The 72089-nt window shown below is 48.1% G+C and overlaps 2 pseudogenes; both read right to left on the bottom strand.

Annotated features, from left to right (window-relative positions):
• Positions 1–12568: 12568 nt before the first annotated feature.
• Positions 12569–14806, bottom strand: LOC144139356 (uncharacterized; annotated as a pseudogene).
• Positions 14807–37672: 22866 nt separating this feature from the next.
• On the bottom strand, positions 37673–43990 carry LOC144139844 (uncharacterized; annotated as a pseudogene).
• Between the last annotated feature and the right edge of the window lie 28099 nt (positions 43991–72089).

The raw sequence follows: 72089 nt of genomic DNA, 5'->3' as shown, positions 1-72089 counted from the left end.
TGGTAACATTTATTGCGCCATCTGTTAAATGTGTTGCAAAGCGAGTTGCCTATTGGCCCATCTACCAGAATCGCGCCTAGATCTTTTACGAGGGCCCTAACCACTACTAACAAACGCCTTGGCGCCAGTGTGTAGTGTGGGAACTCACACTCTACATACACGGTGTGTGTGGGGGGGGGGGGAGGGGGTAAAGGCGGCGGTTGAATTATTGCTAGTGATAATTATAAATTAGTAAGCACAGTTCCACCCGCCGGAGAACGCCATCGAAATTCATCCCGAAGCGAACGCGACCGCAACACACCACAGCTTCCGCCGCCGCTAGCCTGGGTGCAAAGCTTTGTTCGGGCAGACAGCGCTATGTAAGGGAGCAAAAAATGTGTTCTATCAGACGCAAATTACTGTCCACAGAATAGGGGATACTGTTGGGACTTGCGCGGTCACACCCCATCGCGTTCACTAGTTGTTGCGATTCTGGGGTTCGGGAATCCATCTTGGTAGCGTGATTGGTGACCGGAGACGTTCATCAAAAGACCGATGCTTGCTGATGAAGGAGAAAAACCTTTATACACGTATTTACGTGATGAGTACAAGTTTGGATAATATGCTCAAACAGCAACAGCAACTGCAACTGTAACAGCAACCCCAAGAGCAACACTGGGCGGCTCGCCACACCGCATTTTGGTTTAAGCAAATGTCGCTACAGTTCTCCTAGGCAATCCAACTCCCAAATGTCTGTTCCAATCAGAGACCCACAATGCGTCACTCCCGTGACGGATATGACGTCATGGAAATCTGTGTAGCTCGGAATAAAACACTTTCGTGTTAAAAATTTTTTAACAAAACTAATGCGCAATGTGAAATTTTAGCGCACCGCTACCTGCACTCTTCTCGGAGAATGCCCAGAACCACTGCGTCTCAGGAAGTGAGAGCGTTGCCAGTGAACCCACGGCAGCGCGCTATATTTGGCGTTATTTCGCAGCGCGGTGCCTTCGCCGAGCATGTCTCGCTTGGCCTAGGCTTGCATCCCTTCGCTTCACACTTCCGTCATGCTGGGCTCACCTGCTTAAGTTTAAGTGCTTTCTCTATCTCGAATTTTTGGTGTCCTCTTTGTTCGTTCGGGTACACAGAAGCAGACAGCAATCCAAAACCACAAAAGCGGGCACTTAGGAGCTGCGCTCTACAACAGGTCCTAATTCCATCATATTTTAAATGCAGAGCATTTCAATAACTCACGATGTCACCCGCGTTGACGTCCGTCGTAGTCCGCACCGTCGTTGTCCGCACCCCTTCCCCTACACTATATAAAAAAAATACTATCCGGCGCCTGGTTTCGATCCCTCGACCCTGCGGGCGGAACGCAATGTACATGGTGCTCTACCCACTGCGCCACAAAGCCGACACAGAATGGGAGGCTACGAGCGCGCCTTATAGCCTTGACTCATTCAAACTACGTCAAGAAACTGCTGATACAACGCATTCACTACCACCAACTCCCCAAACACCAAACGTTAACGCAATACACCCACCCCCTATGCGACGCATTTACTCGAGTCCCCCTCGCGGGGAGATGGGCCCTTTTTTGCATTATATCCCACCTCGCCGAAGGGGATCGTGCGGAAATGCGAATGCATTGGGTGCACCGATGAGTGCGGTGCGAGTAATTATTCCGAGCGCAGCGAGCGGAGAGAGGGTACGCGAAGAGGAGAGAGAGCCCGCCGAGCTCCGCGATGCGAGCGCCCTCACACGCCCGAGCGCACTCCTCCTCTCCACTCACTCTCTGCTACTCCGCCCGAGCTCCGCCATGCGAGCGCCCTCACACGCCCGAGCGCGCTCCTCCTCTCCCCTTGCCCTCCGCTACTCCCACCCGAGCTACCACCTGCTCCGGTTGCTAGGCGCGCCACACCTGTTGCTAGGGGCGAGGAGGAGCGCGGAGAGATAACACCTGCGGGCGCACGCCGACGGAGCACGACGACCCCCGACTAAGAAATGCATTCGCATTTAAAAAAATACTATCCGGCGCCTGGTTTCGATCCCTCGACCCTGCGGGCGGAACGCAATGTACATGGTGCTCTACCCACTGCGCCACAAAGCCGACACAGAATGGGAGGCTACGAACGCGCCTTATAGCCTTGACTCATTCAAACTACGTCAAGAAGCTGCTGATACAACACATTCACTACCACCAACTCCCCAAACACCAAACGTTAACGCAATACACCCACCCCCTATGCGACGCATTTACTCGAGTCCCCCTCGCGGGGAGATGGGCCCAATTGTTTGTTCAAACACGGCTTATGTAACCCCTGAAAAAATATCTTCCGTGGAATACTATTCTGTATAGAGGTGATGCCGAATTCAAAGTATCTGTCTAAGCTTGGTTTTTTTAAGCCGGCTTTCCCACACGGAGTTGCAATTGGAAGCATAGCTCTCTAATGAGGGAGCATGATTACAGAAAACGCCTGTAACTCTTGGGTTATTATCACAAACCAAACCACATGTCAATAAACCGCGACGGCGACTGTACATTATTATGCCTAGTTTCATTTGCTTGCCATAAATGCTTAGTTCACAGTTAAATTGTAAAATGTACAGAATTACTGCTGCTGTCAATATATGGTCATTTTCGGATGGAGTATCGTTACAGAAAACGGCTGTAACTGATGTTTTACTGGAGATACCAGGAAAGAAATTCCCTGACAATTTGCCGCTAAGACGGCTCTGCCATTACGTGCGACAGATTCGCTGGTAATCTTTCTTCACAGAGTGAAAGAGCACTGACATTTTTGTTCTGCAATGCGTTCCAATCGTTGCAACTTCGCTATGCGAAAGCCTTTCAAAAAAGGGCCGCATTGAGTAAGCGTCTCCGGCGCCCAGCTTGCTGGCAGCGTCACCGTTCTCGCCATGCGGCGTAGGCATGGGCACGTGACATGGATTAACCGGCCCTATGTGGAGATTTTTTACCAATGCCCACGACGGCAGCACCCAAATATTCTGTGGAGAGTTCATGCACAAGTCGTATACCGCGTGATAGTATTTTTTCCTCTTCATTTTATGGTGACGCAAGACATACATGTAACGCCTAGAGTGACATTACCAAGGATTCATGTAATGGCTTTCGCCACCGTAAAGGTTCACTCTGGCAATGTTGATTCTTTGTTCCAGGCTGCCTACAATGTCACTTCTAACTACTTCGTCGACAGGCACGTTAAAACTGTCGTCGGCTTGGCCATACACCACGGCTACAATTTAAGCGCCATCACGCTTGCTCTGTAAGTATATGTGTTTTTGGATAATTGGATATTTTTACGTGAGTACAGTCTGGCACGCATGTGCTTCGGAAAGAATAACGGGACACTAAAGGCCACCAGCACCGAGGTTTCAAATGAAAATCTGACCTTCACATAGGTATTTTAGCATTGATTTTTTAAAGAAAGGTGCCGTAATTGGCGAAAAATCGCTAATCAAACAGCGCACCTTCCTTCCTCATTCCCCTCGCACAGATTTTATGACGCCAACACCAGCTAAAGCATCAACTGTTTCCGTCACGGTGAACTGGAAACAAGTGAGGCAGCGGTAATGTATAGTTATATAAAAGCAACCGCATACAACGCCAGCACGTATATTGAGGTCTCGTGCTTTCTCGAACACCCACGTCCTTTGCTGCTACTAAACACTGAGCAAAGTGTTTCTTCGTGGGACCCGAGATTAGTATTGACGCTCTTTTGAAGAAGATCATATTGCCGTTTTTACGCCGCCTGAATGTTGACGCTGAACGAACGGCTCGCGCGTGGCTGCCGCACTACCCCTCTCATAGCAGCACAGCCGCCAGCGTTGACGAGTACCGCCATTCAGCGGCAGCCTGAGAAGACGCTCGTACGCGAGATCATTTTCGTACACTTGTTACCACTGACTTTGGCCAAATAATTGTTCCTGTGTTTTTATAACGCAGCGAAAGCACGCAGGGGGCCATGATGAAGCTGGCTATGCGCATAGTACTGTATAGAGGTCAGGGAATTATCTGGTCGAGCATTGCACGGCGTAGTGTACCGTAAGCACAACGAGCTTGTTGGAGTTCGGGATTTCCGCATGGTTCATCAACTGGGTTCCCTTCACATTGCTTCTACCTTCATTTTTTTCTTGTATGTTTCAACATGAACATACATAAATTTCCCGTTAAGTTTTTATAAACTTCCGAATGCATATTGCAAAATATGCCTGAAAAGTTTAACCAGTTCGTTGTGGAAACCGTAATCAATTTTACCACTTCGTGTTTAAGGTTGCGCGGTATAGCCATATGCGGCGGCACCCGTCTTCGCGTTGTCACTGTTTTCTACCCTATGTTAGAAAAGAAACGCGTAAAGGCGTAACGATGGTATATTCGTGTTCCCGGTGAGCCCATCTATCGCTATAAATAAACTTGAATTTTCTTTTCAGGGTCGCCTGAAGTGTTCCAGATTTTAGCAGTTTAATAAAGGAATTGTCAACACTTGTGTAGACAATGTAATTTAGCTTGTATGTGTAAGTGTTGGCGAGAGGTATGTAGAGTGTGAGAAAAGACGGCAAATCCGGTTTTCCAGGGATTTTCGTTGGCAGCGAAAAGTTGGAGTAAAGCAAGGTTACTGTAGAGGAGGTTCTTCGCGGTTCTGAGGGTAAGGGGACCGGCAGTGGTTGCTAGTAGCGCTGCATGGCCTTCAGCTAGCCCAAGAAGCATAAGAAGGGTGACGTCTGGTACGGCGGACGTACAGCGCCATATGGAAATGCCTGTATACTGCAGGAAAGCGAAAGAAAAGCAGGGCACATCTCAAAGCGGCAGCGCACAGCTACCTACAATGACATTTGCACGTCGTGCTTTCTGTACTGCAGGGATCGCTTCAAGCTGTCCCTGTTGATCTTCCTGACGCACGTCTCTTTCCCGGAGCACTTCCGACCGGACTGCCGGATCTTACCAGCGTCGATGCTCAACTTTCCCGACAACACTTCTCGCGACGACTTCAAATACGGAATGTCAATTGTAGGATAATTTCTGCTTTCAAAGTCGCTGCGAAACGCGCACCACATCGGGGAGAATGCACAATAACCCTTATTAACATGGCATGGTGGTAGACCACAACCGCTGACTCGCTTAGTGGCGCAGAAAATGCGTTGGATATCTGGGATCTTTCCTTCATGTGCGTCGCGAGATAATTTTCCCCACCCGTGTGGTACCACGGGGCGTGCGTTTTGCGCCCCGTATCGCAACAGACAACAGACTTTTCAAAAATGTCTAGTATCTATGCCGGTCTAGGTGCCTGATGGGTGCTTACCTGGTCCCTCTGCCTTAAGGGATGGGTGCATTTGGAGCTGTTAGAGTAGGACGTGGTAAGGAACATGCTTGGGAAACATGTGTAACAGCGGGTGGTTTTTGTTCAGTACAAACATTTATGTTCTTCCGTAAGGTCATAAGGGAGGAGAAATACGCAAAAAATCAAATGTATTGTACCAAAAGACTAGAGCACAAAGGTGCACACAAAAATAACCAAGGATGCCTAGAACCTTCTACGAATCTGAAGCAGAAAGCTAGTTGACCTGATCTGACTTCCTGAACAACTTTGTGGCGGGGCCCATTCCCACTGCACCAGGCCCCTGCACAGCACCCTCCGGAACTCGTTGTTGCGTATGGCACGTATCGCCTGTGGGATAGTGGCCTACCCTCCTCCTACGTTGCTGTTTCCCTTTCCCGGCGCACACTCCGTCTTCTCAAAACCCTCCTCCGACCCATCTCCGGTGTTGGCGTGTCGCGTTTCTGCGCGCGTGCTCCACGAATTGGCCTCACGTTTAGTGTACCCCCCCAATTTTCTGTACCTCACATTACCTTCCATGTTCCTCGAAATATTGATAATCTGAGGCGTTCGCTTTCAAACCCTGTTAAAGCAAGCACCGGCATGAAGCACGTAGCAAATAAGTGCAGACTTTATGCAAGGGATATATCGCGAAAATGTTAGCGTCAAAAAAAAAGGAAAAAGAAAAAGCAGACCGGTCTGAGTTATGACCAGCACCTACCCATCGTTCGCCACTTGCGTTTTCAATTATGAGGAACCATTGGAGGTTACTTCAACCGAATTTTAATTATATTGGGTCAGGCGTGAGTTGAACAACCCCTCCGCTGCCGGGAACCAGGGTGAACGCGAATCTTGGCGAACCCTGCGAAAGCGTACACCAGTTCCGTGCGAAATTCCTATAAACCAAATTCCAAGCCCTTCCTTGTCGAACCCTTCAGCGGCACGCATAGCATTCCAATTGCTGACACTCAGAAGTAGCTCCCCGAACACGCGCACGTACGCGGGTCGGTCCCGCTGTCGTTCAGATCAGCGTGCTCCTGGGCAGAGATGGACCAAGAGCGGACCACCCATGACACAGTGCCCTTGAACAGCCGAGAATCTAGGCGCACGAAGAGTTAACCTGCCTTTCCTTTTTCCAGAGAGAGGCAACTCCTGTGATTGGTCGAAGTATTACCGTACTTTAGCCGGCGCGCCGCTTACGGGAGATGGGAGTTTTGGGGCCACCAGCTGTGGGAAGAGGAAATTTTCGGCCGGCAACTGCTCGTAAGGAGGAAGGACGAGGGTTTCGGGAGGAAGTTTTGCCTCTCAGCCCCAACAGCAACACAGACGGTGACACGAGTCAGCCAACACAAGCTACACTTGAAAACAACCTCGAGCCCTTGCACCCCGGGAAAACGGAAGTACCGTGTAGCTGAGGGTTTGGTCGGATTTGATATACAGTCAAACCTCGTTATATCGAACAGTGCGCGAACCGCGAAATAGTTCGATATAACCGAAATTCGATATATAAAATTGGATAAAAAACGCGTCAAAATGCAGCGCGATTCAATCACTAAAAAGGCAACGACAAGAATGACTACTCACATGAAGCGTTAAAGTGAACTATTTATTCCCAAGGGAAAAAAAACTGCAGCAGCGTTGACTGTTTCTTCGAGTTGACCATCACTACGCCGCACGCGGCTGACACAGCGCCTTGCAAACACAGTCACGTAACTGCGCGAACAGTGTCCACTAGTTTAAACCACGCACGACGCTGAAGAGTTCGTTAAGGCGTTGAGGCTTGAGCTTATAGACTGAAACAAGGCAAGACGATGACTGAAGCTGATGAACAACGACTGAACCAACCGGTGAACCAGCTGAGCCTGAGTCAGCCAACTGCGTATGCCGCCTAGCCTGAATGGCGCTACCAGCGTCTCAGGCATGCGTTTGAGTCGCAAACGCCTGCTGCGCCACCGATATTCTCCCCTGCGTTGCGGGAAAGCCTGCCGCCTGTCTCCGGAGCGCGCGCTTTCGGCCGGCGCTGAGTTCGATATATCCATTTCTTAACCGACCGAGTTCGATACAGAAAATTAAAAATGCATGTAATTCTTTTAAAAAACTGACAATGGTTCGATATAAGCAATAATTCGATATACCCGTGTTCGATATAACGAGGTTCGACTGTATAAGGCTTTAGCTATAATGTGTATTTGCTATGTTGCATTATCAGGAGAATGACACAACCCCTACGGAACAGACTAAGAAGGCACACGATTGTTTGGTAGAGACAGCGAGGTTTTATTCTGAGAGGAGTGCTTTAGGTACCCGCCGTGTCGTCGTAGCTTGACCGGTGTCATGGTATCTGGCCACTACAATCACACGGCGTTACGTACCGAAAGAAAGGCTTCGAAAACCTCACTGCTCCTCCTGTTCGGGATTGAAGCTGGATCCCTCCTGTTACGAAGCCAATGTCTATCCCATTGCGCCCCACGGGCACACGTTTCTCGTGTACGAACTGTTGAGATGGCACTGTGGCGTTGCCACGGAGAATGCCGTTGCTAGGACTCACAGAAGTACGCAATAATTAAAAATAACAAAGAAGCCGCAAAAGAAACCATTAGTGGCCCCAACATAATGAACATTCAGTCCAGTGTTGGGTACATCCGCAGCCTTTTCAGGGGCTGCGAAGTCCTCGCTTGACCACTTTCGGTATCAATGGCAGGCTGATGCTAAAACTAGTCGGGAGAGGGCGATACAGCCCCTTGGGTGAATCACTGCTCCACACTTGGCAGCTTTCACTTCGATTGGAACTGCTTTAATTTTTCAATCACCTCTCCGCCAGTCACAGCGCAAAAAGTTGTGCGCCAAACAGGTGGCCGCCCAGGAACGCACGGCACAGCGCAACGGCAAGGACAAAGTTACGCCGCACGTGGGAAGCAGTCTACTAGACCTAGGCGGAAAGAGGCGGCAGTAGTGGAGACGGTGTGAAGTGGGGCCGCAATCATACTCCAATCGTAGATGACCATGTTTAACTGCTCAACATACAATGCGAACAGACGTCCCCGAGTAAACTGAAGTGGGCAGGAGATGACGTCGCTACCTGCCGACGAGCACTGTACGCTGCCAGCCACGGCCGGACTGGAGGAGCGGCGAGCGCGCACTTAAAGTGCGCGCCCGCCGCTCCTCCAGCCCGGCCGTGTGCCAGCAAGAGTAACCTCGTAATGCCCACTAGGTGGCGAACCAAGTCCCCGAGTTTCTACCGAGTTTGCAAAACAAAGAATCCAGGAAAACATTCTCACAAGCTGAGACTAGCACTAAAATGCCACGAGAGCAACTTTTTTTGAAGGCGAGCTGATTTTAATTGGCGATACGAATAAGGTAGATGTGCATAGCCACCCAGTTACAAAGGAAAAGCCACTAAACAAGCTCATCATCCTTACCGGCACGCCCTCTTTAGAAGCTGCAAGTCATCCACGTGGGAAAGACCACACATTCTGGTTGGCAGAATGTTACCTAATCAGCAGCAAGTTCGCAATAGCTAAACCCTCTAAGCGAAACATGCCGCAGACATCTGACTACTCCACCTGTACACGTTACACATGACAATGATTATCCTTCTTTCCTGCCTAGGACGAAGTTGCCAGGATCGTGCAATCTCTTCGCAACAACACCGACGTACAGATGGCCATATCATTCACAATGACAGCTCGAAGCCACACGCCAGAAGAAAATACTTCCGACAATGTCTTATTCCAGCCGTGCAAGAACCCCGCCTTAAGGATATACCAAATGCCCGACGTTCCGCCATTGCTCGTAAGTATAAAACCAAAGTTTTTCGAAAAGCATTGAAGGACTCAGATAAAACGTTCTGTGCCCGAAGTGTACTCGCTAAGCACTGGGTGAGCATTTCTGTTCGCTACGACAAAGTTCACCTGCAAGTACTCTTTAGGTGGTTGATCGCCAGAAGCTTCGCCGACGCGTCATTAGACACTGCTTTGCGGTTTTCGGCTACAGTATACATGCAAGCCACACAATTGGGTGTTGAGCGCCCTCGAATATTTGGAAAGCAGAGGTGCACTAGTGGCTGGAGGTATAGCCCAGTCCAAGCGCCAGAATGGCTAACCCGATGAAACATTTAGCCGCTCAAGATTCCTTGTTTTTGGTAATGGCGGTAACATTTCTTTATACATTTTTGGATATATAGGTAGCAGGCGATATATGGCATAATGCTTGGATTGCACTTTAAAAGCCTTTAGAGAGGTTTCCAAAGTGACTCGGGGGAAGGGGGAGATTAAGAGCTCCATACAATCGGTTATGATTACGATGACGGAATCGTTTAAAGTTTAAGGAAAGTTTTTGCTCGACTCCCATTTTTACGCTATGGCGTTCAATGTTCGCAAAGATGGGCTTTTAACGACGAGTGTCTTTTGTAAGCAACGAAAATACGAAAAAATTGTTTCTCTATCATTCTATTCAGCCGCAAAAACAAAAGTTAAACGAACGCTTTACCGCAAAGTCTACATAGACAGGGAGGTTCCAAACTACTAAAATTGGTGGCAGCGCTCACGCATGTCCACAATATTTAGCGCAGTGGAACCCTTAAGCATACTTCAGGCAACATGTAAATACGTAACCGAAAGTACCCACGTTAGTTAAAGAATTATGCTCTGTAGGTTTCTAGTGCAGGTTGATTGATTGAGTCTTTTTATTGGAGCAAGGAGGGTGTTTGCCGCAGAGTGGGGAGAGGGATGGAAGGAAGGGGATTACTAATCAAGGTGCATATTCAAAGAGGGGATTTGTGTTATGGGGGCCTGAAAATCTTCACCGGGGTCGGCCTCAGTTAGACTACTCGCGCCAGACCACTCTTAACAGCAAAAGGCGCAATTGTTCGTAATAAAGACGCGTCTAATCCAGTATGTGCTTCATATTTATTTTATTTATTTATTTATTTACACATACTGCCAATCCCAATAGGGATTATTGCAGGAAGGGCACATACATTGTGGAAGTGCGAGATTTATACAAAGGGTACTCACTGAAATATTGCAATACGAGTGAAACAAAACCGACAGCAATACATTTTGACTATATCAGTACATCATAACTAAATCAATACCATAGGACATCAATACCAACTAGTATTGAAGAAAGAATAGTGAGCACTTCAAACAGTGTACAGGAAAAAAAAAAATCTCAGTTTTGACATTCCAAAGACAATAAGTAACATTCAAGCAGGGATGAAAAAGTTTCCAATGATTGACTGTTTGTTATACTGATTGGCAAATTATTCCACTCACTAATTGCTAGTGGAAAAAAAGAATATTTGAGACAGTCAGTACGGCACTGATATTCATTTAGTGTCTGTGAATGCTTTTGTCGTGTTGGCCTTGTTTCTGCGTATGACATGTACTTTGAACTGTCTATGTTTAGCTGTTCGTGAACTAATTGATACAGGAATTTCTGACGGGCCAGTTTAGCGCGGTTTTTTATTGTTAAGAGACCTGCTTTTTTTAAAAGTTCTGTGGGTGAGTCTGTCATTCTGTACTTGTTATAAACAAATCTTATCGCTTTTCGTTGTATTCGTTCTAGGGCATTTATGAGATTGTTTGTATAGGGAAACCACGCGACGTTTGCATATTCTAAGACGGGTCTGACGAATGCTTTGTAGGCGAGAAGTCTCGTTTCATGTGGTGCAGAACCGAGACTTCTACGAAGGAAAAACAGTCGTTTTAATGCAGCTGATGTGACATGGCTAATGTGGGTATCCCATCTAAAATCTTGTGTTAAAGTTAAACCTAGATATTTGTGTTCAGTCACTACCGGAAGTGGAGAGTTATTTATAACGTAAACGAATTCAGATACATGCTTTTTTCTGGTTATCCTCAAGAGAGCGGATTTTTTAACATTCAGGGTCATTTGCCAGAGAGCACACCAGCTAGATATGTACTGCAAGGCATTGTTCAATTTTACATGATCTTCTGGGGCGTTAATTTCTTGGTAAAGTATACAGTCATCGGCGAAAAGCCTCACATTAACACCAATGCCAGCAGGTAAATCATTAATGAAGATCAGGAATAAAATGGGTGCCAAAACACTGCCCTGTGGTACACCTGACGTTACATTGGCTATGGTAGAACTTTCGCGATTGACTTGCACGTATTGCGTTCGGTTACTCAGATAATTGTCTATCCAGTCAGTAAGTGGACCTGTGCCTATTGTTGCTTCTAATTTTCTTACAAGTTTTTTGTGTGGCACCCGATCAAAAGCCTTTGAGAAATCCCATAGAATTAAATCGGTTTGTTTTCTGCAGTCTACATTGAGGGAGATATCGTGAATTAGTTCAACCAGTTGGGTAACTGTGGAAAGTCCTTTGCGAAAACCGTGTTGTAATGGCGATAAGATGCGATTCTGGTCAAGGTACAATGTTAGATGTTTAAGAATTATGTGTTCCAGTAGTTTGCAGGTTGTGCTGGTTAGTGAGATGGGTCTGAAGTTTGATGGGTCAGCTTCGCTACCAGATTTATGAACAGGGGCTACCTTTGCGATTTTCCATTCTTGGGGGAGGGAACTGGTTGATAGGGACTTATTAAAAAGTATACACAAGTATTTGGCTACCCATTCAGCATATCTCCTAAGAAATTCGTTCGGCAAGTTGTCCGGACCGGCACCCTTTTTAGTATCTAATTTTAACAACAAATTAAGCACTCCGGACTCTGTCACAACAAGTGGTTCAATATTTCGGTGGTTGCAAATGTCAACATCAGGCTCATTTCCGTCATCAATCGTGAAAACAGATTGAAAATAGTTATTTAGCAAGTTTGCTTTATCTTTGCTTTCTTCCGGGGCCACGGGCCTGTTACGGTTTTTAGGATTGAGGTAGTTCCAGAACTTCTGGGGAGACGTTTTCAAAAAGTTTGGTAGCGTACTCGTAAAATAGTTTGCTTTGGACACTTTTATTTGGGATTTCATGTTACTAATAGCTTGACTCAACTTGTTCCGAATTTGTGGCGTAGGTTTTGCCTTCAAAGTTTTTCTGAGGCGTTTTACTTTACGCTTGGAATGAATAATTTCACGCGTTATCCAGGGATTATGTTTTCTTGTTTTCTTTGTTTTAGACGGCACATAGTTAAGAACGCAGTGTGTTACGACCGCTTTGAACCTTGCCCATAGGGTTTCTATATTTGTGTCTGAATCATTCGCAAGTAGTTCGAACGAATCAAGTTCATGGAAAAGATGATCAAGTATGCTGGTGTCATCGGCATGGTTAAAGTCAAGATATGTAGTAAAGGAGTTGAACGGTATTGGGATGTCAAATATAGAAACAGAGCCTTGAATAACTTCGTGGTCCGATACGCCTTCAAGAATTACGATCTGTGCTTGATCTGCAGGAAAATGATCACTTAAAAACACCAAGTCAAGTACATTAGAACAGCACCCTTGAACACGGGTAGGCTGTTTTACAATTTGGGAGAGATTAAATGTCAACATGATATCAAAGAGCACATCCGAGCATGCGCTGTGGTGTTGCATTGTTTGCCAGTTTATATCGGGTAAATTAAAATCGCCGAGCAAGATTAGCCTGGCTCCGAGAACATGCCGATGCATATACGTGTGCAATGCTTGCAAGCTATCCTTGTCTGAAGATGGGCTGCGATAAACGCAGCCAACAAATACTGGGCGAGAAGTGAAGAGAAGCTTGCAAAATATTGCCTCGACTCCGGTAACCTCAGGAAGTATTTCAAAGGAAAGGTCTTTTTTTATCAGGATGGCCACGCCTCCCCCACGTGTCGGCCTATCTTTACGAATGATAACGTAGTTGGGGGGTGTTACCTCAAAATCCTTTATGTCATTTGTCAGCCACGTTTCTGTCAAAGCTACGAAGTCCGGTTCAATTCCAAGAAGTAAGGATTCAAGCGGTACTAATTTTTGAAGCATGCTGCGGGTGTTAATGTTAAGAAATGTTACTTCTTTCGTTGGCTGCGGCGTTGTGGCTCGCCTGGTGCTTTCGCTTCGTCGTTTTTTTCATGGTTAATGCTGTGACGGCCAGCTGTTATGAGCGCAATAGCATTTGTTTCCTCATCCCATCGGTACAGATCTTCGTTCACTTTTAACTTGTCATAGACTAGAAATACTTTGTCTCCAGCTTCTTTTCTTATTTTTGCAACTTGCCAAAGCTTTTTTCTGATGTCTCTTACTCTATTTGAGAAGTCCTCTCCAACAGAGAAAGCGGTTCCTTTTAGTTTCGTGCAGTTTCTAAGAATGGTTGCTTTGTCTCGGAAGTCGAGGAGTTTTAGTATGACTGGTCTAGTTTTTTGAGCGTCTTGTTTTCCTATCCTGTGAATTCTTTCTATTGGAACGGGCTTGATCTTCAGTATATTTTTAAGTATCTACTCCCCTATAGTTTGTTCGAGGGTTTCGGGGTTTTCGTCTGCCTCCTCCGGTACACCATACACAAGTAAATTTGACCTTCTAGACCTGTTTTCTAAGTCGTCTATTTTTAACTCCAAGTAGTGAACGGTTTTTTGAAGATTGGTTACTTGGGAGAGACAGGACGTGATCTTGTTTTCCAGTAATGTTACTTGTTCTAGTTTGGCTTCAATAGCTTTCAACAGTTCTTCTTTTATTTCTTTTATGTCATCTGCAATAACTTGAAGCTGTTTCATGATCATGGCCATATCGGGCCCCGGGTTTGTTTCAATGTCACCACTGGGCAACAGTAATTCCTTAATACAGGCACACATGTCACACAATTGTGCACACATCTGCCTAGGGCACGGCAGCACTATTAGGCATAGGTAATTTGAACGAATACATTTGCCATAACGCTTGCTCACCTGCGGCAGATAAACAAACGGGTTGAGACGTTGCATCCTGGCAGTGCTGCCGTGCCCTGTGGCTTGAGTTGAGGGGTGTCCAGTCTTTATACCACTCCAGTCTGCTAGCAGCGCCGTCTTCATGTTGTGGCGATCTGCGTCAGCGCATGAAGTCACCGAAGCAGGCCTGTTTCCAGGCAAATCGCCGAGCGTAGATTCCAAGTGCGCAATGCGCACATGATGCGCTTGGTGGCTGGGAAGTGGTGCGCCGTCGAATCCAGATAGCAGAGCCGGGTCTTCGCTTCCTGCTTGCGTGAGCAGCAGGACGCCAATTATCTGCGGCAGATAAACAAACGGGTTGAGACGTTGCATCCTGGCAGTGCTGCCGTGCCCTGTGGCTTGAGTTGAGGGGTGTCCAGTCTTTATACCACTCCAGTCTGCTAGCAGCGCCGTCTTCATGTTGTGGCGATCTGCGTCAGCGCATGAAGTCACCGAAGCAGGCCTGTTTCCAGGCAAATCGCCGAGCGTAGATTCCAAGTGCGCAATGCGCACATGATGCGCTTGGTGGCTGGGAAGTGGTGCGCCGTCGAATCCAGATAGCAGAGCCGGGTCTTCGCTTCCTGCTTGCGTGAGCAGCAGGACGCCAATTATCTGCGGCAGATAAACAAACGGGTTGAGACGTTGCATCCTGGCAGTGCTGCCGTGCCCTCTGGTAGGGTGTCGGGATTAATGTTTGTTAAACTCTCTGGGCGATGTTTGGCAAAGTGTGGGCACGTCCACACTAGGTGGTGGAGATCTGATTTGACGTCAGTGTTGCAGTAGGGGCATCGTCGGTGCGTGTTGGGGCATCTTGTCCATTTCTGGGTAATGTGAGGAGTGTAATCGGCATCTGCACAGAGCTTTTTGATGAATACTTCCTCGGATCTGCTGCAGGAGACAATGTTGGCAAGATACCCAAGGTGTGTAACCTGTTGGTAACGTTGTCTTTTACGTTTCTTTAGTCGGAGAAGTAGGAGGGCTGGAGGAGTGGGTGTGGATGCTGAAAGGGGAACCAGTGGAGGCGTAAAGTTCAAACACTCCTGTGCCGCCTCATGGGCGGACTGGTTCCTTGGGCCGGTCTCCTCGTGGCCTGGAATCCAGTCAATTCTGATGTGAACGTTGTGGCTTTTGAGGAGTTCTTTGTGTAAGATTATAGAGTTGCCGAGCGGGTTGAGGGAGAGTGGCTTGCGAAGTTCTTGAATTGCTTCGAACGAGTCCGTTAGAATCCGTATTTTGGCTGGTGGTCGGGTATTGCAAAAATAATATGATTAAGGGCACCATTGATGGCATGGAGTTCGCCTTCCAGTGCAGTTGCACCATCGTGTCTGAGGGAGAGTTGACCTCCAAGGGATGGGTTTTCAGGACAGGTCCATGCTACGCCAATATGCGATGTTGCCACACTGGCGTCGGTATAGATGTCGATCTCATTGGGAAGTTTGGACTTCTCCAAGTGAAGGCTACGTTTAGATCTTGTTGCCGTTTTAGAACGGGGGATAGGTTTGGTGAGATTGCTGGTGATGTTTTCCGAGATTGTCCAGGGTGCTAAAGGGATGGGAAGGTCGATGACCGGGACAAGCGTCTGCTCGTCCCATGCTGTGAGAAGGAGCCCTTGGCGGGTGAGCCCACGTTTGGTGTCTGCCTGTTCACGAGTTTCTTTCATGATTACGTCTATAGGAGGGAGCGCAACCGCTCGCTCAAGATCTTCTGTTTTTGTATGCTTTGGGAGGCCTGTGATGGTACGCAATGTGGCTCTATGGAGCACCCGAAGGTGTTTTGTGTTCGTTTTGTTCAGGTTGTATACTGGTGCTCCATATGCGAGAGTGCCGATTGCAACTGTCCGGACCATGGAGAGGCATGCATGTTGACTTGCGCCCCCATATTTGTTAGACAGCCTCGCGATTACTTTGAGCATGGGTTTCCATTTCTGTCGTAGTTGTTTTAACCATATCTTAGCAGTATTGTTACTGCCAAGTGGGAGACCAAGGAGGCGTACGTGGCCACGTGTCGCTTGGATAGTTGTGTCTCCTATGTACAGCAGAGCAGGGTCCACGGGGTGCGTTTTGGTATCGCTTGATGCCGCTAGAAGTTCTGTCTTTTCTGTGGCGAGTTCTAGGCCAAGTTTCGGTATGCATGCTTTGAGGCTGTTCACCGGCGCATGCAGCTCAACCAGCATGTCGGATGTTGAGGAGTAGTCTCTACCTTCTGTCCATATCGTAATATCGTCAGCGCATATTGCGAAACGGGCTGACGTTTCTTGTTCCAGAGTTTTGGCTAACTTTGCCATGACGATGTTGAAGAGTACTGGTCCGAGTATAGATCCCTGTGGAACACCTTTGTCGTTGTAGTAGGTATTGGGTGTCCATCCAAGGAGCGTGCTGCTGAGTTGAATGGGCCGGTTGTGGGGAAAGTTACGAAATAGAAAAAGAAGAAACAACGAAACAACAGCGTGAAAATGGCATAGTATTTCGAGATAAAAGCAAGTGAAGAGACAACAGAACTATGCAGCTCGGGGTGTTCCTTGAACAACAAAAAAGAAACACTAAATAAAAGATGGTGCTGTCCCAGCAGATGGAATGCGAAGGCGGGAAAATTGAATGGCATTTAACAAACCTCCGATCATGTCATAATGAGTGCAGTGAGAGGGGTGGGAAAGAGTGTGAGGTTTCGAAGGTGAGAGCAAAGAGGGAGTGACTTGGCGGAAGCAGAAGAACGCTGTCGTCTTTAGACGACCTTTCCGACAAAGAAAGCCGATACGCGGTCTGACCTTGTTCTGTTTGCATCTTGTGGTTTTACAAATCACAATGCGTTTTCTTCCGGCAGCTGAATGGGGCTTCCGCAGAGGTAGGACGATTTTTCCACTGAATAATTTCTTAAACAGCGAATATTTCAAAGTAACAGCTTGAAATTGACTGCAAACTTCCTACATCGTGTCAGAATGGTTTGGTTTCTTTAAGTAGGGATGCGCTGCCCTACATAATGCTTAGCAACGCAAACGCACCTGCAAGCGCTTTTGCGCATAATGCGATCAACATTGTGAATAAAATTTTGAAAGTAGCTTTCTTGTCCTCTTTCACAGGAGCTCCAAAATGAAATGGCAGTAACGTGGCAGTAAAAGAAACAAGAAAAATTGGAAAGTAAATTGGAAGATACGTTTTGGTGAATGACTAAGCCGTTTTACGTGATCTTTAGAGCGCAGCTCGTACTTTTAAAGACGCGCTTCTATATTGTGGCGTCGCCGTGGACGCTCGTAGCATCCGACCGAACAAAAATAACGCCAAAGACCGACGCCACAGAGCGACCCGGAACGCAGAAGATGAAATTACGGCGAAAATGTGAAGAGGAGGCAACTATGCCGAGGCCGTGAGAGACATTCTCAGTGGTGTGGAAGTGCTGCGAGATAACGGTAGAGTGACGCGTTCCGTCGTGCGTGAGACGACGAGGCAATCACTTCCTGAGGCGAAGGAAATGCTGCGTCAGCCACTGCAGCTAAAGGAGCCCCCATAGCAGAGCCTCTTCTCCGCGGGCGCCAGAATACACAGGGGCGCGTTGCCGAAGCAGCCGTTATGCGCGGTGCAAGGCTATCTCTACTTCCGTATGGCTCTGTCAGCAATGCCTGACAGAGGCGCATCTGATGAAGTTGGTGAGCTGTGCGCCGCAAAGTTGTACAACAAATTGCTGGTATTGTCTGCCTACTTCTCGCCTACAGCGCTCAGCAAGGACATAGCGCCTTAAACGCACATCGACCTACATCAATATTACGGAAATGTAACGTAGATATCAAGACAAACAAACATTTCCGACCACTTATGCGCGACCAAAACCGGTTCCTCTTCCTCTTGACGCCTCGAAAGGCTGACAACAACTCGCAAGATACTCGCATGAACCTCGCCTTTGAGAACCAGGTATTGCTGATGGAAGTCGAACGTATACTCGTCTATTTCTTCCGACCAGAAGGCCTCCTTTGTAACAATCAACGACTGGGAAAGGAGCGTTCTTGAAGGAGTGTAATGTGAAGAATAACATTGGTCTATAACCGTACATGTCTGTCTGAAATTCTGTCTCAAAATAGTGTGTACAGTAAAAACACGTGAACCGCTGCGATCAAATTCCGCACTAAGGAGTATTGTAATCGTCAGACCCTTTGTTCTGCATTGAAGCCATTACTTCTCTAATCGTCCCAAGGGCAAGGAATACTAAGCCCATTCTTGTAGACAAGAGACAGATTGAGCCACCCAGCACCCCTACACGGCCTTGCAGAGCCCCTGGGTCACAGTAAAATGTATCCAGAGACGAACCACTTATCGGAGCCACTCGAAGTACAGCCATCTGCTTGGCTTTCGCTGTCGGCAAAATAACTCCACGCACCCTGTCTATAGGTTCTCGCATCACTCAGAAGATGCCATACCAACACGGGCACAGTTCTCCGTGAGAGACTAAGCTGATGCAGAAGGCCACGTTACCTTTGAGGTGTAATCAGTCTTGATGTTGTATTGTAAGGCTTATTTTTTTGTTATCGCAATTTCACACCCCTGTGAACACTTGGGCCACCTAAGCGGCTGTGATTGCGGGAGTAAAAATGGCCGCGTGTCTGCAAGCTCCCTTCGCTGAAAATTCTGTCAAAAGGCGACAGTCTTCTGCGGAGTTTGCCAACACATGTCTCTATTCTCTGCCCTGCTCACCAACCATTCTCTTTCTCTTACGTATCGCTCCTCTGAAGATAAACACTGTGGAGGTTCTCTCAAGTAAAACCTATTTCCCCGCGTTCCACTGCTCACGCGCTATCTATTGGAACCTTTCGTTACTCTTGAACTTGGAATTCCGCCATGAGGTGTAGCTTTAATCGATAGCGCTGTTTGTATTTTTCTCCAAAACATTGTTTTCAACTCGTTTTTAACACAAAAATGCTACGAGTTGTGCCGCGCCTCCGAGATGGCGCCACGGGTCCCGCGACCGAGAGAAGACGCAGTGAAACATCCCCCTCGCGAGGGGCACGATCAAATGCAGAGCATTTCCGGGGGCGCACGACGTTAAGTAGTTTGCGTTACGTTAATGTTGTTGCACTTGTGGCAACTGCTGACGAGAGAGCGCTCGTCAGCAGTAATTTGAATGAGTCAACGATATAAGGCGCGTTCGTAGTGTCCCATTCTGTGTCGGCTTTGTGGCGCAGTGGGTAGAGCACCATGTACATTGCGTTCCGCCCGCAGGGTCGAGGGATCGAAACCGGGCGCCAGATAGTATTTTTTTTATATAGTAGGGACAACGACGGTGCGGACTACGGACGTCAACGCGGGTGACATCGTGAGTTATTGAAATGCTCTGCATTTAAAATCCACCCAGACTTTGGATTGATAAGAAAAACACACTACGAGTACCAGTCAGGTATCGATGTTTCCGTCAAACATGCTTAGCGTTTTCGTTTTGCTCAACAATGTTGACAAGCATTAAGTATTGCACGAGATTTATTCGCTTGAGAGGTTTTTCTGGTAAAAACTTATCGTTGAACAATTCTGTTGCTTTATCTGGGCGGCTGAATCGAGGAGCATAGACAGATCTACATATATGCAGACCTACTGCGAATGTCATGATTAAGGGCGCAATCCCCCCGTGGGAATAAAGATGACGTGTCATATCGGAGCCAGAGGCCGACGAAGATGAAGACGGAGAAAGAGAATGCAAATTTCCCGCGAAGAGGGCGGACGAATGACGAGGTGACGCGATGGAGGCACGTGGAGGGATAACCAATGTGGTGGTGACCCGTGCGGCGGACATGGGCACAGCGAATGCAAGAGTTCCGCGACGGCCGGGCAAAGGCTATTTAATCCCGGGGCACACGCCGGGAGAGAGGGAGATCAGAAGAACGCCACAGCAGGAAGGTCAGGTGGCACGAGTCCGAGGAACAAGCCGGGGGTACGAGGGCACGCCATCAACCAGAGCCACGTCATCCTGGACCGGAGTGGACCGACGTGGCATCGGCTCCTACTCCCGCGTCGTACGACCAACCTGTGCGGCGACGGTCGGCCGCCTGCGTACAGCGAGCACGCACCGTCAACTAACGCATTGGCGGTCCCCACGCGGCGACGTCCGCGGAGCTCCCCGGTGCTACCTGCTTCCACGGCGACGGCCCCGAGGCCAGGGGTTGCTTCTTGCTACGAGGGCTACCCCGAGGGGTAACTAAAAAGCGGTCCACCGTGTGACTACCACGCACAACTACGTCGGTACCAACACCACAGGCACCACGGCAGCGGACAACTATGACTACCAGCGTGTCACGGTCACGCTACGGGTACGACACGCCAGCGCCGGAGACAGCGGTAGGCTAGTCCGCTAGGGACTCGGTATTATATGACCAGTGTTGTTAAGATTGTTAACATGGACGTTGCATTGAGTGGAACTAGGACGGGTTGATTTATTTGGGACTTTATTGTAGTGACTTTTGGTTTGGTTTGCTGGCTTTTCTGGGTTTTTGTTACCGATTAGTATATAGGAATTGCTTTGGTTGAGATCTTTGTTTGCAGTGTTGTTTATTTTGCTTAGGGGTTGTAGTTGTGCTGTGGTAAACGTGCCAACGATTCTCCCGTGTCCATTCTTCTGAGCTGGTCGAGACGTGCCACAAAACGTGACAGCGGACAGGCCAGAATTTTCGGGTTTAAGTAACCAAATAAAGTCTATCGCATTTAATAAAGCCAGCATTACCGAAAGGACGCGCCGGTAATATGAGCCCAGCCGTCCTCCGGCAGCCTTCCTCCCTGCTTCGGTGATGACTGCTGGTCAAGCGGATGAGGCAGCGGGAATGGTGGGAAGCGTAGCCGGCCGCTTGCTAAAACCAGGCGCCCTATTATTATTGTGATGAATGGCCATTTGAGTGATTGGCCGCGCAAGTGAGCCAGCCAGAACGACAGAGAAGATGACAAGGAAGAGGAGCCACGCGTAAGTGATCGTGGAAGCTGGTACGCGAACGGCTGGAAGCCAAACGGTGGAACAGGGCGCGGTTGCGTGGGAACTACCCCGGGGAACGCTCGGTCCACGGGCCACCTGGAGCACAACCGTCGCCGCCCTCCGCCGGGGCTCGAGAGCGCGTCTGGGCGCCGTCATCGTGGCGCTGGTGTGCCGACTGCTGACGTTCCGGTCAGGCTGTTGGGCGCTGCCGTTCCTGCTGCTGGAGCCGTTAGAAACGCGTCGCGACTGGACGTGAGCTAACTTGCCTATTCGGCATTGCTCTCGGACCTTCCCAACTACGAGACTATTTTGTGTACCTTCTAACTACGGGCTGCGCGTACGTGTGACCCAAGCCCGTCCTGTCTTTCACGTCCCAGCGTCTACTGTCCTGTGCTTGACCAGTGTTCTTCTCTGTGCCTGCGTGGTCCTCGGCCCATTCATAACAATTATCATCATATTCGTCATGGTCGTCATCTTCACCCGAACCGTCATCCTTCGCGCAGTTCCTCCTGTCCGTTGCTATGGCTAGGCGCCTTCGCCTGTCACCCTTGTCAGTCCTGCATTTTCCGCTAACTTTGTATACATACATTGTAAAGGGCTCTGCAACACAAACAATAAACGGTTTCACTCTTTGCTTCGCTTCTGAAAGAATTGTGAAAGCTATAAAAATCGCCAGCCGGGAGCGGAACTGCAGAGTTTGCTCGTCGCAACAGACCCGCCTTTCGTTTCCGCTTCGCCTTTAATCTTTTTTACAATTAAGTTCCTAGAGAATACGTTTATTGCTGCAACCATAACAAATTCGGCCAATAGCCGCTACTCCGCTTTAATGACGTAGCTCGCGCGCTCGAAGCACTCCGAGACCATTAAAAATGGATAGTTTTCTTATGGAAGTTTCTAAGTTAACTAAAGGGCGCAGATCAGCAATTTTTGGTTGAGGTCTTTCCTATTATAAGTACTGGAGTGGTCGGCTACATTTACTGCGTTCTGAAAACATTTATTATTTAGAAAAAGTTATCAAAAGTGTTGCAGGGTCGCTTTAAGACTAACGAAGCGCTGAGAAGCGTCAAAGTACGTGTACGTCAAGCAGCGGGTACCCGTTTAGTATTTGAACCTGATAGCGCAACAATATGCTTAACAGTAGGCCGGGGCGCGTATTCCCAAACCATATCCCGTAGGAGACCAGGCCGACCACACCCCCTAAGCTGGGGCGCAGCCAACGTGATTTAAAGAATTTGCAATTTTTTAACCTCCTTGGACGCAGCACCGTGACGTCTCTACCTATATGTGCGCGACTTCATGCGAGGTAGATTTTTTTCTTTTTTCCCCCTCCCCTCGTTTCGAATGCTTGGCAGGCGGCCGATGGTTTCGCTCCGTGGGCGGGGCTGGCCTGCGGCACTGGGTAAGCTGACGCGCATGTGGTAAAAGCTAACCTTTTGTACCTGAGCGCCTGATCTCTCCGCGCTCTTCTTGCGCACCTGCAAGTTGACGCTGACCTCTGATCGTGTTCCTAAATAAGCACTCGACTCGGTGCTCGAAGTGCGCGCGCGCGGATGGACGCTTTCACGCGCATGTGGCAATTATGCACGGCCCAAAAAGCAAACACCCTCATTGAAAGCTCATTCTACAGCAAACAGAAGGGTATTGGCGGTGAGATCTTTGAGTGGCGCCCCCTGGCTCTGACGTCGGCTTAGGGATTCGCGCCGCTGTCGTCTGCTACACTCCGCGTGTGTGGGGGGCAACAGTGCTGGGCTAGAAATCGCCCGGTTCGTTGCTGTAGTGCGTTAAAAAGCGTATTTCTAGCGACTCAGTTATTTTGCCAGCTTCTGACGCATCTGAATAATTTGAAGCTGTATCCCCCACAAGTTTGCAACAGACGAAGAGATAGAGAACAACTTTCTTCAGAGTATCGGTCAGAAGATCGTGTGTTACTCGTCCTTTCTTGCTTATTCACGAGGATCAGCGATCAGAGCTTCTCGATATGTATTCAAAATGCGTAGGCTTCCCTGCAGTATTTTTGAGATGCTCCTATGAAGACTCAACAGTCTAATACTACGTACCAAGCAGCGGCCTCTACACGCTCATCGCACAGCAGGAAATAAAGCGGCTTTCTTCTGTTTCTTTCGTTGTTGTCTTGTATCGGATTAATGTTTCTTGCCTTTTTTTTCTGCCCAACGCATTAATTTTTCTGCGCCGTCACCAACTTCTTATTAGGAGGTTTCGGGATGTTTGGGAGCCTCACAAAGGTCGTGTGGATATTTCCTTCATATTGTATGGCATACTTTCCCTTCTTCACGAATGGCTTTTATTACGGCTGCGTGCCAGAAGGTGCATATCCGCAGCGTGCTTTGTTTATTCACATGCAAATACAATGAGAAGGTTTGTGCTACGCCACCGCGATCGCGCACTAAACAACGTGGTCCACAGTACTCGAAGGCGGCTTTTGTGCTCCGAATTTCTATCGTAATTATATCGTTATCATAAAGAACTGACTCTCAACTCGAACAATGATGACATGATTACGGTGTTGAAGGCATGATATACTCGCTAACTAACGTAATAAATAGTATACCTGCATATATTACAAGACTCGAAACCGAAGAAGAATTCCAAGTAGCTCTTTATTGCTTTTCAACCCTTCCAGGCGCGATGAACAAATCTTAGTCTACTCGGGATGGCGTTCTATGATTTGAAGAAAATTACTTTTACTCTCTTGTCCTGGACTGAGAACCCGGCCCAATAACCACATCGATTTAATTGTTAAACAAAGTTTTCCCCTCCTCCCCTTACTTCTCCTCCTCCTCTTGAGTGCAGTTTTCCTATAACGGATATACGAATATCGGGAAGATATGGCTGTGCAAAATGTTCCGAAATATCCCTCCAGGTCTTAACAAACATATATGTATTACTATAAATTTAACGAAGACGTGACTCGTTTTGCTCAATAAACCTCCATACTGGTTAGATGCCTGGTATAGAATCAGCACGCGCGTATATACACACTGGGTTATTTGGAACTCAACCTACAGTTTTTGCAGTTTATAGTGCATATCAGCAAACTTTCATGCCTTGACAATGTAAAGTGATGTGGCAAAATGCGTTCGAGCGTTCGGCAAGGTTGCAAAAACTGTTTTACCTTACATATGATTACCGGGAATCGTGATGCCTTCTGCCAAAGCCGACAGCCATGAATGCCTAGAATTTGTTTTGTTCTTCCATTTTCGCTGTTGTCGGTTATTAGCAGCTGACTGTTCCTTTTGTTCGAATGCTGACATGAGAAGCTGACGCCTAGCTCCGACTCTTCGCGCTCCGCACAGGACCGGCTTCGCAAGGAATGGGGTGACGCCGGCAATGTTTCTCCCGTAGCGGTATCCAAAACTATACTAATAATAATTGATACCATGAGCTAGTGTATGCGATTTTAAGCCTATTATTATGATAAAAAGTTACCCACACGCCAATTCTGGTGCGGACAAGCATCAGACGTTGACCGAGCGCAAAGAAACAGCAGGGAGAGCGATCCTGAGTGAAGCAGACGACAAATGCGAGAATCCCTAAGCTGACCTCATGGAGGCGCGCTTCGCAGCGCCGCCTGTGTTCGCGCTCACCGCCAATACAATTGAGTTGGGTGCTCTTTCACTATATACACAGCTCAAAACACGATTCGGCGCTGCAGGAAAGAATTACAAGAAAGGCAGCCAATTACCCATGACTACATTTACAAACTGTCCTACTCTTGCGAAATATTACAGCTGCATGAGCTGCTACATTTTGGCACTTTCATAAGCACTATTACATTGAATTTCGTTAACATTAACTTCATTGCATTATTCTTTATCACGAACAGTGCCACTAAGGAAAACATTGACATTTTGTTAACAGCAATAGAAGGTGTGAATCGTTCTTGCAAGGGTGATACATTGATAAGAAAGATACCAGCTCAAAGGTACACGTTTTACACTCGGTCATGAATTCTGCATAATTTGAACTGCTGGTCAAAACAATTTAGGGAAACAATATCGAAAATATATACCAACCAAGGGCAAAGTAATAGTTGGATTGTACAGCAACTGAAGTACTCGAGGTGTTTGATATATGTCTTCTGTACAGGGCTATTGACCACAGTCTCTTCACTGAAGCCACCAGGCCGAGTTTGATATCAGTAATCATGCGTTCTACCACTCACGCTGTTGCCAATGTCGATTAGTTATTTTTAACAATTTGTGCTTTATGCACACAGAGATTTTGCTGCATAAGATACGTTATTTATAAATAGACAGCTCCAGCAGGATCCGAATGGCGCTTATGCCCCCCCTGTAATCGGGAAGGCACACCAAATCGTTACCACTTAATTTGGCTGTGTCCATTATTCGACCGTAATCGCCACGAGCTTTTAACTCTAGGTCCCGCCCCTGCGACTGAATAGGAACATGTTAGTCGGGTCCGTGACGATCCCACCGCAGTAGAAACAATTACCGAGTACGCCCTTGAAAAAGGACTCTACAAATCGGTGTAGCAGCCTAGCCGACTTCCCCGTTCGGTATACAATGTGAACTGTCTGCAGCGTGTACAGTTTTCAGTGTGAACCGCATTGTCCACAGTGTGAACTGTACATTTAAGTGGGAATTGTGAGTTTCGCTGCCACTGACTGACTTTAATGTGTTCATTTTGCGATTAGGACCCCAAGACTGCAACTGTGTTCATTGTGCGAGTTGTGACCTTCCCCTTTTCTCCTCATCCTTGCTCCCCCGGGCCCCATGGCCTCTCATTTAATGCAGTGTTACACTCACTCAGATACATATATTCTTTTCGCTGGGACTAATGAGTAGTTGCCCGTGAGCTTGAAGTCACGGTACTCGCAGCAGAGATAAAACTAAGTAACAAAGTTATCTCCTTGGCGCACTATTTTTGCGATAGTGATCTCGAAGTAGAAATAGCGGCAAAGAATTGTCACTTTTAGAGATCCACTGATGGGTATAGATGAGCAGTTTGTGTCTGTTTCTTGCGACGCATTTTTAGCTACCACATATATATATATTTCTGTAGTGCCTGGCCTTTTAATTCGCCAGCATTGTGTCACAGCTCGTGCCTCAACTGTAAGCCACACACGCAAAAAAGTATACAAATGTACAAACAAGAAATAGCAGGAATAAAAATATAAATAGTACAACACAAGTTGCCCGCGGAGCGAAACCATCGGCCGCCCGCAAAGCAGCCGAAACGAGGGGAGGGGTAAAAAAGAAAAAATCCACCTCGCATGAAGTCACGCACATATAGGTAGAGACGTCACGGTGCTGCGTCCAAGGAGGTTAAAAAATTGCAATTTTTTAACCTCATTGGCTGCGCCCCTGCTTAAAGGGTGTGGTCGGCCTGGGCCCCTACGGGATATGGTTTGGGAATACGGGGCCGGGCATACAAGCTTTCACAGCGCTCCTTTTATGCCTTTCCTTTTCCCACGCACTCGTTATGGAGCCTGTCAAAGCCTATGGGAATTGCGGAACCGCAGTGGACGTTAGACAACGCTGACACCGGCCCTTTCCTTCAAGAGGCAATGCAATGCTATTGTATGAAAAAAAAAAAAAACCTTGGTGGGGGGGGTTATGTTGTGTGCTGTGATAGTGCCGCTTTGGCGGTCTGTTTCTACAGGCAGACTACAGCGTCTGTCATGCTGTTCGAGCAAAATGGAGAGACGAGCTAGTTGTGAACATCCTTGAGTGAAACGTAATCGCAAACAGACACAGGGACGAGAAAAGAAAACGAGACCAGCGCTTACTATCAACTAAAAGATTTATTAAAATCGAAAAGACATTTAAACCACACCAAGACCTAACAATCAAGCACGTCTGACCATCGCACATGCGTACGGCGGTACATAAGGACAACCGCCCCATTTCCTTCTATTTTTTTACCCTCATCTTCTACCCCCTCTCCTTAAGAAGTTGCACTTCTTTATCTAGAGAGAGAGAAAATGACCTTTATTGAGTAGTCCGGCGTGCAGGGGCGGATCAGGCCACGCAGGGCTTCACCGCCCCTTGTCTAGTATCTAGACCTCGAGGAACACTAGGCCAGTGTCCCGGCGTTGGCTACTTGGCGGGACCGCTTCCCCTCGCTAGGAGGAGGAGGGTCTCCCGTTCGCACCTGCCGGGCCAGGGCGTCCCCGAGCCGCTGGACGGCCATTAGCTGCGCCTCCGAGTCGGAGGAGCTTATGTGAGCTACAATGTCCGGCGGTAGTGAGTCCTGCACGGTATCGTCTTGTATCACACTACACCCCCACATGATGTGGGCCAAGGTTGCAGTCCCTTTCGCGCACATACTGCACTGGTCACTCACAAAAAGGTCCGGACACACGTATCGGGCGAGGGCGGGCGTAAGCACCGTCCGGGTCTGTAGTTGACGCAGGAGGACGCCCTCGCGTCTGTCCAGCTTCCCGTGAGGTGGGGGCAGTGTTCGACGTTCTTCCCTGTGCCATGCCAGGATGTCGCCGTACTCCGTCAGTGGCTCCGCGTGGGGGACTGTGCCGTCCGCATTCTAGAATACTCAGCGACGGGTGACTTATACAATCAGAAGCCTTAATCCGGATATGGAAGGCTTCAGCAATTTCCCGGGTAGCACGGTCTCTGTGCTTAAAAACAACTTGCGTGTCTGTGAAGCATGGCTTACAACCGCAGTCTGAACAGTGCAGCGTCAGGTGTGTGTAGGGCCTTCCATTCAAGGAGGAATGATGCTCCCTCAAGTGTACATTGAGGCAGCGTACCCGTTGCTGAGTATTCTAGATAAAGAAGTGCAACTTCTTAAGGAGAGGGGGTAGAAGATGAGGGAAATAAAAAGAGAAGAAAATGGGGCGGTTGTCCTCATGTGCCGGCGTGCACATGTGCGACGGTCACACGTGCTTGATTGTTAGGTCTTGGTGTGGTATAAATGTGCTTTCAATTTTAATAAATCTTTCAGTTGATAGTAAGCGCTGGTGTCGTTTCCCTTTCCCGTCCCTGTGTCTGTTTGCGCTTAAGTTTCACTCATGGATGCTGTTCGAGTGCTTCTGTTCATTAAGGAGCTAGAAAGGTGGCATATCCTGAAGTTCTTGATTACTAACATTCCAACACTTGTTTTTTCCGCAGTACTGCTCGCCTACCGCGGTGAATGTGACGTACGTGCCCGGGGTAGAAGCTGCGTTCACCTGGCACACCCGTTTTGGATCAATCGTTACCTTCGAAACAGGCTTTGTCCTCGTTCGAAAGGTATTCTCTCTTATGTGTGTGCATTTGACGCTGAAGGCAGCTTGTGACGCCATCTCAAAACTGAACTTGGGACAAATTCGGCGTACCTTTTTAAACCATTATTTTTCGAAGATGTGAGAACAGATTTCGCCTTACACACACGTTTCATGAACGCGCTGTTAGCTGAACTAATGTTAACTCCATGGTTATGGCTTTTGTGGGTATGCAGGGCCTCGCAGATGTTTTCGTTTGCACGATTTATTCTCCGTGCTTCCTTCGTTCTTCTCGGCTCTTTTTTGTATTAATGCGTAACATTTTTTGCCAGGTACCGCCACAGCCACGGCCGTGCAATGCCGTGCATTTCCATTAAAATGAAGGTTTGGCTGAAGTAGCGCCTTTGTACCTTACAATAGCGTAATTGGACATTTGTTCTACAGAATTTTGGAAAACTAAAAATAAAACAACACGAAAATTAAAATGTTCACTAAAAGGGTTTGAAAAATGTGCATCCTATTAATGGCCGAATAATCACCGAAGAGTAAACAAAAAAATTGTCCGCGTATCTGCTCCTTTCGTTGCAAATGTCGTTAAAAGACGATAGTCTTTATCGACTTTTGCCAAGTAAATGCCTCCCTTCACTTTCCCGCTCACCTCTCATGTTGTTCCTGTTGCGTCGCGCTCCTCCCAAGGTAAAGACGCCAAACGTTTGCTTAACTCATTTTAAATTTCCAGCGTTCCACTGCTCCAAACCGGGTGTCTCGATGCCAACGCTGCCGTACGGCGAAGACGCGTGTGAATCGAGGCGCCCTACCTCAGCGTTTATAGAACCGCGTTTCCCTAGTCCACGTGCGTTCTAACCAGAACGTGGAACCTATCAAGTGGAACCTTTCGTAACTCTTGCCACTTGATTTCTTCAAATGCCGCCAGAAGTTATATGGCGCGGGCGACAGCAGGCGACGGCGGAGTGATATTTTTTTCTTCAGTTGATGAAGTATTTAATCTCGGCAAATCAAACATGTACGATTTTTTTATAAAGGAACGCTGCAAATATCACTTTTATTAATTTTTTGTCTTATATATGCGTAATGTCTTGTTGCTCTTCAACAATATTGACAATTATGAACATTACACCGGACTTAGACGGGCACATTTAGCTGTGACTATATAAGACTATTGCGCAGGGAATGTTTTACTTTGGCCGGGTAGCTGAATCGAGTCACAGACAGACAGGCAGACATACAGACAGACCAACATTTCTGGGTTTAAGTAGCCCAAGAAAGACTATCGTCTTTAAAACTGCAAAGTAGCTCACAGTAACGCGTGAAACTTGAAGGTAGTGAAGCTGCGCGCGTACTTCACGACACGTATCCAGTGCCTTCAGAAAACAAAGATTAGTCTTATTAACACGACGTTTCAAGTCAACGATTGCAGCCGATTTGCTTCTTCGCTGCCGCAGCGCCCTTCACTTCGTATTTGTTGCCATATGGAAGCTCACAGTAATGCTCATGTTATAATCATTGGGCATGCGATCGGCCAGTACCGATCACGCACTTTGGCCTTTTTGCATTGAAGTGATTCGTTGTCTTGTGCGCCATAATACAACTTGGCAGCATCCTCTGTGGCCACGTGTTCCGTGTCGTCTCTGTCTACTCGTGTCCGTTCTCTATCCTTAGCGCGACGAGATACAATTGCTGAGTTTTTCTTTTGCTAATAACGAAGTTTATTTTCTTTCTCGAGGCGAGCGGCCTTCTCGTCGGGTGTGCGGACGACTCGTGGGTGACCCATCTTCGCGAATTAGCCGGCGCACTTCTAAGAGGGAGTACTAAGAGGGTAATAAGGGAGTACTTCTAAGAGGGAGTACTTCTAAGAGGGAGTACTAGGGAGTAATACTACGCCCTAGCGCTTGCGAATGACGAACGCACAGCTCTATTTTGTGGATAGGGGGGGGGGGGCATAACTCTACAGTGACGCGAGCAGTGTGATTGTGATCGCGAAAGTGTTGCTACGATTGCGGCAAAGCTGGAGGTTTTCTTTTGTCCAATCTTGGCCGAGCTCCTTAAGTGGCGATGCTTGCCTTGACAAACGTGCACTGGGGACGCTGGGGGTTCGTGGTGAGGCACGCACACAGCAGCGCTCTGCATTTTCTTGGTTTTATAACTGCCGGGCGGCGAGGCACGCGCTCATGTGCGCGCGCTCACGTGTAGTCGGCATTTTCGGGGTATTTTTAACTGCGGACAGGAAAAATAGGTTTTCAATTAACAGCCTCGCTGTTACAAAATCCGCAAACGACCCTTGGAAATACAAATAATCAAATAGCGTAAAAGGAACAACTTTTGCACTACGCCTTGCGTCTTAGGAAATAGGCATATTTCCCGTAGTAACGCCACTTGATCGTTGTAATTCTATAGATGTACATCAGTAGCCAAAAAACAAGAGAAACTTAAAAACAATAAAATAATTCAACGTCTCTCGCCTCTCATAGCCGTATTTGGCTGCAGAGAATTCGCACTGTAGACAATCGGCGTAGAATGCAATGCATCAGTAAACGATTCTCGGAATTCCTGCAGAGTTTTTTTTCTCTTCTTTCCTTGAGAAGATGTATGAGATGCATATGTCTGAACCCGTTGTTCCACTTTCGTCATTTTTTTACTTTCTATTTATTCTCTTATAGTTCTTCGCCAAACTATTTGGCTATTTATCTACATTTGCGCTATTGAAAGGAATTTATTGAAACCCGGTTACAGCAAACTGCAATATGCGCCACGATTAGTTCGATATATCCGATAGTTCGAAATAGCCGAACCTGCCCATAACGAGTTTTTTTTTACGAGTTCTCAGTACGCGGGACCCTCATGACATCCCCACATGCTGAACCTAACACAAAAACGTATGCCATTACGACACACAAAACTATATATTTATTGCAAGCAATAAAGATACGTACCACCGTAACTACCTACTTACCCAAAAAGAGGTGGTTATTGTCTTCACTTTCCTTTTGGCGGCGTCAAGTAGCACAGCATTCCCTACATGAGACATCATTTGCATCAGTTTGCAGTCCGTGTTCTTCAATATCGAAGCAATATTAGTGGAGCACGCTGACTGCCGAAAGCGCTTCATTAAGCATCGGACGGCTTTCACTCGCGACATCCTCCGCATGCAGTGCCAGCAGCCATGACATCGGTGACGTCATCGGCGTCCGAGGGGCTCATGGGAAGGCAACGTCGTTGTCGACACTCCGGCAATCCTTGAAGGGCACTCCTTTCAGCAAAACATAGGGAACCTTGGCAAGCTCTTCTCACAGTTCATCGATGCTTCCATCTTGGTCCGGACTCGTTGACTGGGAGGATTTGATCGTGAGACAGGCGCGTCGGAAACAGTTACGGAAAGTGCCGGGAGTTACGTCGCTCCATGGGAGGCTCAACATCTCCATCACACCCAATCAGCATCTCAATCGCCGCTCCTAGACCATGCATTTTGGCGGCAATTCTGGGCGCGCCGAGTTCGACATATCAGATGTGAACTTCGTTTTAAGTAATATTTTTTGCGTGTATTTTCGTAACTGATCTTTCTTTGTTCGATACATAGCATAATTCACTCTATCCCGGTTGGTTATAATCGGTTTTGACTGTAATTATGTTAACGCTGCCAAGTATGGGTTTCTCTTGGTAATGTAGAGTGTGCATAGCTGGGTCTGTTTTCACAATTGTTTCTGCTGTTTTACCCTTGTTTTTGGATCGTTTGTGTCTTTTTTTGTGGGAAGGATGTAGACGATGCACATATAAAGTTTCGTTAGATCACCCGCCGTGCTGGCTCGGTAGCTAAGGCGTTGTGCTGCTTAGCCCCGGAGGACACGGGGCCGATTCCAGTGGTGGTGGCCGCTTTTCTGGTGGGTGCGGAAGTGGGAAACGCATGTCAAGATTTCAGAGGGCGTTATATATCGTCAGGTGGTCGAAATCGATCTAGAGCCCTGCACGACGGCACGCCTCATAACCCTGGTGTACCATCAGCACGTTAAACGCCACAATAATAAAGCTTCGTTATTTCATTTTTATTAATTGTCTTTTTTTCAAGTTATTTTTGTTGTTTTTGGGCGGCGGCAGTTGACCAATTCTTTTTTACCGTTGATAAAGGCTATGTGTGAAATCCGCCAATTATGCATTCTGAGGAAATGCAGGGTGCTAAATTGCTCCTAGATTTTCCCCATCTTGCATCGCACCTTTTTGCGGTTTTATATTTTTTTCTTCATTTGGCGCATATCCGATGTATGTTTTTGATTTTATAGTTTTGTCTGGTAATTGGTTATTCTCTGTAGTTTGTATCTCTTGTGCGTTAAAGACACACCAACTTGCTATTTCTATTTACACAATTATGTAGACAAACTGGTTTAGCTTGATGAATTGTGAATTTTCGTGCGAAGGCAGAAAAATGAAAATGGGCTGCGGAAGCCCTAGATAAAGAAAGCTTGTTTACGTGTCGTGCTTTGTGCGTGTTATGACGCTGATCCCTTTTATATTGCCGCAGGACATCCTCACCAAGAATCCAGGAGTGTTATTTCTACGATTTTCTGTGTATATTCTTAGCTGTTAGAGGAGCCTTACCTTTTGTTTTTGTTTTTTTCCTCTCTCTTAGATTTGTGCCGCGGCAGACCACATGGGACTTCCATTTCCGATAGCCGTGTACGAAGTTGAAGACGGCATTGATTTTGTTGATTGTCCGGCATTTAACCTGACAGCTGCAATATTCTTCCATCGAGTGCACCTATTGGGGCAGTTGCGGAAAATCAGTCAGTACTCCACGGGACACTCTCCGCAAAGTTCATGCTTGTCGTTTTTCGGTACGTACTAAAAAGCACGACGTTTTCATTTGCAGCGTCCAACGGAATTGTAGCGCTGTGAACGAGAACGCTGGAAATGGATCCCTATAGCAGCTGGATCACGCGCCGTGGGTGTTACGAGGGCTTGATTCGGGAAGGACTTGGAAACTCGAACGCGCTGAAGTTTCCTCCCCCGTCAGTGATGGTACAGACACAATTTTGGATTCACAATTTATTTATTTATTTATTTGAAGTGCTTACCAACAGCACAGGGCCTTCTCGGGTGATGCACCGCCCACATAGGTACAAAGAATGCGAACAGGCAACATACATAGATGCATGGGTACAAGGAATACAAACAGTACAAATATGGGCAGCGTATAAATCAAAAATTGGTAAATGTGGAAGTGCAGATAGATATATCAAAAGTGTAGTGTTATCGAAAGGAGACACAAACATCTTTAAACGGTAAAGGCTCGGAGGACGTGTCTGGAGTATGCACAGGAGAACACGTACGAACATGGGCACGGTAGCGCTGTATGTGAGGAAACACGAGAGCAGGGAGAGAAGTGCAGGAGCCACCTCTCCACAGCATCCGTATTCAAAATATCATACATTTCAGAGAGCGCTTAAACAGTACTAAATCGCTGCAAAAATGATGGAAGAGGGAACGTGAAGACCAGATACAGTTTTTCTTCATTCGTTCAGTGCTTTGTCCCGATAGCAGCGACACGAATTTTATCACAAGCTGGAAAAAAAATCGAGACATTGAAGAATACATATCTGTCTTGAGCGACCCCCCGAACGCGTATGTGCCGAGACTCCCTAAGGTATATGCGGCCAAACCCTCCCAAGGAGTATGTGCCAGTCAAGAAGGTACGAAGGGTGCCAACAGTCAAATGCACAGAGAGAAGAGAAGAGGAAGGGGAAGGAGACAAGCGTTCGAGAAGGAGGAGGACGCGAGAGACCAGGCTACGCTCCTGAACTGACCCCGGCGTCATTGGGGCCTGACCACACCTCAAGCCAACAAACACATCTTCCAGGCGGTAATCCTGGAAGGAGGCCCCACGCCAACGCCCGTCGGCAACTCTAGAAAGGGGAACCAGCTGGACGGCCAGGCTGACACGCTAGGGTTACGCACCGACGCACCAACTAGGGCTACGCTCTCTTGGCTATTGGCGGAGACGGCTGGGTCCACTTCCTGCAAGCCTCTGCGAGACATTACAGTTTCCGTGATTTCTACACCAAACAGGTAGACATCTGCTGTAACGTGAGGCGGCGACACCATCCTTTACGACTTTTAGGTGAACTCGAACGGAGAGAACACTTCTTTGACTGTTTATGTACGTGTCGTGTGTGGTCCGAAGTATCGTTCTCGTCAATTAAACGTTTTCTCTGTGTATTCGGTCCACTTGGTGAATTGACATGAGAATTTCGGCGAGCCTGCCGGTATATTTGTAAGCACGGCGTTTGGAAAATTTTGGGTGAAATGAAAGCCAAGGCAGACAAGAAGCCGGAACACAATGCAAGCTTTTGCTGTATTCTTGTGGTCGCTCTGATACTCCGACTCGAATTACGCCCATGTGCCGCTTCCCCCATTCTGAGCAAGAGTCACCACTCCCCAACCGAACACGTACCCGATTTTGGAGCAGCACGCGACCGTAGCGCAGCGGCACGGCCAACACGGCAATTTCAAACAGCCAGGCCGGTCAAAGTGTTTCAATAAATGGCGGCCTTCAGGTCAGACGCGTTAGCTCCAAGCCAAACTTGCGAAAGTATTCCGCCACTTTGAACATATAGGCAGCGGTGAGGCGAACAGTTCGGCGAACTTTATTGCGTAAACGTGCGAGTCATCGTCGTCTGAGCTGCTGTTTTCCTCGGCGTCGATTTCGATCTACAGAAGCAGCGGAGACGGTTCCCCAACACTGAATAGGCGTCTCCGTTACGACATCATGCGGAGATGCCTTCAGTAATAGCACGAGAAGCAAAAACGTCTAAACACACCCACAACAAACCACTGGCTAGGACTCAACGAACGCCACCGACTAGGCAGGCGAGTATGGACGAGCGGGAGCCGCGGCGGCTGGGGTCACGTGACCCGATCGCCCCCAGACATGCCTCTAGACATGGAGGGAGAAAAAAACTGGTTTCTTCCTCCATGCCTCTAGATTTCCGCGGCGCTCGCACTTCGAAGTCAGAGCAGTCGGAGGCGCTCGGAGTGGAGGAGGACGCAGTGAGACGACCTATCGAACATACGTCGAGCGCTCGATTTCAACCAGCCAAACACGGAGTCGCTTTGCGGAGTGCTACAGAGCGCTTCAAAATGACCACCCGAATACAGCATTTGAATGGTGTGGTGAACTGCGTAGGTGAAGTGTGTAGGTTAGAGTAGGGTGTACTCGGACTTTCTGGGGGCTACAAGACAACATTTGTGAGAGTAGACTGTGCTCCACCGGTGCAGAGAAGAGTTGGCGCTTCTTCGGGATCAATTGAGTCCACATTTCCTATTCAGGGAATGAGCCGTCGTTTAGGAAGTAACTCTTAAAAGGGGGGAAGTAATAACGTCATGAGCAACCCTCCCGAAGAGAGCAACCTCCCAAAGAAGGAGACGACTAGAAGAAGAGAAAGAAAAGGGAGACACGGGGAATGCCATGGGAAACCCCCCGAAGGAGGAGACGGGAAGAAGTGGAAGAAGAGGCAGGGGGTGGAACGAGGAGAGCAAGTGATGGAGACGCCTGCGCGGAAGCTCTACGCACTTCCGACCCTGGAAATGCGCCCAGCTGGCCTCAAGATGACAGCTCCAGGCAACGATCCTGAGCGCGGCAGCGCACCCTTGGTAGCTTCGGAAACGAGAATCAGCGGGGCTGCCTGGCTTGAACGCTCGGGCTGCGCACCCGAGACAAGTTCTAACGGCACCTGGGGCAATGCACCCTGGTCTCCGTCAGCGTGTCCTGTAAGCTTCTCAAGTAATGTTCGACTACCAGAGCCTACGAATTACGGCTACTACCAGGAACAGACACTGATGGGAAAGTGAGCAAAAGCTCACTCTATATTGTGCTTGCGGCCAGAACATTTTAAAGTTACCGCAGTGAGGAGTGGCGTGATGTGAGGCATTGCGTGTATTATTGTCCTTCTATATTAAACGTCTTGTTTTTCTGCATCCGGTTTGCCTGGATAATTGACGTGACAATATCAAGTGGTGGCGACTACCCATCCCTTTTCGGTGATTCCTCTATGACGTGGGTAAAACCTTGCTTGTGCGACTGCCAAACGCCGATTTAAGCGACAACCGAGACAGTTTCATAGGCAATTTTTGTGATGCCTCTAGTTCTGTTCGATCTTATCACATGACTGCTGACGTGCAATTTCAACACTTACCAATATGTTTTCAGTGATAAGCCATATTACGTTTCTCCTGCCCAGACTACTTAACTTTAGCGCGAAATGTGAAAGCTTTTTAAAATTACTTGCGTTTATTTTGGTAAAAACACATCTTTCGTGGCTCAGATTGAGCTGAGTCAGTTACCAAAGCCGAGTTCTTCAAAACTGAGCACAGCCCTACTTTGTCTTCAGGGCCCCTTTACCTTCATCCTTTGCGACTTGGAATTCCTCCCTGCTTCGTAACATATTATGAATGTCCTAAATGGTAGTCGTGTCTGATTTTCAGCCTTAAGAGCCGCCCCAACCGCTTGATAAAGGGAACTACAGAATGAATTCTGTATTGGGGTTAGCCAACCGATGGTATCATGAACAGTATGTAGAGTTATCTAAGACAACTGGATTCCCTAGGGACGGGAGGGGCGTGCTATGATTCAACGTGGTGACGATACGTAGGGATTGTTGCGACTGGCCATCCAAGCGCAGTCACCGGTGTAGCGACGTTGCCTTGCTCCTTACGCTATCGACACGGCGCACAGCAGAGCGATGAAGTAAGTACTCGAGCCGACGAAAAGTTGAAGCAACATTTATATACACTATGTATAAGGGTAAGCAAACGTTACATGGCTCGAACAAAGGCGATGGCACCTCTCCACTCGGTGCCTTCGGAAAGTGGCGCCGAAGAATGCCTCCGGGGAATGCCGACGATACTCGAACCGGGCGGGTTTTTATACCCTTGAAGGTCGTTGAGCCTCGTGAAGTTTGAATCGCTCCAATCAGGGCTGATTGAAATCCGACGTATGGTAGAGAAGCGGGGAGTCAGCCGCAGTGCCGCGATGGGGAAAAGGGAGGGCGACGCCCACGCCATCTCCGTGTCCTCGCCTCCAGGCGAGCAGCGACAAGCCCAGGGTGGGTCGTTCACCCGATGCAGGATCTGGCCAAGCCTCCGCGACGTAAAAGGAGAGGCGCCTCTGCGGAGGTGGGGCTTTCAGCTTGGCCACCGCGGGCGGTTTGGTCTGGATTGGACGAGGCGTGATTCGGCCCCGCTGTCGGCGCGTCGCCCCGTGCAACGCATTTGGGCCGGCCGCTCTGGCACAACAGCAACCCCGCCGCCAGGCAATGCACCCGGAAGATGAGCTGCCTCCACCTGGCTCGGATTCTGGGCGCGCTCGTTCGCCAGACTCATCCAGGTGCACTTCCAGTGCTAAAGGAAAAGGGCGGCTCCACCACGCTCCTCTCCCCGAACAGGTACCACCTGCCCGGTCCGGATCACAGGTACATCGCCGTGCTGCCCAGGTGTCTCGACCAGCCTCACCCGGCTCTTCCGGTCTGGTTTCTCAGCACCGGTAGCTCCACGTTCGGCAGCTTGCAAAGAACCGACCGACAACAGGCAACACCGAGCGCAAGCAAGCACCCTCTGTTCTCAGTCAGAACACCAGATTCCAAAAAACATGATCAAGTCTCCTAGCTAGCTGTCTACCCCCAATTTGGACCTTCTATATCAAGAGGCACATAAGGGACGTGAGACTATTAAAAGAAGAACGCACACTATGTGTCATAGATAACACACGACATGAAATGGTCATAACTAAGATTGATCACTTGAAATCACGCGGTGCGGAAATAATCAGCTGAGGCCGCAAATGAGGACAATAATTTTGCTCCCATCTACCTGCTAAGCTAAAAGCTGTTCACGAAGAGGCGAACAAAAGACACGGGGAGGACGAAGGCAGCCCTACTTACAACGCACGGCTTAGTGCGTCTGCGTTAGCGTTCAACTTTCCTGTCTTATAGCGAACGACAAGATTGTGCAGCTGGAGTATGATATTCCACCTAAGCAAACTACCGCTTTTAGATGACATGTTATTTAGCAAGGTTAGCGGTTAATGATTAATGATCAGTTTCTACTACAAATTGGGAACCGGCCACATAGCACGCCAACTTCTGCACTGCCCACACGACACAGCCACATTCCTACCCTGAACCCAATTAATTAAGTGGCACTACTACTTCCTTTTCGATGTACTGTACGCCTCTTCCCTGCAAGTTAGCTTGCGGCTCAAGTACAAAACTGGTCGTTCCCTGTCATTCGCATTTTCTTGGCATAGTACAGCTCCCATGCTACGATCGCACGCATCGCACTGAATAACTAAACCCTTCAAAAGTCGGGGGCCGTTAGAACTGGCTTCTCGCTCAGGGCTCGTTTGAGCATTTAAAACGTGTCCTCCTTCTTTGTGTCCCATTCCACCTAAACTGGCTCAGCCTTTTTGAGAGCGTCAGTGAAAGGACTAGCCAGTGTGGAGTAATAACTCACATAGTGCTGGTAATATCCAGCCAAACACAAAAAAGCCCGTATCTCGGATTCAGTCGTTGGTCGGCAATAGTTTATGACCGCGGCTACTTTGATTTCGGACGGTCTGCGTCGGTTTCGCCCCACTACATGCCCTAGGTACGTCACTTCGGCGCAACCTAGGTGACACTTCGACGGTGTGACTGTTAGGCCAGCTTCTTTGAGCCTTCTCCGCACGACTCGTAAGTGTTCTACATGCTCCTCCCATGTGTTAGAAAATATAGCGACATCATTGAGGTAAGGGAGCGTGTACTCAGACAGGCCACGAAGTACGTGATCCATTAGTTTCGAGAAGCAATACGGCGCGTTTTTGAGATCGAAGCTCAACATGACGGGACGGAATGTTCGGAACGGGGAAACGAACGCAGCGTATCTACTGGCACGCTCAGAAAGGGGCACTTGCCAATAGTCTCGCACGAGGTCTAGCGTGGAAATGTAATTCGCCTTTGATACGGTCTCCACCCTCCCCTCGAGGTTCGGAATCGGATACGTCTGGTCTCCGGTTATCGCGTTGAGGCGCCGGTAATCGGCGCGCGGCCTGGGGTTCTTTCCGTGTACTTGAACTAGAATTAGAGGGGAGGTGCAATCGCTCTCACTCGGGACAATGACCCCAAGGTCACACATGCGCTTAGCCTCGTCCGCCATAACCTGTTTTTCGAAGGGAGAACATCGGTACGGCTTGCTACGAATCGGCTCGTCTCGCGTTAACTCAATATCATGCTCGATTATCGTAGTCTTTCCGGGCCGATCAGAGAAAACATCCTCAACACGAAAATTATCTTCTCCAAGTCCTTCTTTTGCGCTTCGCTTTGCAAGGGCTCTGACCTCACTTGTTCCTGCAGGAGATCCGAAGTGCCTTCCTTTAGGTCCGCAGAGGTCAGAATATCTGCCCCTTCCTCGTACTCGGCATTCAAAGCTATGTTCACCACAGCATGACGCTGTATGTAGGGTTTCATCAGATTGCTGTGGTAGATTTTGTTCTGCCGTTTGCGTAGCTTTACTTCGTAGTTTGTGTCAGAAAGTTTCGACAATACTTTCGCTGGCCCCTCCCAATGAACTTCTGGCTTATTCTTCTTCGAAGGTCGCAGCAGCATCACTGGGATACCCACTTCGAACGTACGCTTCCTGGCCGACTTATCGTAGTACGCCTTCGACAATGCTTGTGCAGCCTTCATGTAGCTCTCAACAAGGTCTTTACTTTTCCCGAGCCTCTGCAGTAGGTTAAGAACGCACTCGACCACGTTTGGATCCTGACGGTAACCTTGAAAATACTCGCGCACCATTCGCAGCGGGGTTCTGAAACTCCGACCCTACACCAGCTCCGCAGGGCTATACCCCGTACTTTCTTGTGAATCAGACATCAAAGCGAACATAGCGGCAGGTACGCATGCTTCCCAATCGCGTTTTCGTGCAAAGCAGAGGGCTCTCGATATTCGCTTCAACACTGAGTGCATTCGCTCCCCTCAATTGGATCGCGGATGATAGATAGAGCTATGCACCACTTTGATTCCGCATTTTTTTAAAAAAAGTGGAGGTTAGGCAGCTAGTGAAGACGCTACCGTTGTCGCACTGAATTTCAGCAGGAAATCCGACACGAGCGAATATTGAAAGCAGCGCATCAACGACTTGAGGAGAATTGAGCTATTTTAGTCGCACTGCTTCAGGGAACTTAGTCGCGACCTCAGGGCCGTTCGAATGTATCTACAGCCGTTCTCGGACTAACAATGTCGATCACCCGCCGTCGAAACGGTTGAGTTATGACTGGTAGAAACTTCATAGGCGCCTCCCACTTATCTGTACTCTTGCCGACCCTTTGGAATCTATCGCAAGAGCCCACAAAGCCTTCGATGACTTCTCAGCATTTAGGTCAGTACTCCAGCGCAAGTCGAACTTTCGTCTTTTTCAGGCCGAGGTGCCCTGCCCACGTGTTTTCGTGCGCGAGTTCCAGTAGATGACGGCGATACCTTTCCGGGATCAGAAGCTGCTCGTATTTCTGACCCTTGGCATCCGTATAACTGCAGTACCACATGCCGGGCTTTCCATGAAATGAAACGTTCTGTTCTTTTCCGCACCGTTTCACGCTTCCTAGCAAGGCTTTTATCAAGCTATCATTTTGCTGTTCTCGAATGAACGTTGCTCGATCCACCTTGATTAACTCATGCCAGCTGTCGGAGACTGGGGAAAACGTATCGTTCGCCTCACATGGCGGCGACGCTTCGGTTTCTCATGGAGGAAAGAAAAGTTTAGGAGGGAGCGTCACGTGACAATCGTGAAGCCTAGTCATAAAAAATAAAAAGGAAAGACTGATGGGAGGTGTTCTATTCACGTGACAGGCAAGCGGTAGTTCTTTGCGCCTCATGTGGCCTTCGCCGACGCTGCGTGCGTGCGTCTATCCGTTTGGTTGCCGGGCCGTCCGCGTATTCGAGTTTCGGCGACGAGTCGTTGCGCGCAGCTCTGCCTGCAACCCGAAACGCGCAGCGGCCTGATCGTGCGGGCAAAGTGGTCGGACGGGAGAGGCAGAAAACATCTTTGTTTACTGAGCTTTCCGACCCGTCGAAGTTCACGCCGCAGTCGGAGAGTTGTGTGCCGCCGCCGCGTGCAGAAGTGGAAATGATCTTTTCAACTAACTTTGCCGCTCAGGCAAAGTTGAAAAGATCAACCATTTCAACCATTTCTTTAACCATTTATTGGCAAGGCGCAGTAGTCCACAATTCAGCAAGGTCCCTCCCAAGCGTAATCTAGCATTCGTTTTTTTTTTTTTTTTTTTTTCATACGTATCGCACCGATCGAGCGGTCCTCAGCGGACAAACAGACGGCGTACTGCTTGCGACGCGAGGTGGTCACACCCAACATAAGGGTTCTGAACCCTTTGTTTTCCAGTGCACTGAAGTAGATAAAAACGTACCATCACGCCGGAGCACCGAAAAGGCGAACGTATGCAAAAGCGCGCGCGAGCGAAACCAAAGCTAGTTTTACCACCTCCCCGCCAATACGACACTCGTTACGCGCGATAACTCAGCAGAATGCCAAACGCAATCGTCACAGCACACCTGGCAAACACCGCGCAGCTGTAGGCCGCTCCATGCTTGTGAATGTTTACGGCGGCGCGTTCGAGCGATCCAACGTCAGAAGTGAAATTCGGCTTGCAGCTCGTGAGGGTGCTTCGTAAGAATGCGATCGAAGTCTCGCCTTGCTTTGAACAGCGACAGCGGCAGTACTTCCACGATACGAAGCTTGGAGCGCAACGCTGGCGAACAATCTTGTACGGCGCCTTCGGCGACGGCGCTCGCCTCCATCTATCTCCACCGGCAGCCAGCCGGAGCCACCAAATGCTACCGCGGGCCTGAGCGTGGTGGATTTTCCATAATGCATTGCGCGGGAGGAGCCCGAGGAGAGGAGAAAGCGGCTTCAGAGGAGGTTGGCTTGCCGAAGCTGCGCCGCCTGACGTCATGCTCCCTCCTAACGTTTTTCTTCCTCCATGCGGTTTCTCCGCCGAGAGGGATGACGCAAGCCGCTTCGGCTGCTGGCGGTTCGACTAACCCGACGCGAGAGCTTGCGGTCGGCTCGCAGCTCGGGATACTTTTCTCCCCCGCCTTTACCGCTTCGCTCACTGGGGTAGTGCCAAGTTCCTGTGAGGGCTTCCACGCTTGAGATCTCGTGAGTGCCATGCACGACAAATTGGTAAAGAACGATTTGCCTTGTTCTTTGAGCAGTTTCTCCGAGCTATTAGAGAAGAGATAAGGAAAATGCTCTGGGAGCGCTTCGGACATGGCCGCCTCGGTGTTAAGCTTACAAAAACCGCCTTCAATGACAAGCCTCGCAATCGGCTCTGCTCCTGGGCAACTTGCCTTATCCACGCGCATTCACCTGTGCAGTCGTTTGGAGAAACTAGTCACGGGTTTACTACGTCCATAGTTTCTGCGGAGTCTCAGAGGGGTCTGCACTTCTTGCCGTTCACACTTATCTCCTGTATGTACTGATCGAGCAACCGCATGTTCTTTTCAGTTTCTCGGATCGTAGCGAAAGCAACCTTCTTCTTACAGTTTGCCGCGATGTGCCCTTCCTTTTTACAGTTATAGCGGATTATCTGCTTCCGCGACTCAAATGCCTGGGCGGCGTCCGCGCGCTGCTTAGCATTGCTGTTCGATTTTCGAGACTCATATATCCCTTCCCCATCAGTTTCTTTCGTATGAGATGAGTCTTTTCGAAAACTGCGACGCGCTAGCTGTTTCCCTTCGTTAAGCTTCTTCTTAAAAGCTTCCTTACCGTCCGCGTTTTCAACTCGCACCGCCTTATAATGCAACTTTCGGTGGGTGTAGTACTCCTCAGTTAACTCTGCTGCCTTGTTAAGCTTTACTTCTGGGAGCTTATCCTGCAGCCACAACCTGACGTCGTCTTCGACGCAGAGGTAGAATGGCTCAAGCGCTATGCACTCAACCACATTGTCGCGGTCGTCATAAGCTTCCTCGATTTTGAGCCACTCAGTTCGGTCAGCCTTCAGACGAAATGCGAAAATTATTTGCGACTCATCGCCCTTTTTCGCAAACCGGAACCTCTGCCGGAAAGCCTCAGGCGACAATCTGTATTTCCTCAAAAGAGCCTTTTTGTACTCGTCGTAGCTCTCAAAGGTCTCCTTCGACAGGCACGTTATCACGTCCTGTGCCTCTCCAGGAAGTAGGGATAACATGTTTTCCGCCCACAGAGACCGTTCGATATCGTTTCGCTCGCAAACGTGCTCAAACTTTACGAGGTACTTTGCCATGTCCTCGCCAATAACGAACGGCGGCAGCTGGTCCCGAATTCTCGGACCGTTCGCCGGAACCGTTCGAGAAGCTACGCTATGCACCGGTGAGACCTGCCTGAGCTCTAACCGCTTCAACTCGAGCTGCCTTTCGGGTTCCCGTTCGTGCCTTTCGGCTTCCTCGCGCTCCCGGTGCTCTTTCGCCTCCTCGCGTTCACGGCGCTTTTTTTTCGGCTTCCTCGCGCTCACGGCGCTCTTTGATTTCAGCCCTGGCCTTATTAACTCCCTCAGCCATTATGTTCTCCTTCCGCAAGACCTCAATAATCGCCTGGTTTCGTTCCGCACAGCCTACGTCAAGGAACAGCTCCTCGCAAATTTCTATAAGTTCCTTCACTTTAAGGTCCTCCATCGTTTGCACTAGCCTCTTGCTGCTTTCCCAAGTTATAATTCCCTTGCCGTTCTTATAGGCACGCGCACGTAATCCTCTACGCTCCGTTGTTTACACTCTTGGCACTAGCTTTGGTTTCAATACACTTTCTCTAGGCTTGAAACACTCAAAGCTATACACAGTGCTTCACACAGCCGTTCTCTAAACTACCATAACCTGTGCTAGAGAAGTCTGGTGAAATTAGAGAAAACGTTGAGCGCTTATCACACTAGGCTGTAGCCATTGCCGGTCGATCCCGCAGCTGCCATCCACTGTTGCTACTGGCCATCCGAGCGCAGTCACCGGTGTAGCGACGTTGCCTTGCTCCGTCCGCTATCGACCCGGCGCAGAGCAGAGCGATGAAGTTCTCGAGCTGACGAAAAGTTGAAGCAACGTTTATATACAGTACGTACAGTACGTACGTACGGTACTCGAACCGGCGGGTTTTCATAACAGCGGAAGGTCGTTGGAGCCCCGTGAAGTTTGAATTGCTCCAATTGGGGTTCTTGCTGGCTGAAGTTTGAAATCCGACGAATGGTAGCGAAGCGGGGAGTCAGCCGCTCCGCCACGATGGGGAAAGAGAGGGCGACGCCCACGCCATCTCCGTGACCTCGCCTCCAGGCGAGTAGCGACAAGCCCGGGGTGGGTCGTTCACCCGCATATCCAGAAATCTGGGACAGGAAGCTTCTAGTTCAGCTGGTTGGCACCACGTGGCGTCTCAACCTTCAAGATTTCAAACTTCCCGTGGTGACGTAATCGGTGATGCGGGAAATGAAAATTATAAGAAAAAGAATTCACGTTTCCAGTAGCGGGCTTTATCGCCGATCGCCTTTCCGTGTGTGGTCCTTTACCTACACCTCCCGTTAAGCACACCGTCATGCCAGCACTGCTGGTGCTTTTGATAGCGACCGAGGCGACGTCGCTATCAAAGCGAAGTTACTTTTGGCACCGTCGGACGCCGTTTTTTGAGCTCTGCGGAAAATAAATGCGCCGGTAAAAACAAAAGACGAGAGAAGGGAGGAGGAGCATTATCCTTTTTATTTGTTTCTCTGGGGGCTACGATAGCTGCTATAGCCCGTCTTGCTCATGCGAACGGCCAGCGTGGGTTTCGGCGCAGGTCTAGACCAGTCGCTGTGAATAACTCGCCGTATATGTACGCGTCAACTTCTTGAACATCATCGCCATCATCTTCATCACGTCATCAACTGGCGTAGCAAGTTAGGCATTTTAGCCCAGCTAACATCGCCAGACTTCATTAAAGATCGCTCTCTCTCTCTCTCGGCGCAATAAAATTGCTATCAAGAGAATTAGGTACTGACGACCGACCGAATTTATCGCCGGCCCGTTCAGATATCGAACTCGTGTTTGCTGATATAAAACCGTCCTCGTCGCAAGCCGAACCGGCCAAGCCGGCGGAGCAAAAGTAAAAAAAAAAAGTGATCAATGCACTCGTAGGTACCAATAAGTAGTTGAAAAAGGTTCCGAGACCCTTCCGCCGCCCCCGACAGTAAGTTAGGAAGGCGAAAAACCTCAAATATCCAAATCGTAGCGTCCGCACCATCCGGCCAAAAACCGGCTACGAGTAGGGCGCGACCAAGGGTGGGGTAGGCGGGCAGACGTAAAGTTGAATAACTCGGCAACCCTAGGGCCTACAGAAACGTATAACCACTCGTTGCGGCCGGCAGAGCAAGGGTTACCATTCTTTAAGGTTCGGACCCATAGTGCCTAAGATAAGCAGGATCAACGCACAGGCGGCGTTGGCAGGATTCACAGACGGAAAGTCGAGCGTCCTGACGTCACGTGACTATTTACAGTGGGGCCCCTCGATTTACCGTCTCGGACTCACCACGGACTCCCCGAGCAACAATCCGGCATTCATTTTTTATATGCATTCCTATGGCATGGAGAATCTTCGGACTGCCTGCGGACTATCCTCGGTGAGTCCGAGGCGGTAAATCGAAGAGTCCCAGTGTTTCCAGCTCTTTTGAAAGAAACAAAGAGGGAGGAGGAAGCGATCGGCGGAGAATGAGGGGTACTTTTATCGCTCGTGACATACCTAATACCGAACGTAGGGCAATAATTACAACGGCAATGCGTTTCTACATTGATTCCTTGAGGCATAGGAGCCTTGCGTTACAGCTTGCCAGCAATTTCCAACACTTGCACCACTAACCTGCGGGTAATACAGAGCGCCCAAGCGCAGGCTCTGCGTGCGTGTCTTGGTTTGCCGCGTTGTGCATCAACAGTGGGCACCATTTTCATCGCTCAGGAACACCCAATGGCAACGTACGTGGCTACTGAAACACTACGCCTGTACATCAGGCTCCTCACGAGGCTGCCTTCTCACCATCTGGCGCAGCTTCCTCAAAGTAGACCACGATCTACTTTTTCAGCGATTATCACAACGCACAGGGCTGCAATCACTTCAAGGTACGCCCCTGCGGGAACATCGTCCTCCCCGTTGTGGTGCCTGGCACAACCTGAGATTCGCCTCAGTGTTCCGGGAATTCGAAAAAAAGCCGACTTGTCACCATTGGCCCTTCAACAGCTTTCTCTGCTGTTACTGCATGAACGGTACAACGACCGGAAACATGTGTACACGGATGGCTCAGTAACGTCATCCAGTTCGGCAGGTGCGATGTTTGTGCCAGCAGATTTTGCCACAACTAGATTCCGCGTTTGCCATACCACGAGCTCGAGCAGAGCTTGCAGCCATTCGTGAGGCTCTTGATCATGTCATCGGAGCTACTCATCAAAATTGGGCGATCTTCTCGGATTTCAAGGCTGCCTTACAGAGCTTACGCGCAGCCCTGCGCTACGGCCCCCTACACCAACTGGTGACAGAGATAAGAGAAAAATCCCATCAAGTCATCACAGCCGGCCATGACGTAATATTCCAGTGGCTTCCACGTCACTTCGGAGTCATTGGTAACGTGTTGGCGGGTGAAGCTGCCCGTACAGGCCATGAGAGCGACCGCACCATTCTGCTTCCGCTTTCAAGGACCGATACCGCCACGACACTTCGCTCCTTTGCACGCAAGATTACCATGCAGCAATGGAGCACACCGGACTTCTCGAATCCCCGTCTGTATATTCAGGATCCTCTTCTTCAGCGCCGTATTCCGTATGGGCTGTCTCGGCCCCAGTCAACTTTACTTTGTAGACTGTGGTTGGGAGTGGCCTTGACGAAAGCCTACTCCTTCCTCATCGGGATGGCCAGCAGCGGCCACTGTGACGCCTGTGGGGCGGAAGAGACTATAGAACATGTGCTGTGTCGCTGCCCCGAATACTCGTCGGAGAGGAGCGTGCTTGCCACCGCGCTCAGCCGATTGGACAATCGGCCATTTACAGTGGAAACTATTCTAAGTCATCGGTCTTTACCATCGACATCGCAGAAGGCGACGAAAGCCCTCTTGCGATTCCTGAGTGAAACGAACTTGCGTGAAAGACTATAGTGCCCGAAACGGGACTAGAGAGCGCGCGTTCCCACTCCTATCTCTTCCTCTTCTCCCGCCCTTTTATTCCCTGAGCACCATTCCCCCAGTGCAGGGTAGCAAACCGGGCTCTACACCTGGTTAACCTCCCGGCCTTTCCTTTCTTTCTTCTTCTTCCTCTACAGGGTTTTTTGTAATTTCCTAGAAAAGTGCTTCTCGGTCCCTGTAAGTCTGCTTGCGTGCTTTGAAGAGAAAGAGAGAGAACAACTTCATTGAATGGCTTGCAGTCGGTTAAGATGTCTCTCCACTGGGAAGACGGGTCTTCACCGCGACGCGGCCATCACGTCTATCTCGGGCGCCGTGCTCCTCGAGGACTTGCTCACTCGCTACTCCTTCGGGTCAAGAGGGCCGCCGCCCCCTTCCTGGGGGTGCTTCCCCCCTTCCCCTCAGTTTCGCTCGGTCGCTGCCTTTCCACAGCTGCCGAGACCTGCTGCACGGCCTGAAGCTGTGCTTCTCGATCGTAGGTCTTCAACGCCGTCTCAATTTGCGGCGGAAGCGTCGTCATCTTGCTGGCCTCTCTTGGGTTCATTCTGCAGTCCCACAGGATGTGAGCCGCGGTGGCTCTCTCCTTCGCACACAGTTTACTCACATCACTTTCATAAACACTGGGGCACACGTAACTAGCCAGCACGGGGGTAAGTAAGGACCCCGTGGAGCTGTCTACTTATCAAAAACTTCGTTACTGCAATATCGTGTTTGCGTCCCTTCATTGACTTTCTTTCCTTCGTCTTTTGGCGCGAATAACTACAACAGACAACTGCGACACTTCCAGCCCCACCTTCCGCATAATCGTAGCTCTCCGTGGCTGGTGTGCACATTCTCTACTCACGTGTCACGCGAGTTGGCGTCAGCGAGCACGTCTTAGGCTAACTCTTGTTCCTCGCCTTGCAACGTGTTGTGGTAGCGCGGTGGACGTTGATTCGCGAAGAATGCAGTACCTGCATAATATACCAGATCTTCGTACAAAGAATAAGTTACATGTAATGGCCCTTGTAAAAATTGACAACCTTGCCCCCTTCCATTTCTCGGCCTTCTCCCTCAACGCCTGTGTCTGGCTACGCCAGTATGGTTCGCTATCCCTGTAATGTTCCAGTTCAACGCCCAAGTACTTCACTGGAGTGGTGACCCAACTAATATTAGCAAAGGCTGGCGGTGTTGATGACCATTCCCCTTGCCAATATCCTTTGCACTTTGCCCAGTTCACAAAACTACCCGTCACCATGCCAAACATTCTGACCGTGTCAACTACCAATTGAATGAACGCTTTCTTCGTTCATACAAAAAACAGCCACGTCGTCTGCGTAAGCCAAAAGTTTGACTTCCGACTCATGTAGTCTGAAACCTTCGATGGCACTATTTCTGGTTATACTCATACACAGGGCTTCGATGTATATGCAAAACAATAGGGGGCTGAGGGGGCAGCTCTGGCGCACCGAACGCCATAGCTCGGCAAAACTGGATGCCACTAAATCACACTCACTCAAAAAAATATATTTATCCTAACGCACTCACTCGCACTCGCACTCGCCACTCTGTCCTCACCACGCGCACTCACTCGCGCTCACGCTGGCCATTTGTCTTCACCACTCGCACTCACTCACGTTCACGCTCACCACTCCGCACTATCAACTCGCACTCACTCGCGCTCACGCTCACCCCTCCGCCCCGCCACTCGCACTCACTCGCACTCACGCTCGACACTCAGGCCTCACTACTCGCACTCACTCCCGTTCACGCTCACCACTCGTCGTCACCATTCGCACTCACTCGCACTCACGCTCGCCACTCCACCTACACCACTCTCACTCACTCCCGCTCACGCTCGCTACTCGTCCTCACCACTCGCACTCACTCGCTCTCACGCTCACCACTCGTCGTAACAACTCGCACTCACTCACGTTCACCACTCATCCCCACCACTCACACTCACTCGCGCTCGCGCTCACCACTCAGCGTCACCACTCGCACTCATCCGCGCTCACGCTCACCACTCGCATTCACCGCTTACACTCCCTCGCACTCGCACTCACCCCTTGCAATGGCCACTCACACTCACTCGCAATCACCACTCGCTTCCTCCACATGATCACCCACTCACGCTCATTCACAACCACCGCTAATTCACGTTCCAACAAACTTTGTTTTTTTACAGCATGGGAGTTTTAACTTCGCCCTTATTGTAAACCAGATGAATCGCTCCATTTTGCGTAGACCTTCAATGCGGCCGTATTGACACCGACACAACTATGTTACGTGAAGCGAGAAAAAAATTGGGTGTTTTAAGAGATAAGCTTCACATTGGCTGTGAGACATGCCGCAAAACAATCATTAACTCCAACCAACGTGATCCAAATGACAAAAAAAAATGTCTGTATTGCGAGAATTAAACCTCGAAGCTTTCTTCCGTGCAACCTGAGTCAAAGTCACACTTAAAATAGAAACTGATTCAACAGTGTTAGGATGGCGGAATCGGATAGACATCGGCTTCAAATCGCGGGAAACCCAGGTTCAATCCTCACCAAGGGAAAGGTTTTTCTTGAAGCGCTTGATGTGCCTTCGCTTGACATCATCATCGTTTTCTGAAACCCACTTTGTAAGGTTCGCTTTTCTACATGGATTTTACTCGGGCTCCCACGCTATCAGCGAGGAATAAAAAGCTTCACATAAAAAAATGGCGAAGTTTGCACTAAGTTGCGCAATCAACTCATTAGAGACTCTGATTTTATTATTTTACCATTATTGCAAATATTAGATTGCTTGAAGAGTTCGGAAAGTTTTTTGGAGCGTACCTATTACAACGTTGCCTTAGTGGTGAACCGGAGCACCGAGGGCCAACTAGTTTAACAAGAAAAAAGAAAACGTGGCGTTAAAGAGTCGTGCACGATGACAAGATAGGACGCATACAAGCGCCCGTATCTGTAGTATCTTTGCTGTCGTATCTTGTCTTCGTCGAAGTACGTTTTGTTTATTCTTTTCGTCGGCTACAAATTTCGCGGCGGCATATCACCCAGTCAGTCATGCGTCCTTCGACTGCGGCATGAGCAACGTCAGGTGCGATCACGCACTGCCTGCTGTTTCATCGAATACGGCTACCACACAACAGGGAGGATTTTGGCTTCCTTGTAGCTTATAAACGTGTTAATGCATAGTGCAGAGAGCAAATCCCGAAAACCGCTTAAGAATCCAATTGTCATGCCAAGCCCAAGCCAAAAAAGGGGGTCTTCCCATGACCCCCCCCCCTTCCCCCCCCCGACGACATGGCTTACGGGGCGGTGTTTCCTCTCTAGTATACTTACTAACAAACTCTATGGTGTGAACGAAGGGGGGCGTGCATGCATAGCTAGTCTTCATACCGCTACCGATGACATGCGCGTTGTGCTGGCGGGAAATTTAAACGTGGACCCGCCGCGGTGGCTCAGTGGCTAAGGCGTTGCGCTGCTGAGCACGAGGTCGCGGGTTCGATTCCCGGCCGCGGCGGCCGCTTTTCTGATGGAGGCGAAGAGCAAAAACGCCCGTGTGTTCGAGATTTCGGCGCACGTTAAAGATCCCCAGGTGGTCAAAATTAATCCAGAGCCCTCCACTACGGCGCGCCTCATCGCCTGCGTTGCGTCGGCGCGTTAAACCCCTACAATCAATCAATAAATCTATTCATTTGTACTCATTTCCAATTTGTTTTTATTTTCATTTATTTTATACTATGCTTTATTTATTTACACTCATCTTTTACTTGTCTTTTTCCTCATTTTCATTTGTGTTCACATTATTTATGGATGTATTTTTCTTTTATATATTTTCATTGTTTTATGCACGTATTTTCATTTATTTTGATATATTTTTATTTATTTCTTTATTGAATGTCTTATTTTATTTTTTAAACTTAATTTTATTTTTTAATCTTTATTATTTATTACTTATAATTTAATTTTGTTCATTGCTTTGTTTTTAATATTTAAGCTTCGCCTTTAAGGGTGGAACGCGAAAGCGTTAGCGCTCTCCCTTTGTACATTTTTTGCTAAGAACGCGTCGCAGTCAATGGGCGCGCTACATTTCTTTGTATTTCATTTCTTATGCGCGCCCGCTCGCTGTCATTTTCGTTGAAGTTTTACGGCGCCCAGCGTCACGGCGCACGCACAAGGCGAACCCGCTGGCTCGTGCGTGCAGAAGGCGACACACCGCGATAATCGTTTTCCGATGGCGCGTGCCTTACGACGCACATTTTGACGTCGTGTGGCGTCGTAAAAAGACATTTGGCGTGTTAAGTACTTTGTATACATTTGCGGTAAATGTGAAGTAAAGGGGGTGCCAGGGAAGGGGGCGTGGCATACATCTTGTAGGATCCTGTTTCTCGTCCGTCACCTTCCGTGAACTAAAATGCATGGATTTATCCCATGCTATTCTGAACTCGCCTGTCTAGACCTAAACCTAAACGGTGAGGTTGAGGTGCTATCGAGAAAATTCATTTCATTTTGGGGTGACGTAGGAGCTGGCGAGGTCGTATTCCCCTCTGCGTAGCCTACACTCAATGTACGTAAAACAAACCCAATGCTCTCTGCGAAGTCCATCCTTCTGTGCATGTGAAAAATTTAAAAGTTTTGTATCCCACGTTTGTTTTGCTTTATGTGGGGGCTTAAAAACCATCTTACGTGGGGCATTTTGGTAGATGGAGGTGCATTTATTAGTAAAACGAGGCTGGACTTTACATATTTGCACTATTTTCTGTAGGGACTTGTATTGTTCCCCTTATACTGTCACGCAGCCAGGAACGACGCAAGGTTTTTGAAGAAGTAACGTTTATTTGGAGCAAACGTTTGCTCCCTAATAAATCAAAAAAAGAAACACAAATGTCGACAGTGAACAAAGTGGCATGCACAGTCGAGCGTCGGCGAATTGAATGTCAAGGCGTATATTCAGCCCGATTTTATCGATAGGTGCTCCTTTCCGCAAACGTCGGTTAAGACCGAGAACACTATACATTAAACGAGAAGCTTCAAGTATAGCGACCACAAGCAACACATGTTTCCTATCAAAATAAGATTGCCGGTGTGGCGTACAAAAGGAGGAGGACGACACCCGCGCTTCACTTAACACAAAACAGATAGCTGGGCGCGGCCAGGAGCTAGCACCAAAACATAAGCACAAAAATCAGATCGGTGTTGTTCTCGGCAGTATAGTTTTGTGTAGTAAATTACCAAACCCGAATGTCAGGAGCCTTTGAAACCCATTTGCCATTGAAACCCAATTATGATAAAAATTCGGCCGCAATCGCAATTAAGATGCGAAGACTGAGGAGACAGCGGACCTGGTGGTCGACACTAGCTTAAACTTGGCTTTTCTTAGGTCTGCCCATTCACTTCAACTCAGCCAAAGTCCAAAGCCAACGCCCACTCTACAAACCGCGCTGCTGAGCACGAGGTCGCGGGTTCGATTCCCGGCCACGGAGGCCGCTTTTCTGATGGAGGCGAAAAGCAAAAACGCCCGTGTGTACGAGATTTCGGCGCACGTTAAAGATCCCCAGGTGGTCAAAATTAATCCGGAGCCCTCCACTACGGCGCGCCTCATCGCCTGCGTTGCGTCGGCGCGTTAAACCCTACAATCAAATCAAATTACTCTACAAACCCAAAGGAAGTGCTGAGCGCCAAGAATGCGATGATAGCGTAATCGGATAGACGCCGGTTTCATGAAGCCAGGGACCCATTTTTCATTCCGACCACGAGAAGCGGTTTTTTTTCTGGGGGCGCGCACTCCCCACACCTACTCGTCGGCTCCTCGCCTCCTCGCCATTTTCCCTGACAGTTCTTGGCCTAGCACTTTCCTCCTCTCCACTTTGCTGCACCGAGTTTTTGAGCGACGCCAGACACGGATGGAATTCGCAAGCTTAAACAGCTCAGCTGTTTAAAAAGTGAAGGCGATGTTAGATCGCCCGCAGCTGCTCTCGCTTCAGCTTCTGGTTATCATACACGCGCTAAATGCGGAATGCGTGCCTTGACACGTTCCGAACCAATATATCGGGGGAAGTACTGTCCATTATTAGCGATAGTCATTATTGCATTGTTGTATTCACTGCTTACGTCAGCAACCTGATTGGTGCCCGCCACAGCTTTCCGAGAGTCAGGGTTCTGTGGGGCTGATGTTCATTGTTCTGCTCACGTGCCATCACGTTCAGGTGTCACGCGGTACACACTGTGTTACAACTTTTGCGGTTCAATTCACATTTTAGAGGGCAGCTCTTATGCGTCCACTCCAGGGGTTTGTCAGCGTAGGCGTCGGCACCGGCATTGGCGTCTGTGTAACCGAGAGAACGAAGAGGACACCGAAGCGAGGCAAGCGGCATCGCGAGCCACCGTGTGTCGAGAGAAGAGGACGCCGCTGATAGGAAAGCTGTAGCGCGTGCCGTTGTGTGTTCGCCACGAGCCGCCGTGTGTCGAAAGAAGAGGACACTGGAGAGAGGAAAGATTTAGCGCATGCCGTTGTGTGTTCGCCGATGACGCGATCACTAATGCGTAGCACGTCCACCGATACCAATGTGGAAACAAAGCGCAGCATAACAGGAGGTGTCTGCGGCGCGGCTGTGGACCGCACCCACTCGCTGGCTCCCGCGATGTCCGGATTAGCGTGGCAGTCGCACCGCGAAGAAGGAGTAATATGTGAAGAATAAAAGTGGTCTGTAACTATACATATACGTCTGTCCGAAATTATTTGCCTCAACATATTTTGGATAGTCGAGCCAGCTAAACAGCTGCGCTCACATTTCGCATTAGGGAGTATCGTAATCGTCATCCAATTTTTTGTAAATTTTGTGATACGGGCACATAAGCCCCTTAAAGCTCTCGATTCGTGGCCAATGCCCCAAGCGGGTATGTGGCATGAAGAAAGGATTAACAAGTTTTGTTCCACCGCTGGCAAACTGCGGAAATAGTGTGGTTGGTAACGCGCTTTTCTACGGCGCTGGAAGCCCGAGTTGAAATCCGATCGGAAGACAAGTGTTTTTTATTTATTTACTCTTTACAGCGGCAGCCCTTTTCTGTACCGAACAACTACAACCGCACTTTTTCGCAGAATGGGGCACTTAAAGCTTTCGCCCTCGTAGGCGTTGAGAAGAAGGATGGGCCTGCGCCGGAGTGGAATGATAAATGATTCCGGCCCAGGTTGAAAGTGATAAGGGCCGGACCCTTTCTCGAGCGACGCTGCTTGACGATGACGTTTTTTGGGGGTAGGGGTGCTGGGAGCGGTTTCAAAATCTGATTCCTCCTGACTGTGAGGTGTGAGGGCTGTGCGACGTGGTTGTTTGCCACTTGCCCGTTCAGCGAAATTTAATGAAAACCCCCTCGGACTGCGGCACATTAGCTTTACTATCGACACCGGAACATAGCATTCAGAATAAAAAAAAAACTGAGATTGAAACACATGACAGCAGCGTTGAAGCTAACAAAGGCTTGTGTAGGGGCTAGTTGGTATGGCCTGGAATTCAAATTTAGCGTGCGTTGTATCCTTGGACGAATGACATGTAGGAACAGTGGGACAGACAAATAACACGCATATCGCCTTTTGTTCCGAAGGCGCAGAACATACCACGTAAATATTGTGCCTGCCTGCCACATTTTTCAGTGTGTGCGAAACTCTGTGCACGTACGGGAGCACTACGGGGGACTTTTCTGTGTAGTTTCGCTTTTCCTTCCGGTTTGTCATGAATTTTTCTGAGGCACTTTTAGCCACGGAAACCACCCCCTGCTTCGTGTATCCGCTGGACCTAAGGCGCTCAGCTTGAAAGCTCAAACTCCAAGAACAATGCCCCAGAAAAATTAATGACCAAAATAAAGCAAAACCATATAAAAAAAGCCCTCGTAGTGCTCTTGTACGCTCACAGAGTTTCGCACATACTGAAAAAAGTGGCAGGCAGGCACAATCTTTACGTGGTATGTTCTGCGCATTCGAAACTAAAGGCGATCTTCAAAAAAGTAAATTCGCTGAAGGAAACCACGCAAAACGTGCTATGGTCTCGTGGCTAAACCAAGTCAGCGAATTCGTCGAATTCGCAGTTCGCGTTGTTTATAAAATTCTCTTTTCATGTGGCGCATCTTACATCGGCCAAATTGGCCGGTGTTTGAATGATAGACTTCGAGCGCAACAACGCTTGCAAACAACTGCAATCGCCGGTCCATATAGCTGCCCACTGTGCTAGGTGTGGATGCGCGGCTGGCACTGCAACTGAGCTGTCATGCTCTCGGGACCAGAGAGTGAGGGAGGTGGCAGAGGCTGTTAATTAATATGTTCTCGGAGGCACACGGCGAATGTGTTAAGCGTGCCGACAATAGCGCGCACTGAAAAGGAGATCGCAATGCTAAAGAAAAAATCCGATGTCTTGTGAGCACACGTGAGCAGTTTCACCAGGATTGTACCCCCACCACTACCTCGCATGCACACATGAAACGATCAACACTTTGATTAAACCAGTTGCAAATTTGCGCACCAACATAAGCTTTGTCTGTTGCACTGTCCCTGTCATTCTTCCAAGGATGCAGCGCACGCTAAATTTCAATTCAATACCGGCGTTGACCTTCAATTAAAGCTTTTTTTGCGTTTGTTTTACCGGCTTCTGAAATATAGTAAATTTAGTAGGTTGGAAGAAAACGTCTATTGAGTTTATAAACCTAGCCTTAGACATTATATCTCAAATGGTGAACCAATGCATTCGCTGTTCTAACATTCCCTACCTCATTCTGACGACCACCCCTGAAACAGATGGTACCGTGCTACACATAGATAGATTTCGCGATCACAACCTTCCTCAAGTAACCCTTAACATTCGGCTTGCGTTCACTGGCACTGAAACAAAAAAAAATCACGGTTACAGTAAAGGTGACTACAGCAAAATTAACGCCCAACTCGAGACCTTCTATACTGACACATTCCTGCCATCTTTCTACAGTCGTAACATCAGTGATAACTGGGATAACTGGGTGGTCTACAGAGACAAATTATTTTCCCTAGCCGACCGGTACATTCGCTTATTTCAGTCAAAAAGGATAAAGATAACCCCTAGCTTAGAAACAAAACGAAGCGTTTATTGACACCAAATTTTTGCGTCACGTTTTTATTGCTTAGATCGATGCCTGCAGGGATAACTATCATGAAACAGTAGTTCAAATGCATCATCGGACGATAAATGAGGGACTATAACGCCGCGATAACCGCCGTCAACGGCTGCCGTTAAAAAAACCCTGAGTTCGCGGGCGCCCAAAAGTACGCTAGGATGTCATGGTTTCCGCTGAACCGGGCCGGCGCTAACACGTGGGTACGCGAAAACCTGTGACGCTCCATCCACGCGCCAGACGGTTGCGCCTTGTCATTAGCCGGGTGCCGGGTAGACGTCACGGAGCAGGGAAGCACACGGCTACGTCACCTCGTTTGCTCTGCCACACCCTGATGTCACACGATGTCGATTTCGGTGGAAGCCTCCAGCACAGCAGTCTCGTCGGCGCTACGTTTGCACTCAATTTAGGATATGTTCCACGCGACGCATGCTGTTTATAATTTACGCAGGGTACCCTGGTGGGTAAAGGAAACGAACTGTACACTAATATCAGCCCCGAAAGTTGGTATCAGTACCCCTTTAACACCGTTGGGTGGGCAGTTTAGCGCACGTGAAATCCGCTCCCAGAAACCGCTGGCGACCTCAGCGTTCTGCGCAGGCACACTGGCGTCTGCGCTCCGCTGGCCGAAAATCCGCTCAGCTAAAACTCTCTAGTTTTGCATTTTCTTAAAAGCGGCAATATCCTTTTTATTTTTCCCAGCACATGGAAAGGTTCATGCCCTACTGGAAATCCTGACGGCATTGCACATCCTTAAAATTTCAGCTTTTCCTTCTATGCATAACGCATTGCAAATCAATGGGATTCCCATAGCAAGGGGGAAAATAGAATCAGTTTGTGAGAATGAAATATCAAGCTATGTCATAATAACAGTGTTTACAAACTGCTATTTTCCCTTCTTAATGTATATATTATTCGACCAGGAGCATAGCCTGAGGGGGAACTTTCAGAGACTGAAAAAATAAAAGAAAAACGATTTTGATAATTTATAAAACGAAATGAAAGAAAAAATTGCGCCCACCTCTCCGCGAGGGGAACCCTGCGTAGATGCGACGCATCGTGGGGTTCACTTGGTGTTTCCGTTGGATTGATTCTGAAATCGCGTGAAACGTGTCGGGAACGCGTATGATTATTATGTTTTATGATTATTATTATGTTTTCTTGGCCAATCTTGGTCAATCTTGGTATGCTTGGGGCTTCGCTGTCGCAACGACCTTTACTCCATCATTGTTGCTGTAAGTGGGAGCTTCTTTTCTTTTATTGCAAGTGTTAATCATTGCCCCATCATGCGTTGTATCAGTAGCATCTTGACGTAGTTTGAATGAGTCAAGGATATAAGGCGCGTTCGTAGCATTTGATTCTGTCTCGGTTTTGTGGCGCAGTGGGAAGAGCACCATGTACCTCGCGTTCCGCCCACTGGGTCGTGGGATCGAAACCGGGCGCCGCTAACTATTATTTTTTTTATAGTGTAGGGGGAGGGGTGTGGACAACGCCGTATGGAGGGACAAGACGAGTGAATGAGATGCAGTCGCATCTAAAACGGAAATAGCATGTAAATGACACGTGCTTACAGGGTTTTATTCATAGTGATTGGGAACTTCCACACTCATGACTGTAACAGGGCTGGACGAAGCTACTCGGGTGCCCATTCATTGAGCTTACTCGAAACACCAAAAAAATATTTTTTTTTCCGCATCCTGTCTGCACTACGCTGTTAATAAACATGTGAATAATTGTCATTCATATGCTGAGATCAAAGTTGGGGGGGGGGGGGGGGGGTGGAGCATGTAACAGTCCGGCGCTTTCTGTCTTTGCATGGGGCGTTTCCTCTGAAAATGATCAATTATACATTGTCGCTAAAGTATCTTTGGACAATATGATCATGGTTCAAGCACAGCTATAATGGCTCTTCGTTAAACAGCCAGCGCCTGATTTTCAATTCTCGCGCGCTAGTAGAAAGCATGCCGATACCGTTTAGGATTGCGATATTTCCGTCTACCGACGATAAATCGAGTAGCTTCAGTTCGCACGCAAAGTAGATAAAAGCACCGAGAAGCTCAGCAATAAAAGACGAAATGTTGTAGGTATATTTAAAAAGGCAAATAACACTGACTAGAAGCGACACCGTCGCGTTCCTTGTTGTCGTTTCCTCCTCTTCAAAATGGCTCTGTTTTTCTTTTCTTTTTTTTTTTCGCGCCCAGTGTCGCGTCGCTTCGAGCTGTCGTTTTGCTTCTCGTCAGGAGCAGCGCTATTTTTTCGGCTGTCTACGATCACAGACCTCCCGAACCAAGGAAAACACTCATTTCTAACGCCAAAACCCCGTCATTCCCAAAGACGGCCAGCAGTTTACAGAATCCGGCCCCTTGTATGACTAGAACTTGAGTATGCACAAACCGGCAGCGGCTTGATAACTGCTAATTCGATTACGTCTGGTGTGCGTGGTCGCAACACTTGACACGGGGGAACCAGGACGATCCGCAGACAACGATACGTCGCAGGCTGCCGAACAAGCTTTCACGCACGTGTTTAAAAAAAAGGGAAAGGGAAGAAAGAGCACTGCACGAAACGCGAAGTTACCGTAACCACTACATAAATATCATAATGGGACATCTTGAAGGTAGAGCACTTAAACACGGACACTAGCGAAAGAAACGACAAACCACAGCGCTGTGGTTTGTCGTTTCTTTCGCTAGTGACCGTGTTTAAGTGCGCTACCTTCAAGATGTCCCATTTGCATTACCAACTAGCCCAGTTGTCACTTCTTCTACACATAAATATCAGTCAGAGCAGGCAATACTAGCTACAGGGCATCCGTAATTGAAAATAAATCTAATCCACACAAGCTCCCACGGCAAGTCTGGTCCTTCCTCGACGAACCTTCGGTCTTTTTACAACGAAGCTGTATACCTCTCGTTGGTGGAAAAATGTCGTGGCGTAAACGCAAAACGCACTGCAGGAAAGCCAACTTTCACTGGCAATGGTGATGATAGTGGATGAATTGAAGACAGTTCCCGTGTTCGGATTCGAACATGGGTCCTTCGCGATATGTAGCCGATGTCAATGCGATTGTGCCATTCCGACGCGGTCGAAGCCGTTCGCATTTGGAGAGGGGTACATGGACGTATCCAGTAATTAAACATAAATATGCACCCCTCAGTCAAACGGCTACGATGGTTTAAAATTCGTTTCAATAAGCATCATACCGCATATGATGGATGATAAGGTCCTGTGAACAATGGGAACACCCTCGCACGCGTTCCCGGTAAAGGTTAGGTTGCAGCTTCTTTGGAAAGGGCCGTTTGATCTCATTTGAAACTCTCATGTGAAGTGCAAACCGCATAATGGTTTATAACCAAGCCTGCAGCAATGGGAGCACGTTCCTTCACCCCGCGTGTGTTTCCCGGTTGCATAAAATGTAGCGAAAATGGTCGCAGAACCAATCACGGTCTACAACAGCGACCACAAAGCGATTATCACTACCATTACTCTAAAGTAATAATAAAACATACCCCCCATCAGCATGTGTGGTGTTTCATACAGCTTCGCGGGACATTCACGTTCGCAGGGCGGGATAGTGGCCTTTTTCCTTTAGCGGAGGTGGTTAGTATATTTAGCTATTACTTCCCTCTAATATTGTCACCTGTCACGATTGTTTACTGCTCTAAAAGGGAATTGCGATCGCAGCACCAAGATGTAAAACATGCGCGCCTTCGCTGCGCGTGGGACATGAAATAACAGGCGTCAGGGAATAGTTTTCCGTCTGTATGGTCAAAGCTAAAGGCCAACAGTCAAACTACGTAGAGATATCTTCCCTCTCGCATGTACCCCCTTGATACGAGTTGTTGTTTAGCGCCGCCCTTGTAACTTTCCTCAACTGTGACATTTTTAGTTCACGGGAACTGCGTAGATGGCGCTACCTAGCAATTTATCCCAGGGACCTATGTCACTTCTAATATTTTTTGCAATTTCTGAACTTTTTCGTTGATAACTGCTGTATGTTGAATAAACGAATCACAGCCAGCTACCTTAACATTGCATACACACAAAGAAAGCATTGAAACTGTGCTAAACATATTTCGCGACGAGCTTTTACACCCCATAAGCAGAGAAAATAAGCATTAAAAGGATATCTGTACAAACGTTATAAAGCAAACGCGCGAGGTACAGTAGATGTACCACCAAAAATGTTTGTCACCAAAAATGTCGTCCTTTCACCACCAAAGTTAAATCGAAAAAAAAAAAACAGCTGCGGCGTCCGGAATCGACATCCCTTCCCGGCAAAACGAAACCAATGCGAAGTGCCCGAGGCGAAACCGCTTGGCCATCGGCACATGGAAGCGCTGAATGAAGAGTGCGCTTATGTAGCTGCTAGGCGATAACGGCGACTGTGTTTCAGAAATTGTCAATTTGGAACGCTTTATCGTCCGCGTGATGACTTGTCGTTTGCACGCAAGGGAAGCCAAGTCCCTGCTCTAGCTATATCAGTTAACACAACTTGCACTTCAGCCACTGTGTTGTCACTAGGCGCGTTTTTGTGGCTGAAAGTGGCCCCAAATTTTAGCTGCTTCCATAGGCTCCCATTGTTTAAACTTCATTCGCTGTGGAAACAACTAATGTTGCGTGCGCAAACGTGCTGTGGCCTTTAAAATGTTCGCAGTGATTACTGGAAGCATTCCCCGTCCTCACAAATTCAATTTATGCCCTGTATTTTTAATTAAATTAAAAAAACAGCCTCTTCCCATTGAAAACGCGCGTGCTTCGCGTCGGGGCCACCAGGGGCGTCGTTGCTTCGTGTCCCAGATTTCTGGATATGATGCAGGATCTGGCCGAGCCGCCGCGACGTAAAAGGTGAGGCGCCTCTGCGGCGGTGCGTGTTTCAGCTTGGCCACCACGGCCGGTTTGGTTTGGATTGGACGAGGCGTAAATCGGCCCCGCTTTCGGCGCGTCGCCCCGTGCAAAGCGTTTGGGCCAGCCACTCTGGCACAGCAGTTTGTAGAAGTGAAACAAAATTTTCTGCCACTGTGTGAAAGCGGGATGACCAGGGGAGTTGTGGTGCGCAATGTTAGCGTGGTCTTAGCGGCTAAGCACAATATATTTTTTTCCGAACTGTTTCGGTTACAGTTACAGAACCGTTACAGGGGTTGTTTGTAGCCATACTCCCTCCTAGGACGGCGACGTATTGACCCCCCGACTGTAATTGTTCAACGTTTACAACTTCCCTGAGAACTAACTAATTGTGCGCAACAAGGTCGAAAACTCGGCTAGTTGGTACACATTCGTTATGATTGAACAGCGCAAACTTAACGGGACGAGAGGAGGACACAATACGAGCACTCGTGTTGTGTCCTTCTCGTCCTGTCAACTTTGTGCAGCTCGATCACAACTATGACAAGTAAATGAAACTCGGGGCAGTGGCAGAGTCATCTTGCCGGGTAATTGAGCTAGAATTTGTTTCGGGACGCTTTCACTACACAAGAATTAAACCCGGTTGATCTAATCATGCTCCCTCCGGGAGTGGCCATGCTTCTCTTTGTACCACGCAGTGTGGGAAAGCCAGAATAACAAAGACAAATCTCACATCGATCTTATTAAAATCAGCTGCACCTCTAAACACAATTTCATTGCAGGGAACCCATTTTTTTTAAGTTTCAATATAAGCCGTATTATGAAGTCAATGAGCCCTTTTAATTTTATGACTTTTGTTTATTCTGGCAACCCGTTTTTCCTGGGCGGCGAAACCTTCTCTGGAAGAAGCGTCACGGGAGACCACACACGATATTCGCCAAGCACAACTCTAAAAAAGCTCCGCTGTTGAAATATATTCGTGAAGTCAGGAATGAATTACGATATATCATAAAAGCACTCCCTAGAATGAGCAGGTGGACACTGCGATATTCGTGTTTTTTGTAAAATATCAATTGTAAACGCTTCTTGGCAGTTAAATGTCCTCGGAGTGAGGACGTGGCCATAGTGCTTCAAGAAACTTATGCAAGATAATGATGGCGTACCCGTAGCGCTTATGATGCTGCCATCGCCAATACTTCTGCGCTGATACCCTCATCGTACTTTTGAGCTTGACGCCATGAGGCAACTGACATTGAAGGAGTCCAGATGAAGCTGTTTGTATAATTTTACGCCAGTGATCTCTAGACGTGAAGGGGCTCCTTGAACACATTTGTTACGACACCGTTAAAGGAGTTGGCATCATGTATGCGAATACACCGTACGAAATATAGAGGCCTATTACTGTCTGTGTTCGAGTATGTGTCCTCAGGAATTCAAGTAAACAAAACTCAGTTGTCCACGTTCGACATCGCATGCTAAGGCGCGACGGGAAAATCTAAATTAATAAATACTGGGATACTGACCTGAGCATGCAGTTGTCCACAGTGAGTCGCTAAAGTTGATAGACTACCCAAAGAAAAAGGATCCTTGTCCGTGTGAAGCAGAACGTTAGGAGCATAAATATTTGCGAGATAAATTATTGATGTAAAGGTACGTAAGCGAACTTCTGCTTCTGAAGCAGAGATAGGGAAACAATTTGTAACATCGATATGTGAGACGTGAAGGCGCGCTTTGTCTAGATCACTGCAGTGTAAAATCTCAACAACTGAGTAAAAAAATGCTGCACGTTGATTTATTCCTGCATGCTATCCAAAGTGACTAATAATTCATAGCGTTTTGAAGAACGTGTGAAAAAAAGTGTTGTGATAAAGTGGCGACTCATGAAAGAAAAATTAGCTGCAATTTAACGTACGGATATTCCTTGAAAGGGAGAAGTTTTGCGGAGCGGAAAAGAAATCTCACTTCCAGTTGCTCTGACGGTCTCAATCTTAATTTAAAAGGGTAACTAACATAACCGCAACTGGGCGCAGTTACGCTCGTATATCGTTTAGTTATGGGGAATTACAGCATTCCGTGAAATTATGACAAAGGCAAGACTAGAACATCTATTTCCAAACACTGATGGCCGCCACGAGGCCGAACTCAAGTCTGCTTGTTAGCTTTAGAATTACCCGCGCTTTTGATTAATGTTTCACTCATTCTTTGCGCGCGCAGCGCAACCACGGTGAAATGCATATTTTTTGAAGTTTTGTGTAGCTTGAACTTTCAAGTTGTTAATGTTTTGTGGAATTGTTTGGGTGTTGTTATCATCATATAAAATAATGAAGTCAGCTCAGTATAAGCTGAAAAAGAGGTATACCTTCAAGGCGAAGTATTTTAATACAGAAAATAACTCTTGGAGGGCTGTCCTGTGTGCTACTTCTCTTTGTTTCTCATTATCTGTACGATGATTCTAAGTTATGAATAGCTACTCGACCAACTGCCGCTTAATGCATTTCGATATTAATGTTACCCTGCGGAGTGTTCAAAGACATGATCTGCGATTAAGATTATTACACAGATAAAGGTTTGGACACTGCCGGTAATGTGGCCACCAGTTTTCACTAAAGCCAGGTGGTGGTGGTAAAAAACATTTTTTATTGAGCAGCAATAAATAAAATATATCCACTTTGAAACCTATTACAGAAATCATCGCGGTGAAATTTTACACTGAGTCAATTTTTAAGCAACTTTTATTATTTCTTCCAGAAGACTACCTGAACGAAACGGCTGAACAAAATATCGAGGTATGGTATTTTCTTATTTAGTTCAATTTATTCGCGTAAAGTCGCAATATTTCTTCACGATTTGGCCATTTCGGAGAGGTAGGCCGAATTTTTGCACTTATTTGAAGTTTCGGTTTGCTACTTGATCCCGTAAAACGCAGGTGGCAACAAACCTCTGGTCAGGGGCGGTATTCTCATAACTGTCCCTTTCGAAAACGTCCCTTTTGCGTCCCTTTCATCGTGACGTGCTTCCGGTTAAGCAGTGGGCCTTTGATTCAAATAGCGTAACTGTTCTTGCAAACGCATTTTAAAGAACTGAAACCGTATCAGAGTATCTTTTATGTGTTTATTGTTCCGCGAGCGAACCGCGACAAAAAATCGTATGCTCCAAATCGTCTGCTCCGAGTAGCCACGGCTCATAGCTCCGCCGTGCTTGCATGGCGTCACATCCGCGTGTTCGCTTTTAGCCAATCAGGGCTCGCTCAAAAGGGACACTTTTGAAAGGGACACACAAAGGGACAAAACACGGAGAATACCGCCCCAGGTGTCATCAGCCAAATACCGTGGTCCCATAATATATTAGTGGGTGTATTTCTGTGGAATATAGCCGTGGTGCTATAGTCGAAATGAACTGTTGGGGCCAGTTTTTAACGCAAAGCTTTCTAAGCCTCGCTGACGGTGTTCGATGTCGCGCCAAAACGCATTGCAGGAAACGCAACTCTATACAACGAGTTTCACAAAAGAGTGATGATGATAAGCTAAGTCACATACAGTGCCTCAAGAAAAGAGAAACGCTTTCTGGACTAGGAATACAACCTGCGTCTGTCACGTTATGAATGAAGCCTACGTCTATCCGATTGCGTCTTTCGGACACAGTAGAAGCAGCAATTAAGCGTTGGGGTTGACTTTGACTTCGGTCCCAGGGAAAAAACTGTGATTTTTCACGACTAGCTAAAAAAATTAAGTTATAAATGATCCCTCTTTACGGACGACTGACTATATAGCTTTGCCTTTGTTCAGCCTGCCAGGAGGACTCTATCGTGTTCCCGTTGCCTGCTGTTTTCATTTTCACAGGAATAGGAAAAGAACGGCTGAGATTTATCTTGTTTTTTCGCTTGTACAGACACTTACCAGCACCTTTGGTAAGAAATTATAGGAAGATGTGCGCAGGTATTAGCACCTTTAAAAAGCACGGGTATTTTGTGTCTCGTGAGGGGAGGGAAAAAATTATCAGGAAAGTTTTAAGTATTCCCAGGGGCTATACCAGGAAACAAAATTTAATATAGGGATGGTCAGATGGACGGAATGCGTGTAAACAAAAACAGTCAACAGAGGATTTTACAGCCGGCACACAGCGTTAGGTCCATCTCAGACGCCACTTGCTACAGGTGCCAATATTACCAACCGGCAAGTTGTAAATCAGTAAAAAAATGTTAAGCAACTAACAAACAGGAATTTAAACGTATTTGCCTAAGTGTTCTTTACAGTGATGTATCCCCGCTAGTACAACGCTACCAGTGTTTGCCGTGCAGGCCGTAGGCCTTGAAGGCTTTGTAATAAAAGGTCTTTCATGAAATGAAGGGGATGGGTTCATGGGAATATCCGAGGGCCCTTGTATACGTTTGCAGCGTATGGTGTCGAGAGGGATGGCATGAGTATCGACGGAACAAGATTATAAAAGTTGCCAGGGCCAACAAAAAAGTGGAAGACGTCTGTAGCAGAAACGAAAAGACGCCATGACTGGCAGGTTAGCAACATAGGTATTTTCAGTGAATAAAAAGCAAATATCAACTTTAATTCAGAAAATAGCCAAATAACTTATTATTTTAGGTGCTTTTTGTTATCACTTGGAGTTCAATGGAAAAGAATAATTTATTTAATAACCCTTAGCTTCATCACATGCTTCAGAGCAAATGTATACCACTGGTCCAGTGGTAAACATTAAGAAACTGCGTAATTAACCGGTTTGATAACCATTATGAATGTTGGGTTTTAAACTGCTGTCACCGTTCTGCGTGCCAATGGCGGACATTTTAGGGAATATGTTTTAACGTCTGCTTCTGCACTGCTTCTTTGAAATCCAATACAGCGCGATAAACAATTAAAGGGACACTGAAGCAGGCGCGTAGCCAGGATTTTTGTTCGGGGGGGGCTAAGGTTGTTCTCGACCCCCCCCCCCCCCTTACCTAAATAAAAAAAAGCGCGGCAGTTTGCAAGTGCTTTTAAAGGCTATGCAGATAAAATACATGTTGGGTTCATTAAAAAGACTGTCTTGTCCCAATAACAACGACACCAGTTCTAGCTCAAACTAATCAAAGGAATAATCGACATAATAAACTAAACATTGGGCTTTCTGCTGCTGAGACGCGGGCTCGATTCCCGGCCGCGGCGGCCGCTTTTCTGATGGAGGCGAAAAGCAAAAACGCCCGTGTGTACGAGATTTCGGCGCACGATAAAGATCCCCAGGCGGTCAAAATTAATCAGGAGCACCTCCACTACGGCGCGTTAAAACCTACAATCCATCAATCAGTCAATTAAACATTTGAAGCAGTGGCGAATCCCCGCCCACTTCCCGGCGGCGATTTCTCTATGACATCACAGGATTTTGTATGTACGATTGGCCCAACGACCTAAGTCACCTCCAAGGAACATGATTGCGCGATTGTAGAGGGGCCTCCATTGATCTTATCATTTGAATTCTAACGTGCAGTTAACGCACTCATAACTACGTTTTAGTGCTGGCCTATATACATCACTCCTGCCTATATTACTTCACTGCAGCGCACAATTTGAAAATTTATGACATTTGTTGCATTGCTTCGGTTGAAAAAACGTCTGTGATTGGAATGGAGCTGTACGAGTTACCAAAGGCTAGTGCTATTAAATTGAACTGGGTTGTATTTTGTCTTCAAATAGGCTCTTTAAGGTTCTCTCATGATATTGGTGTTTATTGTTATTGTATTTGTGTCAGGTGAAGTTGTAAACTGGGCGAAAATCCGCAGACCCCGTGGTGCAAATCTGCGCCCGTGATACAGGACGTACATTGCAAGCACGGGCACATTGTGCAGGCATTGCACTAAATGGTCACAGTTTCACGTGATTACTTGCTTTATTTCAACATGTGCAGTATGGTGTCTGTGACATCTGCAATAAAATTACGTAGGCCGTAAAAATGAGATCTTTTTATTTAGTTGATGTTTAAATGCAGAAATTGTTTTGTTTATAAGCCTTCTGCCCCCGTACAGATCTTCCAGTGTAAGGCCAATGAAGCAAAGTTTGTGCAGAATACACCGGGTCTATGCACTTACGTTATACGTAGCGCAGGTTTTATCTTAAGAAAAAAAAAACGACAGGCTATGAATTATGCATACAAGAAGCGTTACGCAGACATCACGCGCGAGAACTGCGCTAACGGCGAAAATTACACGAACATGGTAGGATTAGCCCTCACGCAAAGCGGAATAATTCAGCCATCGGTACTGTCAAGCCATGTCAGTTGAAATTTCGGCTTCTGTTTTGATTCTGTGACGCAGTCCACCTCATAGCTTCTAAGGACGCCAGGCAGATATTAGAAGCTGGTGCTTTATAACATCGCCAATCTGGTTAACGTTTCGGTACGCCCAAATGTCGACTCTGCTGTAAAAAGCTTGGCCTTGGTGTTCTGAAATAATTGCATTACTCTTTGTCAAGTTTTCAATGCTTCGTGCGTAAATGCCCTAAAGTCTGCCTGAAGTAGTGTACTATTTGAGTAACTTTTGTGGGGCGGCAATCCCCTTAAGGTGTAAGTACCACTCCTGGATGATGTAGAGCAAATCACTGCAAAGTTCACTATTCAATGAAATAACGAACTTTAAATTTATCATGAACAAATAATAACGAGAAGACGGCGTTGTTTGACCATACTCTTGCGGTTAGGCATGCAAGTTGAGCAAAACCTTGCTGCATTTGGAATTTTGTCGTGAGATCTCAGGAAAGAATTATAATGAGGTCCTACCATTCTGGTTTCAAACATTAATGAAAGGACATACTGTTTAGTGGACGCGTGCGCTGCCATTGTTGAGCCGAGCACACACTGGCGGTTTTCAAGGTAATCGATAAAACAGCATTGGAGGACGCACACGAATTTTGCGGTTTTCGTTAGCGACTCGGGAAATGGAAATATATTATTATGTTGGGACGCTCCTTGGTCCACCAGAAAACGGGGTGCAGTGGGAAGCTGCACATGACCTTCAGGCTTGGGTCGATGCTCGAAATGAGTCAGCATTTTGTTGCCCGCAGCACCAAGAAAACATGCGTAATGGCATGGCCCCGCGTACATAAATGCCACAGACTACCGTATTTCAGCATGAAACGGACAGTAATGGTACAGTTAAGGTGGTACAGCGACCGTGATGTTCAAATTGAAGCATGGTTTCAGGCTACGACATAATACATGGGCAAAAAATTGCAAAGTTGTTTACAGTGATAATTCCTCGGTCATTTCGGTTACTTAAGTAATGCTCGAAATTAACTTCATGCGATATTCTAGGACATATAACAGTAGTGGATCCAGGCAAAATCACTTCAGCGCGCACCCGCACGTGGGGCGGGGGCGGAAGTGTACTGGTGTTCTTGAGAGGGCCTGTGGTCTGTAGCCTGTTTTTTTGAATTACGACATTCGTTCACCATGCCAAATCGATTGAGCATTGAAAGAACGATACTCTTGAGACCACAAAACTTAAAAAAAAAAGGCCAGAAAGAGCTGAATAAAAAATTCTACTAGAAAGGTACGTTGGTTTTTTCGGCAGCAGTACGAAGGCCCTTCACTTGCGCACACTGCTATGATGATTTTAAAATGGGGTGTAGCAGTGAATGCGCGCGTCGGTATGAAACGCGGCAACAAAAGTTCCGATAACGGGCACACCAAGCGACAGCGGCTACCTCACATTGCGTTGTGTGAATGTAGATGAAGCACTAAATCTGCAGCGAACACAAATATGTTTTTAACTCTTCATGTACTTCATGGACAGCGGTAACTCTTAATGAACTTAACGCTGTTCGGATACGCTTTGAGTAACCCTCGTCAACTTTGTGCATCATAGGATAGTTGAGCATTTATATGAGTAGAATTTACGTTTTCCCTCTTTCAAAGGTACCTACCCGGTTCATAGCTGGCGCTCCTTTCAACAACCAATTCAAACGCAAAAATTGCATTAGAAATAAAAGGACATATAATTTCTTTGGCTCGCAGACATAAAGGTACTGTGACGTCGTGTAAATATTAGGAAGTAATTATGTAAATATTAAAAGATACAGTGATCACGCAAGGCAGTGATCACGCAAGGATAAATCACAAGTCAAGGGAAGAAAATGACTTACAATTGCGGCCTCTTTTGTGTGTTGCATGGTACTTCGAGTGTGAGCTTCCCAAAGCCAGGGCGCTTCTGCCCTTGCACCGTTCTCTCATGTCGGCGTTGTTGTGACTCAGGCCCCTGAATATACACAGCTCTGGGCAGCCGCCGCCCATGGCAAAAAGCGGCCGTGGACGCAATGGAGGGGCTTTAGTTGTGACCGAGGTCGAAGATGGCCATCCGGTATTAGTTACTGTCGCGATCGCCGTCTGCCCGTGGTAGGGCTGGTGACTGTCGCGCCTTCGCGCTTACAATAAAGCCGCGCCGGATTCGCCGAACCAAGGCGATACGCTGCTGCCGCATTCATGTAGACCCGCTCTAGGGGCAGCGCGCCCTTTTTGTCAAGTGGGTGTTCCCCAGTTTCCTAGGTTAGCGAAAAATACCGACGAACGAATCTGCCTAATCGCGGAGGAGAAAATGTCTGTCTGGAACACCGCTTTCAGGAGAGGACATGCAGTGCGCGCAAGCTGAGACCATACAATTATCCCACGCCAATATCCTCCCGGGCTCCACAGAAACGTGAAAAAGAATGAAGGGGTGACGTGCAGAAGAGGGGCATACTTTGCTGTACGCCTCACCCACAAAGGCCCTCTGCCCCCCCCCCCCCCCCCCCCGACAGTCATCCAGCTAAAGCAGGCGTTTCGCCCAATAAGCAATAAGCAGAACCATCGTTTTCTTCAGAACCACCACCGCTTACACGTGGTTTTGCTTACGCATACAAAGATCGTCTTTTCCCTTTCGGGCCTTCATCGTGCCTGTCTTCACCCATCAATGTCCGGCGGTCCCTCTTTTTTTGCGCACTCCATGCTTCCCTGGCCATACCGTGACGAGTCAATCTCCTCTGCTGAGAACGACTCAGCCGGGCAATTATTCTCTGTGTGTCGACATGCCACACACAAAGGGACACAACGCACGCCTTTGGCGTCCCGTGGGCTGAGCTTACCCGAAGGCGCCATCGCTTTTGGAGCTGCACCCCTCCGCAATTATCCTGACCTGGGCGCTTCGTTTTGTGTAAGCACCAATGCGTCAGGACAGGCATTCAGTCGTGAATGTTTTTAATAGTAGCACGTCAGAAGGTTATGCCCCTTTGTTCACAGGCGACGTACCAGGCATAACAGGCAGCACGGCGCTGGCCAGAAAAATTTCGGGGGGGGCTTGAGCCCGGTTAGCCCCCCCCTGGCTACGCCACTGCACTGAAGTGATTTGTAAACATTGCGGGATTACTAGCGCAAATTGTACTTCGGAGTCCGTAGGCCTTGTTTCTACCACTCTGGCCGCGTTTACGCGAATTTATTTAGTAGAAAAATCAATTCGAAAATGCTGTCCTCCTCTCTTTACGCTCGCCCATTTTCTGTGGCGTTTTCGTGTGACGTCAGCAGGAGATGAGCTGGAAAATGGCTGCGCTGCACGGTTCGCCGACCAGCCGACCTACCGATCGAGTCAGTCGGCCCAGCGTTTCGTCCGCCGGCCGCCGACGGGTCGTCGCTATTCGCTCGCTCAATTTAAACTAAGCCACAACACCTTTGTGATTGAAAGAATGTGCCTTTCTTTACTTTGTTAGTTTGTACACTGTGTCAAACTCAGTGTCCGGGTCGCTCCACACAGCGCTGCACAAGTGCACATGCGACGCTTCGCTGACTTTACGCTAGTAGGAAAATCTAAGGCCAATTGAAGGCGGGAGAAGAGTCAGCGAAGTCAATATAGGTACTAAGAAAATAAAATCAACTGAAACTTTTACCGTAGAGCGCAAAACTAGGGAGCAGGAAGCATTTTTTGCGCTGGGTAAACAAGCACAGCGGTCAGCAGCACGACCGCACATCGGCGAACGCTTTTCCGTCAAAGAAATGCAATTGCTAGACGTGAGATATTGTGGAAGTTTGGGGGACGCTTACTGCAGGAGCGCTATACAACAAATAGTCATATAAAGTACTTGAAATGCTTATAATAAATAAAAGTGTAAACTGGTTATACATTATAGACCTTATATATCGAGCCCGGGTCAGTGCCGGCTCGTGGCCTAGTGGTTTGAGGCGTTAGATTACTGTTTCGAAACTCGCAGGTTCGAATCCCCGAGAGTACATGTTTTTTTTTTTTTTTTTTAAGTTGATTTTTTCGTATGCGGCCGATGTTTTCTGGACTGAGTTCACCCTTTTTTGGGCCGTAACGTTCACTGCTCCACGAGCGAGATCGCAGAACGCGCGCATACTGGCAATGACGCGCTAGCGAGTTCTCGTTGGCGTGCTGTTGCCACAGGCACCGACTGCTTGCGGGCAGTGGGCCCAGGCCTCAATCAGCACACCCTTGGCCGGGTGCGAACTAGCTTTTTACGAACAGACATGAGTGAGGCAAGCTCCGAATATGCGGGAAAAGCGCATGGCATTTCAGTCTGCGGTGACGCGGAGGGCGTTCATCCACTGCGTAGGCCTCGTCTAGTGATTTCTACGATTCCAAGCCGTCCTAGGAGGCTTATCTTTATGCATTTTTACAGCTGACATCAT

Source organism: Haemaphysalis longicornis, unplaced genomic scaffold (assembly GCF_048455015.1).
Source record: "Haemaphysalis longicornis isolate Haplotype H1 unplaced genomic scaffold, Haemaphysalis longicornis Haplotype H1 scaffold_5, whole genome shotgun sequence".
NCBI classification, from domain to species: Eukaryota; Metazoa; Arthropoda; class Arachnida; order Ixodida; family Ixodidae; genus Haemaphysalis; species Haemaphysalis longicornis.
The sequence above is the reverse complement of the archived record's forward strand: the minus strand, read 5'-3'. Positions and strand labels throughout refer to the sequence as shown.